This window comes from Diospyros lotus, chromosome 11 (genome assembly GCF_014633365.1).
Source record: "Diospyros lotus cultivar Yz01 chromosome 11, ASM1463336v1, whole genome shotgun sequence".
NCBI lineage: Eukaryota > Viridiplantae > Streptophyta > Magnoliopsida > Ericales > Ebenaceae > Diospyros > Diospyros lotus.
In genome coordinates, this window is record NC_068348.1 from 4,788,392 (window position 1) to 4,860,480 (window position 72,089).

At 36.7% G+C, this 72,089-nt stretch overlaps 5 protein-coding genes across 5 annotated transcripts; 2 read left to right on the forward strand and 3 right to left on the reverse strand.

Moving 5' to 3' along the window:
• Nucleotides 1–5,910: 5,910 nt before the first annotated feature.
• Nucleotides 5,911–23,968, forward strand: LOC127813517 (RNA polymerase II transcriptional coactivator KELP). Its single transcript, XM_052354520.1, has 3 exons — nt 5,911–6,381; nt 20,536–20,641; nt 23,607–23,968. Exons 1-3 carry the CDS (start codon nt 6,049–6,051, stop codon nt 23,699–23,701), a joined length of 534 nt encoding a protein of 177 aa, XP_052210480.1. The 5' UTR covers nt 5,911–6,048; the 3' UTR covers nt 23,702–23,968.
• Nucleotides 23,969–24,176: 208 nt separating this feature from the next.
• LOC127813516 (uncharacterized) lies at nt 24,177–25,040 on the reverse strand. Its single transcript, XM_052354519.1, has one exon. It carries the CDS (start codon nt 24,950–24,952, stop codon nt 24,326–24,328), a length of 627 nt encoding a protein of 208 aa, XP_052210479.1. The 5' UTR covers nt 24,953–25,040; the 3' UTR covers nt 24,177–24,325.
• Nucleotides 25,041–34,450: 9,410 nt separating this feature from the next.
• Nucleotides 34,451–35,662, reverse strand: LOC127813483 (zinc finger BED domain-containing protein RICESLEEPER 3-like). The gene is made up of 3 exons (XM_052354454.1): nt 34,995–35,662; nt 34,602–34,911; nt 34,451–34,503 (listed from the first exon to the last, which is right to left on the reverse strand). The coding sequence occupies exons 1-3, from the start codon at nt 35,553–35,555 to the stop codon at nt 34,451–34,453; spliced, it is 924 nt and encodes a 307-aa protein (XP_052210414.1). The 5' UTR covers nt 35,556–35,662.
• An 8,139-nt stretch (nt 35,663–43,801) lies between these two features.
• On the forward strand, nt 43,802–44,945 carry LOC127812523 (uncharacterized). The gene has a single exon (XM_052352933.1). It carries the CDS (start codon nt 43,835–43,837, stop codon nt 44,906–44,908), a length of 1,074 nt encoding a protein of 357 aa, XP_052208893.1. The 5' UTR covers nt 43,802–43,834; the 3' UTR covers nt 44,909–44,945.
• A 13,362-nt stretch (nt 44,946–58,307) lies between these two features.
• On the reverse strand, nt 58,308–61,548 carry LOC127813606 (B2 protein). Its single transcript, XM_052354647.1, has 6 exons — nt 60,986–61,548; nt 60,410–60,811; nt 59,410–59,510; nt 59,076–59,159; nt 58,770–58,880; nt 58,308–58,677 (listed from the first exon to the last, which is right to left on the reverse strand). The coding sequence occupies exons 1-6, from the start codon at nt 61,272–61,274 to the stop codon at nt 58,636–58,638; spliced, it is 1,029 nt and encodes a 342-aa protein (XP_052210607.1). The 5' UTR covers nt 61,275–61,548; the 3' UTR covers nt 58,308–58,635.
• Between the last annotated feature and the right edge of the window lie 10,541 nt (nt 61,549–72,089).

The following is a 72,089-nucleotide window of genomic DNA, read 5'->3' on the forward strand; positions in this document are numbered from 1 at the left end:
TGTAATACCCTAGATTTTTAAGATAAATTAGAAAATTGGGATTTTTTAGGGATTTAATGGAAAATTTGTATTAATTTGATGGTATTTTGGGTAATTTGCCAAGAGATTTCATTTAATGCGATTTTTCAAAGTGTAGGGCCCTAGTGTAATTTTTCAAAGATTATTGGGATTTTGCATAATTTCTAGAAATTTTCAAGGTTTAAATATAGTTTACATAAGTTATACGTGTAATATACTAAAAGTAAAAGGAAAAAATAAAAAGGCTAAACTAGAAACAACAAGAAATTTATAGTGGGGGAGAATGGGTTGCAAGTGGCCTAACAAGTTATAAAGACTTCAACAAATTGGGTAATGAGCCCATGAAGTTGGGTATGAGTTCTCTGAATTAAGTGACCCAACAAGTTGGGTGATGAGAGAGTCTTGAAGTGAAGTGAGAGTTCTAAAGTGATAAGAAACCTAAAATAATCGAGAGACCTGTTAAGAGAGAAACGAGTTAGGGGTGTAGATGAGGTCACTTGCAGGGGCCTCTAATGCTTAAGTCAATTTTTAAATGAGTTGAGGGAAAAAAGAGAGCATTGAGTACCGTGGTGAATGTATCTTGAATGAAAAGATGACATTTCTATTTATAGAGGAGAAAGATGCTGATAAATGGCGTATGACCTATGTTTCGAATGTTAGGCCTTGGCATAACTTTATTTGAGTCACATAGTGCATCGTTGGTGGTAGCCAAATGGTGTGGAGGGAGTCACTTGGTTATAATCAAGTGACTCTCAAAGTTATTCAACTGTAACCAAGTGACTAAGTGGTTCATATGCCTTATACCTTATGAGGTATATGCCTTGCCTCTTCATGCCTTGTGACTTGTCTTCATTGGGCTTTGTTGTTGTGCATAGTATTCACTTGGTTGTGGCTTGCTCATGGATGCATCACTTGCATGTCCGAGGGTCTTCTTACATGAAATAATTGGTCTCCTTACATGAAATAATTGCTTGGGGCTTCTTCTCACATGACATGGCCTAATGGTTGTGCAAGATAACCCAATAGCGTGGCTTGAATAGCAATTAAGGAGGAAGGGGAGTCAGTAGGTTATAATTGAGTGACTCCCATGGTCATTTGGTTATAATCAAGTTTCCTTCGGCTCTTAATTGTTGTAGCTTATTTGATCTTAGCAAACTTGCAGCCCACTTGGTTATGTATTGTTTATAACTTTGGTTATGTGTGCACTTTTGCCCCAAAGTCACTCGGTTACGATTATAATCGAGTGACTTTGGATTGAGTGGCAGTCCTTGTGGCCTATTTGACTCATTTGCCTTTATCCCTCTTGGCTCATGCATGGCCAGCCTGCTTAACTCATGCTTGGCTAGCCTAATTAACCCATTTCCAATTGACCCTCAAGTAGGTTAACCAAATGCTTCACGAGCACACTTGGGCATAACACCATATATTTTGCCTTTGTATTTTTATGTTTCTTTCACGCAGTCACTTGAACTTTTTATTGTTTTAATTACACCCCTAAATCTACATTTTTGAATTAATTTAACTCTTATACTTTCATGTGTTAAAAGAAAAAAAAATTAAAATGAGATGACAAAATACACATCACACTTTATTATTCACGTCAAAGTATATGGGTTAATTGATTTGAAAATGCAAACCCAAAGATATAATGAAAACAATAAAAAATTTAAATTGTCACATAAAAAAATGTAAAAATACAAGAATTAAATTAATTTAAAAATATAGATCTAGATATATAATCAAAATGAAAAAATATTTGAATGATCATAAAAAAATATATATAAATTTGGAAAATGTTGTATTTTGTGTCCACGTTAGTTCTTGAGCCAAAATAGAAAATGTATTTATTAAGATATGAAAATATCTATAGGTGTATTGATGGCTTAAAGGCGTTTACTAGGAGTGCAATTTTATGTACCTTCCTTAACGGGAGTGTATGTCATTCCTTGTGAATTTTGTGGGGGTCACATCTCTATCTTCTTTCTTTTATTCCTTTTTCTTCTCCAACAAACCTCTCGTCGTAGAGAGGGAGAACGCAGTGGTGATTAGTGTGCAGGTGATGAGATGAGACGAGGAAGGATATAACAGGGGTCGACGTGTGAAAGCCAAGGCGAGGTGGCAGGCAAGGCAACAAATGGTGAGGTGAAGTTGGAAAGGGAAGTAGGGGTGAGAGGATCGGCGATCGAGTGGAAGACAATGAGAGTAAAATAAGAGAAAAGAGAAAGAAAAACAACTTAAAAGAAATAGACTCCTTTTGACTTTTTTATCCCTAAATTGACCTGGCAGGGGTGATGACAACCCCTTAAAAAAAGAGAGTGCACAAAATTGCACTTGTTTACTAGGATACCAAATGTCTCCATTTACCTTTACATTAATTGAGAGGGAAATTTTATTCATAGTCCACAAATTTGCTCTTTACAGTCCACATCCCGCCAAATTCAACAGTAATTTTAAAATTCCTATTTTACCCCCAAAGCCCATAGCCCACTTTTTCCTCTGACCATCCTCGACTGCCAGCCTCCGTCTCGCCTCTCTCATTCTTTCCCGCACCACACACACGCGTGCGCGCGGCGACCGACCCATCCCTGGCAGTCAGGGAACTCATGGTTCCCCGACTCTGGGCGGTTAGTGCAACACCCCGCTTTCCTGTACGAGTTATAAATTGGGACAATAAATTTTTTCTTTCAAACACTAAAGCTAAATCACATCATTCCTTGAATCCGTTCCAGAATTCCCATACATTAATCTCGAAAGAGAATCATTATACACATCAAATGTGGAAGCAAAGATCGAAACTTGATATCTTAACATTAATCATAAATAAATTCTTACATCTTTAACATTCCTCAAAACGTTCAGAATTTAAAGTAGCAGAACTTAAATACATGGGCTACATAACATACATTTCATTCCTCATGCATTCTGTTAAGTGCCATCTCATGCCTCATTTATCCTCATATCTGCTACAATCTCCATCTGGAAGGTTTAAATATTCCATGGGCAAAGCCCAAATTAGATGATGAATCATCTAAGTAAGGGTACATAATGTTATATCATGTGTGTATGCAATGTTTTTCATCGTACGTGTCAACTGTACTCTTCATTCTATCTACCATTCTTACAGCCACATCTTTCGAAGCTGGAGTGTCTGGGGGCACCCTTGGTAGCAGTGCCAGTTCGTACTCCCTATGGTCTCAATCCGTGTGATCAATGATATCAACGTGTATTTATGCATTTCATAGTCATGTGATGTATGCAGTCTACGTGATGGGTACATATCAGAGTATGTCAATATGATGAAAACATTTTCGAGGAACATAAATCACTTACAAACCAAGCATTTTTCATAAAACTAACTTTAATTGGGGAGTACCACTTACCTCGATATTTGTGCCTTGTCTTAAAATTCATGCATCGCCTCGATTTGCGTGCCAACCTCAAAATTGCATAAGTCTTTTCAACTTTAGCCTCAAAGTATCCTAATCACCATAATTATTTAAATAAACATTAAAACCTATTTTCCATAATTTCTTGCATTTTCTTTAATTTTTTTCTCTATTTCTTCATATTTTTCCTCAATAAATCCAAACTAAATATTTCTAAAATATTTTCTCAAATATTTCACTACGAAAATTCATAAAATAATATTCTTGAATTTTTAGAATTTTTTAGGGAATTTTACTTACCTTGACTTAGCCTTTCCAGCTTCTTTGGTATGTGTGCCATAGCCTCGAAACACGTGTCCGGACTATTTTCTAACCCAAAATCTTCGTAATATTAGTAAATATCTAAATCCTATTTTTCAAAATTTTTTTCAAGAATTTTTCTCCATTTTTCCTAAATTTCCTTTTTCTTTCTTTCTTCTTTTTCTTTTTTTTTTTTCTTCTTTTTTCTTCTCCTATTTTCTTCTTCCCACTTCATCCTCTCCAGCGCCTCCCCTGCAACCTGCGCATAGCCCCCGCGCACCAACCTGGCCTTCTTGCCAGCTGCCACCGCTTGCCAACGCCATCGCGCGCCTCCGCCAATCGCCTCTCCACGCTTTCGGCCGCCCATGCTTGCTGCCCGTGGCTTCTGCGCACTGTTGCCTCACCGCCAGCTACTGTAATGGCAGCTCCGCGGCTGCCATGGTTGCTTCCGCCCATGCTGAAAGCCTTTCGCGCCTCCACCAAGCTCGCCTGCTGCCTCAGAACCGCCGTGGGAGCTGCTTCGCTTCGCTCGGCCATGGCTGCCCAGCTGCTGAAAGCTTGCGGCCATGGTTGCCGTAAGCTGTTGCAGCCTATTCTGGCTGCCTTCGGCCACTTTCGCAGCTGCCTTCGGCCACCATCATTAGCTCTCACTTTCTCTCGCTTTTCTCGGCCTTCCCCTGCTCTCTCTCTCGGCCATTTCTTTTTCTCTCGCTTGCCCTTTGTTGCTTCCCTCAATCTCTCCACTCTTATTTATAGCCGATTCACCATCGCCTCACGTTTGCTTGCCCATACCTTCTTTGTGTAGAAGACACTCCAATTGCCATATCGCTTACAGGTCATGGAGATTACAGAGGGTATGGGAGGTTGCGTGTAAATCGCTGGAGATTTGCAGGGTATGGGCTATGGCATGGCTGCCATTACTCATGCGCGCACACACACGTACAAATATATATATATATAATTATATAATTATACATTCTATTATACATTTAAATCCCATTTCTTATTTTTATTTTATTTGGACAATTCTGTAATTACAATTATACCCCAAAATACTGAATTAAATTGCATTATAATACCGAAAACACACAATTAATAATTTCAAAACTTAGTTGAAAAGGATGATTTCACCCCAGTGTCCTTCCCGAGCCATTATTTTATCTTGAAACCATTGAAGGATTATTCATTACGCAAAATCGGAGCCCTCCTTGGGTTCCGTTGATTTTTCGGGAGCCTCCTACAATGATTCGATTTTGCAGCCTAAATGACAGCTGCATTTTAGCTGTACTGAAAACTATTCGCGATCCGATTTCTTTCGATACCATAAATCCTATCTTGAAACGCTCATCAAAACCATATTATTCTCTTTAGACAATTTCATTCCGAGGCATTCCCTGCAGTCGATTTGATATTTATAATTGCTATTAAGCCAATTTTTTGGTATTCTAAACTCATCAAAATTACGTGGCAACCTCATACGAACATGAGGTATTACAGTTGGGGAACCTTTCACATAACCCCCCGATCATAGAAGCATACATGATGATTGTTTTGCATGCTTATATATTTTAAAGAAAATAGCTTAAAAGTAAAAAGTAGTACTCCATGTAGGGATCAAATAAGTTACCAAATTTATGGGCATCGACAATGATTTTGGATTTAGCAGTGTACATGTCAAAAGTTGTAATAACAACATCCGGGGGGTTGCGCGAGAGGTTTCTCGACCGCCCACAGTTGGGGAACTATGAGTTCCCCGATTGTGAGGGATGGGTCGATTGTCATGGCGACCCATCTTGACATGGTCGTCGCTTAGAGAGAAAAAGAGTGTGTGTCCTCTTGATGGTGGTGGATCAGTCGTCGTATATGTGTATATATATATATGTATGTGTTTGTATATATGTATGTGTGTATATGGTGGGAGAGAGAGAGAAGAGTAAGTGAAGGCTGAAGGTAAGGAGTGGTCAGAGGAATGAGTGGCTGTGGAGGTAGAATAGAAATTTTAAAATTAGTAAGAAATTTGGCGGGTGTGGATTGTGATGGGTAAATTTGTGGAATCTGAATAAAATTTTTCTAAGAAGGGTCAGGGCGCGTTTGTCAAAAACTTCAAAATGTCCCTTTTATCCTTACATAGGTCCTGAGCCACGACCAATACGGGGACAATACAGGCATTTCCTGGGCTCGATAAAGGCAATGTAATTTGGAGTTCATCATTATTCTTTCACAGAACCGCCATATTTCTCATTTCGGTGACTGGACATAAGACGGAAAGACACACAGAGACCTCCCAGCTGAGCACTCGCCTCCCAGACTGTTTGGCCGCTGAGAATTTCTTCCCCGGAGAGTCATGAATCCAGAAACTGAACAGAAAATCGAAGAGGCGGTGTTGGAGATTCTGAGGAGCTCCAACATGGACCAGACCACTGAACACAAGGTCCGCAAGGCGGCTTCCGAGCTGCTCGGCCTTGACCTCTCCACGCCGGAACGCAAGCGCTTCGTCCGGCGAGTCGTTGAGGCGTACATCGCCGAGCAGCAGTCCAAGGCAGAACAAGAAGAGGACGAGGGTACGACTGCCGCCAAATCATCGGAAGAAGAAGATGAGGATAGCAACGCTCAGCGAAAGAGGAAGGAAAGCGGCGGCAAGGAATATGATGACGAGGGCGATCTTATCATTTGCAGGGTAAATTTCTTGCTTACAGCTTTAATTTGAGTTTGTCTGATTTGATTACTGAGTACTGATTTTGCTCCCCAAATTAGGTTAGGTTTGCGCAGGTAGTAAACCCTAATTTCATAATTGTTGTTCGTTAGCTGTAGAACAGCCGCCTTAGAGTATGTCTTTGTTCAGGGTTCCCTTGCGTTCGGAAACTGTGGGCTTCAAAGTTCTGTTCACGTTAATTTTGAGACAATGTCGTGTTAGTCAAGCGGTTCTCAAGAGCACCAAATGATAGATACCTTTTTAAATTCCATTTAGATAGAGATGGAGCATGTTAACCCGATAGGAGACTCAAATCACATTAGAGTTGTGGCTGATTCGATTGTTGATCAACCGCACTAATAATTTGTAAAATGATATAGCCTGATTATGTTGTTGTGTGTGTTACAACTAGAAGACCAAGTCCTTGATGTGTGAGTGACCAATTATCTAGAATTATGACTAGTGGGAGACTTTTTAGTTTTGTCCATCCAAAAATTCTGTTACCAAAGGGTTTTTAGTCTTTTTGCATAAAAACTAGATTCAGTTAAGGGTAAATTTCACGCGATCCCTTAGGTTTGGCTTAAATGCACCAACTATTCATGTGTTTTCAAAATAACATAGATCTCCATTGAGTTTGATGACCACTGATGATGGTTTGAGCCGATTGTCATCAGGCTTGTCCCAAGCCAAGTGTGTTTGGTAGCTTTCCACGACCCTAAGTGTAAGGATTAGAAGCGCCAGGATCCTCTCAATTCAATGCCAATCTCACACTCTCTCTCACTCGAAATGAATTACAACAACAGAAATGAAAAACTGAATTGAAAACAAAATTGAAATAAGATAGAAACAACCAAACCACACAAGTGGACAAGCGCAATTTATCTTGGTTCGGATTGCTTGAAAACAACCCTACATCTATTCTCTTCGATCCAAGAACAATCCATTAGAAACCATCCAAGAATCAGTACACAAGAGTCCCTTACAAGTATAGAATGAAAACCAAGATTACAAAGGCTATCTTTCTGGTCTTTTCTCTCAATCACTTGCACTTGAACGCAATTATGAATGATAATCTAAACAATTGCCCACTGCTTTCCTTTTATAGACAATTAGGGCAGAAACATCAAAGAATATAAAAGACATGACAATACCTAATATACCCCTATACTCAAGTTACCGATTTGAATAAAAGCTAACTAACTAAACTATCGCTCAATTACTAATTCGACTCAAATGACTTCTCCTGATTCTTCTAAGTTTTCTAGTATGTTCTCGATACAAAACTCTACACCAAGTTTGTCTAAAATCTTCTCGGCCTACAAGGAGGGGGGTGGGGCTCTGTTCCTTGGTACAACCTTCAACAATTAAGTTAGTCTTGGTGCCAGAGGTGGAGCAGAGTAATGATATATAATAAATCACATACTTTGACTCTTGGAATTCACACCTCTATATAGGTGTATTGTAGGGCCAGTGGTGGACCTTGATCATGCCACTTGGACAATCAAATTTGGGTCAGGATCCAATTATTTGGGTTGAATCTTCCACCTAGGTCTGGTATACCCTCAAGGTTGATCTTAGCCTAGATTGAGGTCTAGGATACTTGTTTGTTTTAACCCAGATCTAAGTGCCTCAGGACACATGTCACTTCTAGAGAGCTTAAAGGAGGGACATTTGTGTAACTTTGCTTAGATTTAAGATACTCCACCATCACTTGCTCCCCACTCCCTAGGTTAAGCTCCATGGGTCAAGTCAGGGAGTAGCTAAGGAGGCGCCTCCTCACCTTTTGGCATTTACGTATGTAGCGTTTAATGCCAATTCGGCCCCCTCATTTGCACCTCCTTGACCAAAGAGATAAAGCCATATCTTCCATTTGGGACTCTTAACAACTGAGATTTAAGTTGATTCACCTCCTCTTTTGGTTGTTTGAGAAGAGCCTTGGACCAAGGCATGCTCTACACTTCTTGCTTATGTCCTCTAGTCCTTTGTTTGATAATGCTTGGCTTAGAGTCCTTGGTAGAGCTTTTCCATTGCTTGGTCCTCCTTTAGTCCTTGATCTTCTCGTGTAGGTATGTGTTCTCTTTCTAAGCAACTAGATATTGAAAGGAGCTCCAGCCTCGAAAGTTCCTAGTTAGGATATCCTTTTTTTTTTGGGGGGGGGGGGGGGGGGGGTGTCTTCTCGGCTACCTAGGTCCTATGAAGTTGAGGAGAGTTTTGAATTTGATTTGGACACTCTTCTTATCGAGGAGGTTACCCACCTTAGAAGGGAAGTGATCGAGGAACTTATGGGCTGATTTGAGTTGTCTAAGGATGATTACACTTTCTCTCATTCAAAGGTGCGTCAAGCCCATGAGGCTCTCAAGGGCTCCTTGGTAATCTATATGGATGCCATGGATGTTGGTCTTCGTCGCCTTATTAATCCCTTTGCTATTGAGATTTTTCACTATCCTTGAATTGAACCCCTCTCAGCTTGTTCTTAATGGGTGGAGTCTTTTCTACCTACTTTATTTGTTGTTGAGTAAAAAATGTCCCTCCCAATGCACAAATCTTCTTGTCCATGTTCTAGGTTGTAGCTTGCTGGAGGGGGCGGTACTCCATTGTTGTGGCTTGGAGGAGGTTTATAATGGACACCCCCTCTTCGATCAAGGGGTGGAAGAGTCGTTATTTATTTGCCCTCCCCAAGCAAGACCAATTTTCCTTCCTAACCTTTTGAAGGAAGGGGAAGCTCAACACCCTTTCTTTTAAGTTGACCAAGAAGGAAAAGGTAGATATGAAGAAGTTGGCCAGCCTTGAGCATGTTAGCACTCAAAAGCTTGTTTGAGACTGCCTATAAGGCTGAGTGGCATATCTCCATCAGAGTGCTCAAAACCAGGCGCATCTTATGTTATTTTCCATTTAGCCCTCTATTCCTTCTTTTCTTGTTCACTTTGTGGCTCAGTTATTTTTTCTTCACTTTTTTGTGATAGCAGAGGAGGTCTTTGATGAGGCTCGTATCCTTGACAAAGAGGCTTAAAAGGTTGACTACAAGAAACAGTGTCGCGATGACCTGTTCTAGGAAGCTCCTCCAAGCAAGAAGATATCCTCTAGGCTGCTCTTTAAATCGATCCTTTGTTCCTTTTATCACTTCACACTCGAAGAAGGGTAGAGAAGTTCGACTCCAAGGTAGCACAAGCAAGGAGAATCCCTATGACTAATCTATGCTCCCAAGTGGACTGTAAGGGGAGGGACAAACTCAAGGATGGGGATGTGGCTTATTAGTTGGTAAGCAGATCTTGCACCTCTGTCAACCACTTCAATGCCCAAAATTGCACTTTGGACTCCCTCTGTGATGTCGTCTTCAAGAGCCTCTACGAGGTAAACCTTTAACCCTTGTGAAATTTTCCAAGTCTTATTGGCTTGGAAATATTATCTTCCTTTTTTTTTTTTTTTCTTTTTGGCAAGTGGTTGTTTGCTTCTCGAAGCTCTCTGAGCTACTAGACAAGGCCTCCCCTTAAGTAGGTATGTGTCATGAACCTAGGGTTTAGCCTAGGGTTGGATTGGAAATTGGAAGAATGAAGGGAGAATTTAGAAGAAGAATAGGGAAAAACAGAAAGTGAGGGAGGGAAAGATCGAGAGAGAGAGAGTTTAGAGGAAGGAAAATCAGACTATTTAATTCTCAATTCAAAACATAATCCTCTCCTCTTACAATTGGCCTTTTTATAGGCATAGCTAACTGCTTAACTAATTTTTAACAGCACCCATGTGCTCCTAACAAACAATCAAATATCCCTAACAAACTATTATACCCTATTACAATAATGCCCCTTTATTGCTCCTAGGGTCATGACAATTCTCCCACCTTGATAGGTTTCTTCTCCTCAAGAAACTTATTACAACTGAACTATTGTTTCTTCATCTAATGCTCGTTTTCTCTATCTGTTTAATTCCTCTTTCTTTCTTTCTCCTTCTAGGCCTCTTCTTTTTCATTCTTAGGTTCCAAGATCAATTCCCAGCATAAGTTGGCTTAGAATTTCAATAGGGCAAACTTCATCGAGTTCAAGCCCAATAACACCCCCCTAGTAATAGCTATCCAATCAAGCTTGGTCTCCAATCTATGGACATGATCAACCACTTTCGGATTGACATAGCTAGTAGCTGAACCTTGGAGTCCAATGGAAGGACTATCTATGTTCGTGACTTCCGTTAGTACTTCATTACTGTCCAGCACAAGTAAGGAGAGTAGATCTACAACCATAGTTGCTGTTATTGTATCCCCATTCAACCCATAGCCACGCTCTGTTGCAAAATATATCAACAACATCCTCGAAATGCAGCAATGGAGGATTTTAGACTTGCCTTGAGTACTTATACCAAGGCTGTTTGTGAGCATTAACATTAGGAGTTGTTGCAACTTCAATTCTAGCCAACGATTTCTCAACGACTGACACCTGGCCTCCATCTCGACCTTCTTTCCCAACATGATTTATAGCTAGATTAGGTTGTGCATCACCGGGATCATCAACTTCTTGTTCTTGTAAAGTGTGGTCAACCCCAATCTCCTCATCCAATCTTCTTTCATCTTCGGAATCCTGAGTTTCCATTGATTTGTTCACTTCATTTACAACACCAACTTCCTTAATATTGGCTGAAGTTTCAATCGGAATCTCTTGATTACATGTAAATAATTCAACAACTCATTCCTTGTGTTTGCTGGAATTTCCCTCTATATAAACTTCTCTTTCAACAATATCAGATTGTCCTTTTGCCTTTGCTGCCCTATCAATCTGTTCATTATAGATTCCCTTAGGATAATGCCATTCATCTTTAATATCATCTTTGATGTTGCACTTCTCCTTCGGCTGCTCCATTTTTAGGAATTCCTCTTTGTTAAACCTCCCGCGATAATCATCGAAGAATTCAACGGGAAAGTTGTAATGATACTTCTTAGTTAGTATCATTGCAAACTCTTGCATTTGCTCATGTAACATATTGTCGAAATCCTTGCTCGTATCATGTATCACACTTCTTGTTTCCTTGTCAACTCGGTTGGACTCATTATCTAACTTTCCCCATGCCTGATTTTTCTGGCTAAACTGCTCATGATTCCTTTTGTTTCCAGCTGAAAATGTAGACTTCTTTTGCTGCCATTGAGGCTCCGACTGTCTCGTGTGCGCGCTGCTTTCCAAGGCTTCACAAGTAGGACATCCCACTAAAAATGCAGCATCCTTTGGCCGCAATTGAGACCCCCACCCAGTTCATATATATATATATAAGTTTCTATTTAGTGTTTATATATATATAAACAGATATGTTTATATATTTATATTTTATATGTTCATATATATATAAACATATATGTATTATTTGTCTTTTTAAGTTTGATTTATCTAAAAATAACATAAAATTACATTAAAAACTTTAAAAAAAAAAAAGCAGTCTGCCTAGGCTCTACCTAGGCCTCGCTTAGGTGTCTTGGGCGCTAGGCCCTAATTTGGCGTTCGACTAGCGCTTAGCGCGTTTTAGAACACTGGATTTCACAACTGATTCACCTCTTGTTATGCTTGCAAAAATTCGAACACTGACTGTCAGCTTTGCCATTGGAATTGGCCGGGCTCGAATCTGCCTTGCCTTCCACGTTTGGCCTCAACTATCAAACCAAGCTCAATCTTTGTAACCTTAGGAAATTGATTAGTGGGTAGTTCCGATTGTGGTGGTGATCCTCCAATAGCTTGGAATCGGCTGACCCATGTCTCTACTCTTAATTACCCCTCTTTCGTGATTGAGTCCTGCCTAACTCGATTGGTCTGTAATTCTGATCGGTGAGACGTCCACCTCGTCTGCCCAAACTGTGCAATTCACTGAAAGGCTGCCTCGGCTGTGACCCTCTTTCGTGATTGAGTCTTGCCTAACTCGATCGGTTTGTAATTCTGGTCGGTGAGATGTTCACCTCGTCCACCCAAACTGTGCGATTCATCGAAAGGCTACCTTGGCTGTGACAACAATTGATACAACCACAATACCAAATCCTTCATCAGTTTCTGTCGTTAATCTCTGGCTCTGCCCGCAATGGGTACAACCGCAACACCACGCCCACTCTAATTTGCGATCACTTCCAATGCCAAAATCACCACTCACTGCTAGTTCAAATCGCGACACCCACTACAAAATAGCGATCACTTCGGATTCCAAGTCGAGAACTGCCTACTCACTGGTCGCTTTTGGTAATGGCTGTGACACCTTCCTCGTCTGAGTCGCCAACTACAACGGAGCTCTCGTATCGGCCTTTTGCTCTGGTAGTGAGTCTCTTGGCTGTCTACCTTAACACCAGCGAAATTCATTATCATGTCAGAACTTCTGCACCGTCATCCACTCCGGTCGCGAAACTCCTAGCAGTCCGTGTCGCCCTTCGACGGACTTCCGCCTACTCACGAACGCTGGTCCCCTCATGTCGTCTTAGGTTAGCTTGCCTATCAACACTGTTCAAGCCGGAATTGAAATCATGATCATGGAGACTCACGATTGCACCACCTGATGTGGATCGATAGTCTACAATTTCCACCAACCGCGGAATTCACTGCAATTGATCGTTATGGATCAGCTACCACAAGATTTGATCGCGATTACTAGTAATCGATTTTGTTGCAGTCGTTGGGCTCATCGAATTGTTGTTCGATCATGTCACAAGAATCGCTTGGGTTATCTCCTAAGATTACAGCCTATCTTGTTGCTGCCTATTTCTAAAATCACCTTCAGATTTCATGAATCCACTGCATCGGACAGTAACCATGACATTCGACGGACCTTAATCAGCAATGAAAACGGCTGAGGAACGATGCTCTGATACCATTTGTCATGAACCTAGGGTTGGATTGGAAATTGAAAGAATGAAGGGAGAATTTAGAAGAAGAATAGGGAAGAACAGGAAGCGAGGGAGGGAAAGATCGAGAGAGAGAGTTTAGAGGAAGGAAAATCAGACTATTTAATTCTCAATTCAAAACATAATCCTCTCCTCTTACAATTTTCCTTTTTATAGGAATAGCTAGCTGCTTAACTAATTTCTAACAGCACCCATGTGCTCTTAACAAACTACCAAATATCCCTAACAAACTATTATATCCTATTACAATAATACCCCTTTATTGCTCCTAGAGTCATGACATTATGACTCGAGAAGAGCCAACTAGAGGACGATGCCAGAAGATAAAAAAAACTCCAATTTGAGCTCGATTGCGCCAAGCAATCTGAGGTCAAGGCGAAGGGTGAGATCAAACGTTTTGAAGGTTGAGCTGAACACCTCAAGGAAGGATGTGGAATGGTGGAAGGGCCATTGCCCCAAACTCAAGACGTGAAACTTCACTTTTGTCAAGCAACTCAAGAATCTAAAGAGTATTCCAGTAGTTGCCGAGTCCATCTGAGCTAATTTGAGGTGATATTGGGAAATGGGCTTCGATAGGCGGAAAGGTGAAGTGCTTCGAGCCTTCCTTTCATTCAATTGGAGTTAGCTTTGATCCATGGAGGAGATCATGGCTAAGGTTAGAGGATCTTGAGTCACAACCCCCTAGCCTTAGTCGAGCCAAGCAAAGAAGGCATCAAAAGAAGGGGTGTAGAAAACCGCTAAGGAGGAGGTCATGGTGACTAGTTTTGTCTCTCCCCCCCCCCCAAAAAAAAAAAAAAAAAAAAAAGAGAGAGGGAAAGAGTGTCGTGGCTAAGGTCGTGGTGAAGAATGAACACTTGGCTAAGTGATGTATTTCTTTATCTTTCTTGTACTTGGCCTTTGCTCGACCCCTCCTTATAAATATTAATGAACTCTTCCATTTCCCTTTTGTGCAAGTATTTCATGCTCGACAAATGGTTTATTTTTCTGTGTGTGTGTTTATCTTTAGTATTATAAACGGAACACTTTTAGACTCCTGAGAACTAAGGCTTGCTTGGTGAGACAATTAGGGTGGGATAATCCCTTTTTCAACTCAAATATACTAGTGTGGTGGTCCCCTTGTCAACTTTGCTAGCTCGAGTAGGGTGGTCCCCTTTATCAGCTTTAAGCTTAAGTGGGTGATCCTTTTTTTTGGCTCAAATATATGAGTGGATTGGTCTCCTTCTCAGCTTTATTAGCTTGAGTGGGGTGATTCACTTTTCGACTCAAATATATGAGTGGGGTGGTCCCTTTCTTGGCTTTATTAGCTCGAGTTGGGTGATCCCCTTTTCAGCTCAAATATACGAGTGGGGATCCCCTCATTTGTTGAAATATACGAGGGAGGTGGTCCCCTTCTCAGCTTTATTAGCCCGAGGGGGGTGATCCCCTTCTTGGCCTTATTAGCTTGAGTGCGATGGTCCCCTTCTTGGCTTTAAGCCCGAGTTGGAGTGATCTCCTTTTCGACTTAGATACTGAAACACCCCAAAAATGTACAGTAATTCACAAGTTGGAAATACTCCTCCTTTATTAACAAAGGGGTTTCCTAAGTAGGGTGCACTAGCTTCGTGTAATCTAATGGCACATCACACTTGGGGGGGGGGGGGGGGGGGTTGAATTGGGTGTTTATAAATTTTGAGAATTTGTAATGGTTTTCAAAAATAAGTAACAAAATAGTGAAATGTAAGTTGGAAAATGGAAAGCAAAGAATGTAAGAGACGTAGAGATTTATCATGGTTCGGCAAACCCCCCCTACATCCACTCTCCCAACTACTCGTTGGAGATTTTTCAATCCACTAAAACGTCATACTTAAATCAAATAGGCCCCTCTAGCACACTGCTAGGAATTACAACCTCCTACTTATACTCAAGTAGACCCTCTAACACAACCGCTAGGGAAGTTACAATAGATGATGATTACAACAGAGATGATTTGAGAGATGAATCTCTCAGTTACAGTGTCTTTCAAATAAATACACAAAGGCTTAAACAAGATTTTACAAATGATATATGTAGCCTTTTTTGAGAGAAAAATTGAAACAATTGAGCACTTGAGAGAAGAATGATATTGATTGACACTTGTACAAATTGGTTAAACTTCTCTAGTGCATCCTTGGGCTATATTTATAGGTTTCTCCCAAGCTTGAATTAATTAGCTGCTATTTGGAGCCATTGGGAGCATTTAATGCCTGTAAACACTAGCCGTTTTAAATTGTCAGTGAAGAAATTGTCGACAATTATTCAAACTGATTGACTGTTTCCATCAAGAAATTTGAAAATATCTTAGGACTTTGGCAAACTTTCGACATTTTGAAAAAGGGTTCAACTTCATTTGACAATGGTCGATTGTTTTTACAACAGGTCGACAGTCTTAGGAAAAAGTCGACATTATACAGTGGCTTTCGATTGAATTTTACCTTACACCAAACAACCGAGTGTGTAAAATTGCCTTGTCGACAATTTACAGGAACTGTTGACTATTCTTGCTCAAAGGCCAGAAATAGTCGACTGTTTTATCAAACAAGTCGACTGTTTTGCCTTAATTCGACAACCCATTACCAAAGGGACAAAACGGTCTACAGTTTTCTTAACAAGGTCGATGGTTTTGCCTTAGGATATAATCGAGTGTGTATGGTTTGAAAGAATTTTGTCACACACTAACAAATAAATTTGATTTTAAATAAATATTCTTTTGATTTCAAAATATTCTTTGATACATATTAATTACTAAGTTGAAAATTCATGCCACAAAGGATTTTCCAAGGATATAATATTCTTTGGCATTACTACATTCCACGTCCTTGAGATAGACCTACCTTCTAGATCTTCCAACTTGTATTCTCTTGGGCTTAGTGTCTCTATGACTCAATAAGGCCTTCCCCAATTTAGGGTCAGCTTATTAGAGCCTTGGGGATGGCTTACATTGGCTCAATGAAGGACCAAGTCCCAGAGAAGGAAGTATCTTGCTTTGACCCTTTGATTATAGTACTTAGTGATCATCCGATTGTAAACCTCTAGCCTAATTCGAGCTAGATCTTGATGTTCATCTTGCAGATCTAGGCTGACTTGGAGTCCTTCCTTCTTCGCCTTGGCTTTGAAGTGTTCCACTCTGAAAGCTTGGTGACCCAACCTCCATTGGGATGACTGCTTTGAACCTATAGTATAGGTTGAAGGGCGTTTTGCCCGATGGTGATGTGTGATTTATGCACAATTAATTCAGGCAAGTGTATTCTAGTCAAATATGCATATAGTGATGAAAAGAATGTCGATCCCACAAGGACTAGATTACAATACTAAATCAATTTTAACTTAACCTAAGTTGAACTAATTAATTAATTAGATGAATAATAAAAAATAAATAAATGAAAAACTTACATCTTTATGAGAAAAACTAATTAATGAATGCATTAGGGTTTAGATTTCATTTAATCTAGGTTATGTAATTATTTATTCAACTTAATTCAAAATCAGAAATACCCTTACAGTATTTTAAGATTATTTGCATGTGATGGTGGATTTCCCTCAATTAATTAATAAGTTTTTTCAAGTTATATTAATTATTTATTAGTTCAATTCTACCGTTAAATTTCTAAGCAAATGTTAAAGGAACAAATAAACATTAAATTCTTTGGAAAACTCTATTCTCATAAGGGAATTTGACTTACTAAACTTCCTCAATTCCCACACATGAGTTAATCATCTCTCGATATCATTGTCTAGCATGTGATCTATATTGTCCATGGATCTAGTTTATAGCAATTTTTTAGTCAATTATGCATAAATCATTAAAATGTGACCAATCTTTTAAAGCCTTAAGCACAACAATATAAATTCCTCATGCAAATAATAATCGAGTTTTGAATCTAACTATAAACAAATAATAACATAATCCCAAAATTAAAATCCATCCAAACCCTAGCTAAAACAATTTAACTAGACATAATTAAAATAAAAATAAAAGCTGAAAGTTGAATGGAGAAGGATGCTCCCTGCCCAGATCTGAAACAGATCTGCATCGTGTGCTTCTGCCACCGTGCCTTGCTGCTGCGTGTGTGAGGCCTTGCTGCTGATGCCATCTCCGTTCTTCTCTTCCGTTCCACCTCCAATCTCCAATTCTCCTCCCAATTTGCCTTTATATATATATATATATATATATATATGAAGCATGGCAACCCTAGCTTTCCAATTCACTGCCTCCAATTGCAATTCTTTCCTTGCTTGAATTCCTCCAATTGCTGCTGCGTCCAATTGCTCCTTTTATTATTAATTCTTTAATTATATTATAATACTAATTTTGAAATTAACATTATAAATTAATATATAATATCCTTTTACACCAAATTCTTGAAATTAATTTCCTTAGCTTGCTTCCTACAAAAAGAGATTTAAATTATGTAGAATCCATATAAACTCACGATTTAAGTAGGAAAAATAGTACAAAGTTAAGATGAAAATATGATAAAAATATGTATAAAATTAAGGCCTATCATATGGCAGTTTATGTAGTTGTTCAGTAGGACCATAGCTTGCTAGGGAGCTCTTCAACCCAACACCCATCGGCCTTTTATAGCTGAGCTTTGAGCCCTTGGAGCAAAGTTAGGTTGGTGAGCTGATCTGATTGTTGGCCTAAGGATGAGCCACTAAGATGAAGTGTTGTTGAATCTTTAGGTCCTCACACCAGGCTTGAATCATCCGATCCTCAAATTGGGTCCCATTGTCTGTGATGATCACCTGAAGAACTTTGAATCTGCAAATGATGTTCTTACAGAGGAATGATCTGACTTTCCAGGCCATGGTAGTGGCTAAAGGATTGACCTCCACCCACTTGGTAAAGTAGTTGAGGGATGTGATGATGTACTTGTTCTGCTTGAATTGGGGACGTGATGATTTGCATTTGACAAGAGTAGGGTCTTAGAATAAGGGATTTGTATTTAGGATTTGCATTTGGAAAAAAGCTCTAATGAGTTTCAGTGATTTTGATCTAGAAAATCAGGGTTTGGATTTAGGGGTTTCCAATTGGGGTTTCAATTTGGGGAGATTAGGGTTTTAGAATTAGGGTCTTGTATTTAATATTTACTTTTTGGGAGAAACCCTAATTGATTTTGGGGGTTAGCATTAGGGTTTTAATCTAGGTCAGGTTTGGACTTGGAGGTTTTCAATTTAGGGTTTTGATTTGGGAAATGTTGGGGGTTTTTGGTTAGTTTTTCGATTTGGGAAGTAAGGGTTTTGATTGCTTGTCTATCCCTAAATATCTTTGAAACCCCTTCCTGAAAAGATGGGGGTTATTGAGAATGGAGGTTTCAAAGAGATTGGGCTTTTAGATGGAAAACTAGAGGAATCGCGCTTTCAAATAGAAGGGTTTTGTGGAGAAGCAACATTTGTGTTTACAATTTGAAATTTACTGATCTTCAATGTTTCAAATAGCATGTGGTTGATAGTTGTGTATGCTTCATTGTCTTCTCCTCTGTTGATGGCCAATCCAAATGTAATTCCTCTATGTTGTCTCTTCTCCCCCCCAAACTCACACCCACACATCTTGTTTGAAATGTACTGGATGACAAACAGGCAGAATGACAACCATTTTGCATCAATTATGCACATAGGGTTTTGCAATTCAATCTAGGCCTAAGATTACCATGAGGGTAATTTGGTCATTTTTTATTATTACAAAATATCTGCCCTTTTTCTTTTTATTCTTTTATTTATATAGAAGGGCAATATGATCATTTCAACATCTCATCTAATGATGTCAAATAGAAGGGAGGTTTGTGCTATTCTTGAAAACAAAGGTGTGGTTGGTGCCTTTTAGCCAAACCTCAAGGGTGCTGTGTGATATTTACCCTTTAGTTAATTATTCAATTATTGTGGGCATAGTTCTGAAAGGCGCGAGGAGCAAAAGGTCCTGGAGCCTGAGGCGTGCCTTTGCGAAGCGAGGCGCACCTTTTAGAAAAAAAATTCAAAATCTTGTAAAATCATAAAAAACTATCAAATTATCAATAATAAGTCATGCATATCATTAATGTTTCATTATCTTCAAATTCTAAACTAACAACATCAAAGTTGATTCATTCATCATGCAATTTGCTCATCCATGTTATTTTTCTTCTTTTGCATGTACTCTCCAATCTCTTGTTTTATTGATGGAGGACATTTTGGAATAGCTTTAGTATTCTCCACAATCAATAAACACTACAAGTCCACAATCAAGAAAATGTTTTCATTTTGAAAAATGCTATTTTTCTAGGTCTTGAAGATTAGCGCATTTTTTCTAAGTCTGGAAGATTAGCGCATTATAAGGAGACATATAAGAAAATGTTTTTATTTTGAAAAACTATCTCCCGGTAATTTGATAGTTAATATTCATTGTTGTTAAAATGATTTTTAATGAATTTTTCAAGAAATAGTAGGTATGTATTTTGGAGGTGGTAAAATCGCTAAATCCTGAATTTGTACTAAAACCAAAATTCTATTTTTTTATTGTTATGGATTTTGATTTTTTAGATATTTTTATTAAATCCAAATGAGGGGTACTTTCTTATTTATATTTATGTATTAAAGTAAATGGAAGGTAAAATAAATGTAAATAAGTTGTGATGTATGCATGCTGGAACTGAGAAGAGGGGAGGCTGGAGAGGAAAGGAAGAGAGGATGCAGGCATGGGTTTCATGAGGCGCGCCTTAGCACCTCACCTTGCAAGGCGAGCGCCTTGCTGAAACCGCCTCGCCTCAGCCCAGGCGAGGCGCCAAACTGGCGCCTTGCGCCTAGGCGCGCCTTTAATAACTATGCGGGATAGTCCACATAGGCATTGAGGCTGGGCCACTTTAAAATTTATGTGTCTTTTTCTCTTGATTTTTGTGTGTGTGCGTGCGTGATTCAATCCTAACAAATGGTATCAGATCGATCCTACCACCAAATTTGTTCAAAATTGTCGTGTTTTCATATATGGATTTTGCCAACTTAAGCCTAGTAAATTATGCGGAATTATGTGCAATCTTTTTTCCCTTCTTGTATCTTTTCATTATAGAAATGACAATATTAATGTTGCAAATTTTAGTTATTAATGTTGCAAATTTTAGTTCCTCATAGTTTCTTACACTCTCTCTGTCAGCAAACAGCAATTTGTTTTTTAATATTATGTGTTTCTATTGTTTTCATTTTAATCTGTGATAGTTCTGTGTTTCAATAGGGATTAGGGACAGAATGTATTGCTTTAATTGATTTACTAGATCTGTTGTTCTTCTGTTGGTGTGTAGTTATCAGACAGGAGAAGAGTGACTTTGCAGGACTTCAGAGGGAAGACTTTGGTTTCAATAAGGGAATACTACAGAAGAGATGGAAAAGAACTTCCTACTTCAAAAGGTAATAATTTTTGTCACTTGTGACTATATGAATAGTTGGGCTGTGTGCGCTGTTTTGTATTTGATCATTTGATGCAGATGAGAGAACAACGTTTAAGAACATTGTTAATTGGTCAATGAACATAAGAACAAAACTTGAGAAATCAGGTTATTTTTGGGTCACAAAGAAGTATGATCTGTTGAACCATTAAGTGTGTTGAAGGTGTGCAATGGTGTTGTCTTTACAGTGATTATGAATTACATTGCACATGCATTCATTCTGGAATGTTATCTATGAATAGAACATTTTCCAGATTTTCATTGACAGTTTTCCACTTACTGGGATCAAGACTTGACTTGTTCATTATCATCATCAATTGTGTCTTATCCTAACTAAGTTAGGGTCTATGGCATGACATTCACAATGTCTATTGACATCTAAAAGTCATATTGACAATACAATCCATACAAACGAATAATGTGGTAAAACCTTATGCTGGATGCGCTCCTTGACACAACTCTTAGTGGGGGAATTATGAGATAAAGTTCCATCACCATCTTTATATGGAAAAAATTTCAGGAGATGATGGTGGATGTAGATAATTTATATGGTTCTGTTCTATCACTTGATTGATATTGTAAAACCAGCTTGTACAATATGAAAACATGACATTAAGACTTGATATGTTGTACAAAAATTTGGAAAACTTATTTAATTGTTAAATACATGAACTTTTTTTTTCCCTTGATAACATTCAAAATGGTTGTTTTCTAAGATGCAGAAATTTAGAAAATTAGAATGTGTTCTGAATAAAACTCAGTTTCTAATATTGCTGCATTGGCTGAGCTGTTTTTGCTTGTATTTTGCTGGCCTTTCCATATGGCTTTATAGAAATTTATTTTCTTTGTGAATTAAACGACAGGAAAGCATGTATGTCATCATTATAGGAAGCATTCTTCCGCTTCCAGTGAAGATGTTGTTAGATATAATAGATAATTGTAAAATGCAGCTCCAAATGGGCTTATTTTGCATATCCCCTGCTACCCTCACTTTGACACCCATTAACCATTTTGTTCTCTTTAGGTATACTCTATTAAGATCATTAGCTGATTTAACTAGGGTAAACCTCATATCTTGTGTCTGGCACCACCGATATTGCTGTGAGGGATGTGACCCACCAAGGATGTGACAGTTCTGGGACTGAGTTAAGAACTTTCTTGGTCTATTGAGCTCAGAAAGGCCATTTTGAATAAAAAGCACCTTCCCTTTGGTGCTTCTTGGCCGCAACACCAGACAATCAGGTGGATGGAGCAGATATGCCATTGCCTGGCTATTCTCCACACAAATGCAGACTCAAAAGAGTTCATTCCACCATTCAAATCATTGGATTCTAGTGAGCTTCCAAGAAAGATATTCGAAAGTATTTTAACACACTAGCAGTAGCATGATCATGTCTTTTGAGCATGTAGCCATGATATTCAAAGGAGGTGCACTGCAAAGAAGAATAAGTTGAGCTAAAAAAGGAGGTCCCCGTGAGGGAGAAAACTGGCTGAGATAGAGATGAGAAAACTGACTGAGAAGGGGTTTTCAGGATCTGAGGGAGTTGACAAAGTCTGAATCTGTGAAGAATAAGAGAGAACTCATATGTGGAGAATCTTGAAGGGGGAGCACTGCAAAGGAGTGGGAGGAGGAGAGCTGTAAGGGATGCGCTGCTAGGACAAGAAAAATGAGTGCTCAAAGGAGAAGGGGACAGGTGAGTTTGAAGGGGTGACACCTATGAATGAGAAGGGAAAATCATTTTTTCCAAGTGGCAAACACAGGCAAAATTTGTGAAGAAAACTAAATATGTTGTTTTCCAAAAGTTAATTAAAATTTGAAAATTTTATGAAACTAGTTTTTGTATTTCTATTTAGAAAATTTGCATTTGAATGCAATTTCTAGTTTTTTCTTTTATGTGAACAATTTCTTTTTTCTACAACTAAATTGCCCCTTAGTGTATTGTAGACTTTTTTGTAGGGTGGGAGGTGCTTTATGCACCTGTCTGTGCCAGCGCATAGGGGTTATGCTTTATGCTTGGTAGTGTTTGTCAAAATAAGTAAGATAAGATTGTACTAAAATAAGATTAGAATGCTTTCTGGATCAAGATATGGAATGATCAAAATAAGTTTGAGAAGAATTTCAACATTTTTTTCAAACTGTTTGTTAAATTTTTTAGAATACATTGGAAGACATATGCATCATTTTTTCTTATCTTTCTAAGAATCGACAGATAAATTTAACAAACGCAATGGAAAACACTCTTGTCTGGAATACTTTTCACATTTCACTTTTTTCGGTCTATATCTTGGTTAACAAACGCTTTCGTAGTGAATTATTCTAGTAACCATTTTCTTCTTCCCTTTAAGTAATGTATTCTATTGTATTTGGGAATGAATTTGATGAAAATTAACGACTTGGAAAGCATTTTCCATTTGGCTTGCAAATTATTGGCAATTGTGGAATATAAAATTAGTTACAAATCAATTTGTGATGATGAAAATTTTGAATGTCAGGAATGTTCCTCAACAAACATGTAGCATGCCATGTATAAAAAGGTGAAAGGAAAGCTGGGGGATTTGGATTATGGGCATTGTTTTAAAGGGTTCTTCAAACTGATTTTTTATTATTACTTGGCAGTTTTCAAAAATTTTCAATGTCATTAGCTGATGACATTGCATTGATACTCCAAAACATCTCTCTCTCTCTCTCTCTGTATATATATATATATATGTATACTCACATTTATATATATATATGTGTGTGTGTTTAGCGTGTGAGCGTAGGTATGATTGCATGGTGGTGTTGCTGCTTTTTAGTTGTTATCATGCTTATTCTGCTTGTGGGCATTTTAACAGAAGATTGTTTAGGTCATTCTTCATCAATATAACTTCTTTATTCCGTAAGCTGTTAGTGGTTAGCTAAAAGTTTTGCTCCATTGTCTCCCTAGGAATAAGTTTGACGGCTGAGCAGTGGGCATCCTTCAAGAAGAACATACCTGCAATAGAGAAAGCTATCAAGAAGATGGAGTCGAGGTTGGACTGAGAGACTTTTCTGGATATCTGAACTTTTGGGCTCACAAGGATGTATGCTCTCTATTGAGCAATACAGTAAAAATAATTGTGGTTTTGTACTGCTCTCTCACTTTTACTCTTTTCTCCTTTTGTATGATCCGAAATTCTCCCTGGAACCATGCAACTACTTCCATTTTGATCAGTGCCTAATATCAGAGTATAGGCTCCTGTTTCTGCTTTCGACCATATGGTTGATAACTTCTTGATATAATATATATCTAAATATCCCAATATCCAATGTCTTTAAGTCTATTGCCCACTTCATAAACTCTTTTCTGATGATTGATTTCTTCATCAATGGCAAGGTTTTTTGGGTTTGGTATTTCAGGTTGAGATTGAGCAGAGTTAAAAGTACATAGATTTTTGTGTATTTCCTTGGCGTCTATTATAATGTACATTCAGTGAGTTTACTCAGTTCAGTGCACAGCACACACCCTCCCACCCCAAAGAGTAATGACCCGTGGATTGTCATTGATAGTTTAGAAAAAGATGAGAATAACTTTATGGATTCCAAATAGGAACCCAGGAAAAGCTCAGGAGCCTAGCTAACATTGATACAAAGGGAAATGTATCACAAATACTGCATTACTGTATCTCAAGATGCCAGGACGAGCTCACCCTCATCCTTCCCCTGGTCGGGACAGGAATCCGGTGACCGGACTTTGCCTTGGTGATCAACAGGCCCTTTGAACATATTCACAAGCATAGGCTTCCAATTGACTCCCCAACTTACCCTGGACTTTCTAGGCGTAACGCTGGCAGAACTTGCTGCCAGCCTCATCTGCTCAATCAAGGCCTCTGTGTTCACCTCCTCAGCCAGTATCTCCTCCAACTGTTTGGTGGCAATCACCAGCTTCACCCTCCAAACGCCCCTCTGCGGTGGCAGCAGCACCTCCACCGCCGCGCTTGTTGACATCCTCACCGGCTCCGCCACCTCCTTGTCAGATTCCAGGCCACTTTGAGCCGACATCCCACTCTTCCCAACAGGAAGTAGATAGTAAAACTGGCCACCATGGAGCTGCTCATGGCCCTGCAACGGCGACGACAGCCGCCCCTTCCCGAAAAGCCCATACCCGGGGAAGTCGCCAGTGACTTCTCCAGCGAGCTTCGGGGCCTCAAACTGCATCACACGGCCGGAATCCGTCATCACCCTTATGGAAGAAGAACCGCCACCTTTAGCGGCAGAAGCATCAGCAACACCTTTCAGAGAACAATTCCCCATTTCAACGAACGTCCTCTCTACAAAGCTATCTTTTCTAGGGGTTGAGCCTTATTATATATAACCAAAACCGAAAGCGGTTCACAGATTTAGAGGCGGGGAAGACGACAAGAGATGGTGTTAAGAGGAAGAGGCAAATGGTGTCTTGATTTGAAAATGTGACCGTTGGCGAAGCAAGCATGTTGATCTGATCCAAGGCCAAGGCAGTGTAATGAATGAATGAATAATGGAATAAATTAAGGCAAGAGTCAGAGATTAAATTAATGAGATTAACGGCGCAAGAAGACAGTTTTAGCCGCCCTAATGCAAAAACCTGTGCTAGGGGGTGTGTATCAGTAGATACTGAGTTGATGGATTTGTTGGGTTCCATCTTGCACCATGTTATGCTCATCTTCAACCCTCTACCCTAAAAATTTATTCTTTGTCAGTTTCAGAATGCCAATTTTCAAGCAGAATAAATCAAAATTTTATTGCCAAGTGCTTATTGTTGATTTCATTTCCTTAAATGTTAAAAGACAAAACTATGTTATATCCTTTCGATAACACCTTGAAACGTGATTAAGATGATTTAGTAGTTTTTGTAATAAGTATTAAGTGAGGTTATTTTTTGAGGTCGTGATCGCTAATTTTTGAGTGGAATTTTATCCAATTCATATGTGCAGGTCGACGTGCAAATTAGCACGGTGTAATTTTTGTGCGAATTTTTTTTTTAATCTTTCTTAACTAATTAAAAATAATATATTCCTCATTAATTTAGATTCTTTTAGTTATTTTATCATTTTAACTCACCCCAATTTAAGTTTTAATCAAACAATTATGCATAATCAAACTCACCTGGGCCAAAAAGACCTTTAGTTAAATACTCTAAACATAATATAAATTATAATAACTTTACTAAAAATATATAATTATATGTAAAAATAATTAACAAATTAGAGTTCTATACACTCAATGCCACATAAGGTGTCTATAATATTGCATGTTGTTGCTTCTTTTTTTTTTTTAACAAAAAAAAGGGAAAATGAATTGTGTCCACTTTCTTATTAAGAAGCATTTTTAATTCTAAACAAATTAGTAATTCATAATTACATCAATTTGTGTAATTAGCAATTGGTTGCAGTAATTAGGGACATGTGATAAGCCTACCCATGTGGGCAGACATATAGCTGTGAAGACTTCATTGCAATTCCAAACAACCAAATTTGGCTCCATTGCTCATTTCTTCCCTATTCTACCTCATGTGGTTCAACTTTTCAAACTTGCCTCCACACAAAAATTTATTTTATGTATTAATGTGTATATATATATGCATAAAACAAATTATATGATTAGCCAATAAAATGATTATTAGAATATCATTATCACAAGATTTTGTATGAATGTCATTGGAAAACAAAATGTTACAATAATACTAGTCCTATTTTTCCCCCACAGCGATAAGGGGCTAAAAGATCTATTACTTTAATTCCCGTTTCAAAAATAAAGAATTTTGTATTTAATCATATAAAGGCAGGCGCAAATCTATGAATATGAGATATTGTACGAATATCTACAGGACCTAAATTATCAACAGGCTCTCCAATTACGTTGAAAATTTATCCCAGAGTCGTTCCACCTACCGAAACACTTATCTTAGTTGTTTAAATAAAGTAACGACTGTTCCCGAATTCACTGAAAAAAGGGCTTTAGATGGGATGGAGAGAAGAGTTTGAATGGGCTAACGACTTTAGGGTTCCACTGGTTTCAAAGGCTAAAAGCTAGATATAAAGTTAAAAAAAAAATAAAAAGGTTGTATGAATTTTTCTTTTTGTATTTTGCAAATTAATAGTTAGAAAAAAAAAATAAAACAAAAATCACATGAACGGTTGGGATTCCACATTCTAGTTTGTTCGTATTCTGCAACATCTATTCGCCTTCCCATTATCAAGGGAGTTCTTTGTGTTTATGTTTATTTTCATGAATCGAATCTAATTTAATTCATAATTTGTATTAAGAAGTTCAAATTTTTGAATAATTGCGAAATATTGAGTTTTAAGGGAAAAATGAAGACTTTTTCAAGTATCTTGCTAAAAATCTTAAAGCCCTTAGAATAAATTTTTAAGTCACTGTAACTTAGTCTATGAATGTAACAATCATTCACTTCCACCTGTTAGTTCTATATAATGGAAAATATATCCCAAGAGGGGGGTGAATTGGGATTCAGATAGATTTTCGATAACTTGAAAAATTTTAGCTTGCAGGATACTAGGTTTCAAAACCTGAAAGAGTATGTTTCGAAACTAACCTCTCTGTTAAGTATGTTTCGAAACACAGATGAGTATGTTTCGAAATCTAACTTACTGGAAGATATGTTTCGAAACCTTGCTCTCTGGTTTGCTTATTTCAAAGCTCCTTTAGCTTTTGAAAGATGTTTCTTTTGAATGCATAGGCAACAACAGTAAGCAAGAGAAATAATCAAAACACGTGCACACGAGATTTATAGTGGTTCGGCACCAGTCTACTCCACTACCTTCAAGCTTACTCATTTGAAGGATTTTCAACCACAATCACTTTCACTAGTGATCAAACGCACCAAGAGTTTTACCACGGTTCACCCTAAAACCTTACACGGTGAGTTTTTATGGCTTAACTCAAACCTTCACTACAATGATCTTTTTTTGGATAAACTCGAACCTTACAACTTGTGAGTTTTATGCTCAACTCAAACATTTCCACAAAGAGTTTTTAGGCTAAACTCAAACCTTACAACTTAAACAAGATAATAAAGTTTATCTCTTACAGGCCGATAGATTTAATGTAATGAAATCGTCTTACCAATATGGCTGTACAAACCTTCTTGATTTGAGAATATGAGAGCTTAGGTGAAAGAATGTTTTAGCTCGCTTCTCCTTTTTCACTCCACACAACACACTTGAAGATGGATGGAATGGATCTTCGTTGAATGCTTCGTCAACTGTTTTCTTTCACATGTGCTTGTGAGTGTGACTTGTGTCTCTTGAGAGTGTATATGAGTAAGTGCTTGTTCTCTCTTGTTCTTGTGTGTTGTGGATGACTTTTTATCTTTACAGACCTGTTATTTATATCAAGAAACAATGTTCTGACTGGAAATAGCCGTTAGAGACAAGATTAGAAAAGTATGTTTCGAAACATGCAAACTGTGTTTCGAAACATCACAGAATTAGACCAGGGTTTCGAAACATGAACATCAGGTTTCGAAACATCTAGGCTTCCAGCTGGACAAAGCACTTAGAGACACAGACAAGTGGGAGACAACATCCTTAAGGAATCTTATGGCCATTTGGATATAAAATTAGTCTCCACTTAACCATTTAAGAAATGAGTTTGTAGGGCATGGCTAAAACATTTTAAAATGATTTTGAAAGCTTTTCAGATAAAACAAATATTCAGCTCCCATGCTTCTTGGTTTTAAAAATATTCTGCTGATACAATGTCAGAGGTTTCGAAACATAGATAAGAGATTTCGTGTAACGGCCCGCCTCCCGGAGCCCCCGTGCACCAAGAGGATCCGTGAGAGGGTCATTACTAAAATGATACCGAACAAAACACAGCTACACCTCACATACAACCCTTATTAAATCATAATCTTTCTTTATTACAACATCTCATAAACATCTTTACAAAACCATTCATCACTTAGGCCCACCTGGGCTTACATAACATACGACAATCTTAAAAACGTAAACATTAACCTTAACACACGTACAATGACACCTAGGATCTAGTTTCGGGAGAGCTCTGCACTTGCTACCATGACACGACGGCCTGGACCCAAACCCCGCTGAACGCATCTGCGATCTCAGGATATGCTGACCTGGAATGATGTAAAACAAACATGAGTCGCGAGACTCAGCAAGCTCATGAAAGGAAGGCTAAGGGTTTAGCATATGACTCTTCCCATAACACTCTATGCAATTCATGCAATCACACCATGTCATGATCCATACGTACCTTACTTCTACATGCATATCATAAAGTTAACTGCACATAAGGAACCAATGGCCCACATAAGTCACACATTGGCCCCCAGGTCCCGCATACAAACCTGTTGCAGCCTAACATAGGCTACCATATCATCATTCTCTTAGACCAGCCTTTTCCTGACATGGTTGGCTTTTCCTGACATTCAACATTTGTCTTTTCCTGATACTCGTTACATGTTCTTCCTAATACCCATCATACTCTCATGTGTTCTTCATGTCATACATCACATAATCATATACTTCCGCGATTTTGGTCTTCCCTCAAGCCAACCTTGAGCTAATATTTAAGCCGAGCTGAAGCTCATCGAGTTGGTACTCCCGACACCTGGCACGGTACTCCCATCCAGAATAACAATAACAATAAAACCATGCAATGCAACACATAAGAAATGCAATGGCCTTTGTAGCATAAACGTAATGACAAGGCCCCCATAAACCAAGCATCAGGCCCTGCTACGCCTCACATAGGAATACACACATGCAGCATGCTCTAAATGCATATGCTCACCTAGGATACCCAAGTTGGCTCTTAGACCAACTGGGTCATGCAAATGCTCACACATCCCATCACACACAAAGTATGTTCCCACGTGAATACAACCCAGCCCCCTGTAGCATACACATCATGATATGCACAAACCAAGGCGGGAATCTAGAGTACCAGCTCTTCTGGCCGTCTAGCGCTTATCGTAACAACCGATGACTGGCGCCCATACATCCAGCCATCAACTGCCACGACCCACGGTCGACAGTTAGTGGCTTTGTACCCATGCCCTTATACACACTTACTGACACTATTAACTTTATATCTTCTAAACTTAACGTTACATAACATTTCTCCATATCTCTTCATGTACATAACCACATAACATCATGATACCATTCTCATTCGTAGAAAACCATCTCAACATACATAATAGACTTTTAACATATTTCCATAATACCATATCATTTTCTAAGAACCTAGCCCCAGTGGGTTCTGCATCATTCCCAAGGGAAGCGGAGCGATACGAAGCTCCGTGACGGTCGAAATGAAAGACACCATGACATCCTTACTTAGCTTATCCCATTAACAATAAACTCATTAATAAAATAAAAGTCATAAAGTGGTTACTACGAGGATTATTATTATTTATGTGTAGAACTGAGTCATGGTGAAGGAGGGTTTAGAATATAAGAAAGCACGAAAACTTTCATGGGAAATAAATAACGCGAGGAGAGGGTTAGAAACTTGCCTGAAATCGGCTGCTTTCAGTCTCTCTTGTGCTCCCGATGCGAATTAAAACATTTCCTAGCAAATAACACAACCGGGACTTAAATTAATTAATTCTAATTGCGTAAAATTTATAATTTAAACATATCACGCTTCTACTAATTTTTACCCACGTACCTGATCATTTTCCATGCTGAAAAATCCCAAAATTCCTTTATTTTTCTTTATTTTCTTTTCTTTCCTTTCTTTTCTTTTCTTTTCTTTTCCTTCTTTCATTTTCTTCTTCTTCTTCTTCTTCCTTCTTCTTTTCTTCTTCTTTCATTTCTTCTTCTTCTTCTCGCGTGGCCGTTACCTCCTCCTTCTTCTCCATGGCGCGCACGCCTGCGCCCACCAGCGCCGGCCCCTGCTGGCCTTCGTTGCTGCCTCCGCGCGTCACCGCGCGCTTGCTGGGCCGCTGCCCTGCTTCACTGCCGCCGCCGCTGCTTGCTCGGTTGCCATGGCCGAGCTCTCGGCCAGCTTCCATGGCCGCCCTACAACTCATCTTTCTCTCCTTCTATCTCTCTCCCCCTCGGCTAAGCTCTCTCTCTCTTCCTTTCATGCTTTCACTCTCTCGCGATCTCACTCTCATCTGTTTTGGCTCTCGGCCAAGTGCCTCAATCAGATACAAAAATTAGATTAAGAGAAATGGGGTACTGTAGATGCCTTGGCCTCCAAGTTCACACGTATATATATATACATATATATAATTAATTTAATTTCATTTAAGTTAATTTGATTTACTTTAAATTAATTGATTTATTCTATTATTATTATTATTATGATTATTATTATTATCTCTATTACCATTGACAATATATATGTGTATATATATATATATATTCATATATTAATTCATCAATTTAAATTAAGTTAACATAATTTACACATCTATTATTATTATTAGTATTATTTTTACTATTATTTAATTACCTTAAATCCTCAAATTTTCATTACGGACCCAAATATCGAAATTTAATAATTATTATTGTCTCCAACATTCTAGGATATAACATTTCGAAATATACTTCAAAAACTTCTTTCAAAACATATGTAACTCAAAACACTTATAATTCTCTGCAGACAGATACATAGGTTTCGAAACATGATATGGTAGGTTTCGAAACATACTGTTTAAATTCAAGATAGACTTTTGAAATATGATATGCAGATTTAACAAACATTGAAATCTAGCCAAAGTGCATTTCAAAACATATATAGAAACATATAAGACTAGTGTTTCGAAACATAGACACTTGGTTTCGAAACATCATACATGAACTTTGATTTTTACTAACATTTAAGCATTCGCGCCAAAAACTATTCATGCATGTTTCGAAATATGAAAGCTTATTTCGAAATATGATTTTCACAATCAAGATATCTCATTCTTAAATAGGTTTTGCCTTAATCACATTTTCTCATATACCAAAAAATATGATACAATACCACCAAAATGAAATGACACGCCTTAAAAGAAAACTTAGTACAATGGAACTGACATGTTTCGAAATATGAAAGCTTATTTCAAAATATGATTTTCACAATCAAGATATCTCATTCTTAAATAGGTTTTTCCTTAATCACATTTTCTCATATACCAAAAAATATGATACAATACCACCAAAATGAAATGACACGCCTTAAAAGAAAACTGAGTACAATGGAACTGACATGTTTAATATACTTGATATTTCCAAAATAAAACTTATTTATGCTTCTAGTATATCATATAAAAGTACATATAACATTTACAAAACATGACATGCCAAAAAATAAGGAAACTCCCAAAACTTATGCTTCAAGAACTCCCTTTCCTTTCGAAATGTTTGCCACGCGTGGAACATTTAAATATTCCAGAGAATGAATCCAAATTAGAAGATGAATCTTCTAAGTGAGGAACCCCCCAAAATAAAATATTTATATAAAATATATGCATGAAAGAGAATGCAAGTTTTTGTTCCACAATGCTACTTGTGATCGTGTTGACATCCTTTCAAGAGCTTTCTCAACCAGTGCTTTAAGCGCCTCATGAAAGGTCCCCGACCACGTTACCTTAGGTCTAGGTAGCATGGCGCAAAATAACATGATTATACATGGTCATAGATGTAAATAAAAAGCCAAATAGAGTATATTTCTAAAACAATTTTTTATGCAATACGAAAAATGCCACAAGTAAGAGTTTCTAGGTGGGAAAACCTCACTTTGGTCTCTTTGGAGAAGGTCCTGCTTGCTTTTCCTAGCTCCTCAACCTTTCCTTAGTCACCTTGATGACAAGTTCCTTTTTTCTTTCGGTAGTTTTCTCTATCCTTCATTCCTTTCTTCTCTATTTTATCTCATCTCTTATACTTGTTTCAACTCTCTCAAGTGAGAGACCATCCCTTAATTTTAGGATCCCTAATTTTTCCCCAAAATAAGCTAATTAATATGAGAGATCTGTGTTTTATTTTTGTTTTTGAAACCTTTTTTTCGTGTAAATTATATCTATATACACATGAGAGAAACGAAGGAGAGGAAGTCAATAGGAGATGACTTCCAACCCATTCCCAATGGTATAAGGGGGGTTGCCAAGGTAGCCCCTTGGTGTGGCCAGAGCTAACTCAACCATGAAGCTATCTAGGTTGCCACTTAAGGCTCCACATTTAAAAAGGCCCCAAAATTTTACAATTTATATATATATATATATATTTTAATAATAAATATTTTATTAAAAAAAATTGACTTCAAAATAAAATATAATTTTCAGTCCAAATTTTACACAAATACATGGACACCCAGTCTAACAATCAATTTATAGCATTTTGTTTTCTCCATTTTCTCTTTCCAATTTTTACGTTCTCTCTTTCCATTGTTCTTATTTTTTTTTTTTAATTTTTACCGTTTCCTCTTAAATATCCCATTAATTTTAAGACTGTAAATTTATTTTTTATTATAAATCTTTCAATTGCAGTCTTAAAAAAATCTCTTAATTACAAATTTCTTATCAAAAGCAATAACTATTATCATATGCTCTTGTTTTTCTTGTTTCAATTATTTCCTTTTCCTTACATTTCAAAAGGCAAGAAAAATTAATTTTATATAAAATTAAACATAATTCAACACATATTTATGAAATGAAAATTTGCTAATTATTGGTGAGCTTTATCTTTTTAATGCTATTAGTTTATTGCTTTGTTTTATTTCCTTTTATAAAAAAATTAGGAACAGATGACTTTTTGCTCGACTTGTACCAATCTTCTTAGAGTTTAAAAAAAAAATAATTTTATTTTATTTATTTATTGTAATAAGTTATTTAATTTCTTTTGATATCTTAGACATTATATTTTAGTTAAAAATTTACTAATAATTAAGTGATTATCGTATTTTGTAATTCATTGGATTTTATTTTTTTAATTGAATAAAATAATGAATTTTTTGGTTAAAAAGATTTATTATTTATTTTTTATTAAAAATTAATATTCTTAAAAAAACTCCGACAAACTTTGTTACCTAAGACGCTTAAATTGGTTGAGCCAGTCTGGTGTGGCAGGCAAGAGGGGGGAGGCTTTGTCCAAGGCATGGGCGCGTGGCGAGCAGCAACCCCTCCTTGGCGAGCAATGAGCAACTATCGCTACTAGTATGCCCCCCTCCCCCAATTGTAGAGATGGCAAACGGGCCGGGCCAAATCGGCCCGCTTAAAAATGGGCCAGTAGATTGCTGGCCCTAGCCCGGCCCTACACGGGCCCACGGGCCAAGCGAGCCAAACGGGCCCGCCCAATTTTTTTTTTTTTGTTTGATACCATTTTTGGCTATTTAACCCACTTTAACTACGTGGCCCACTTCTGTTTACCTACTTCCTTCTCTAGTTGCAGGCCAATTCCCTTACACCTGTCATTCTCAAAGTTGTAATGTATTATATTAGAAGTTACAAAATAGACAAATAATTTTACAGATATTTAAAATAATTAAAATTAAATTAAATAAGAAAATGACAGCCACCGCAACTAAAATGCTGCAAAGTTACACATTGTATCAAAGAAAGTGGTATGTGGCAATAAACTGGTAAAGCAATCCAATCACAAAACATTCAACTATCTAACCAGATAAGCAATTAAAATTACTACTACATGAGCATACAAATTCCAGATGAAGAAAAACAACCTGCTCAAAGAGCCATTTCTGGAGGCCAAATTACAAATAAGAAGAAAAAAAAAACAATTAAAAATTATGTCTCTAATCTTCATCCTCTTCATCAACAACAATATTTGAGTCTTATTTAGAAAGTCTTATATCATCAATGCTTGACTCCTCCTCCTCATCATCATCTATAATAAAAAATTACATATGTTAATTATTTATCATATAAGAGAAATGTTTAATGTTATGTTAAATCCTAGATATTAGAAAGTTTAAAAAAAATTACCTCCAAAACCATGCAACCAACTCCGTATGCACAAGAGAGGTTGAACTGTTTCATCATGCAAACGACTTCTATACTTGTTCAAAATACGAGATCCAATGCTAAAAGCGGACTCCGATGCTACGGTTGTTATCGGAATACTCAATATATCATAAGCCATCTTTGTAATAATTTTCCCTCTATTAGCTCGCTCTCTCCAATATGCCAAGACATCAAATGCTCCCGATATTGGAATCCTTGGCTCTTCCAAATAAAGATCAAGTTGGGATTTTCCGGCATCGTTAAAAACTTGGCAATCAAATGCTTCAAAATCCTATCAAATAATTAAAAAAATAGTCAACCAAATATTTATATCAATTATATATGAACAAGTTTTTAAAAAAAATATAGACTTACATCATATATATTTTTTGACTTCTTTGCTTGTTCACCTCCAATGGAAATTTGTGATCCACTAACATTTGAGCAAGGCATTGAACTTGAACTTGATAAACCATTGTTAACATATTCACCATAAAGCCTATACAAAGCCGTCTTCACCCTTTCCAACTTCTCTTCATAGTTATAAGGATTGAGCTTTGAATAAGTGTACCTCAAAAAGTTAAACTTCTTGGTTGGATCAAGAATCGCCCCAAATGCAAGAACCACTCTATAATCACTCCAATACTTATCAAATTTTTCTTTCATCCTTGCACTCATACTTGCAATCAACTCATCATCATTTTCCAAGTTGGATGTCAAGAGACACTCTATCCTCCAAATTTCCCCAAAATACAAATTAGATGTAGGGTAAGAGGATCCAGAAATCAAATTAGTGATAGTATAAAATGGCTTCAAGAATTCACAAATTATCTCCCATCTTGTCCACTCATCACTTGATGGGCACCACCTATAATTTTTATCACATAAGCTTAAACTATGAAATGCACGACGATACTTGAGTGCACTCTCAAGCATTATGTAGGTGGAGTTCCATCTAGTGACAACATCCGGTCTCAACCCAATTCCTGTATCAATTCCACCAACTTGCTCAATACATTGATAAAATTATCTCATCCTAGCTTCTGAACCCCTCACATAATGAACACTTTGTCTTATTTTATGCAATGCCTCACTAGCTACCTTCAAACCATCTTGAACAATAAGGTTCAGTATATGAGCACAACATCTAATGTGAAAGAACTCTCCATTAAGCAACAAAGTATTCGACAAATTTAAATGGTCTTTCAATATATTTTGCATGTTGTCATTTGAAGTGGCATTGTCCAAAGTGAGGAAATTTTTTTTTTTTCTCCAATCCCCAATCCTTTAAAAATTCCAACACCTTCAATGATAATTCATGTCCACTATGTGGTGGCTTCATATGAGCAAATGACAATATCTTACTATTCAACTTCCAATTGCCATCAACATAATGAACAGTAAGAGAAATAAATCCATGATTAGTGCATGCAGTCCAAACATCAGAAGTCAAACAAACTCTACCAGGAATTTGGGCCAATTGTTGTTTTAACTTTTCTTTCTCTATTTCATATGTTCTCAAGACATCTGTTTTAGCAGTATTTCTACAAATGAACTTACAATGTTCATTCAGAAATTTTTGATAATTTCTAAACCCCTTCCACTCAACCATATTAAAGGGAGCACCATGTGAAATAATCATCTGAGCAATAAGTTCACGATTTACTTTAGGGTCAAATTTTTTTCTCTTCAACTTCCCTTCGTAATCAATAAGCATATCTCCCGCATCATTATACTTAGAAATCATCATACATTTAGGAATATGACGACTTAAATGAGAGGTTCCTAATTTAGATGGACATGAATATTCTTTACCACACCCCTTGCATTTACACCTTGGTTTGCCATCACTACCAACACCAATTTTCACAAAATGGTTCCACACATCAGAGGTTAAAATCTTAGGCTTTTTTGATTGTGATTGTGATATGGATTCCTCATTAACATTACTAGGGATTCCTCTCGAAATTTGATCATCACCATCCATTCTAAGTTTCTAACAGAAGAATCGACACTGTAAATAATTAAAACAATTCATTTTAAATAATTAACACAAAACTTTAGGCTTTAGCTAGGCGAATAATTAACACAAAACTTAACTTACCTTTAGGCTTTAGCTAGGAAACAGAGGTAGGTGGCGTGAGCGAGAGAGGGCAAGGGGCGAGACTGAAAGCGAGGGGCGCGGCCGCGCGGGCAAGCGAGGGGCGAGGGCGGCGGGCGAAGGCGGCGGGCGAGGGCGAGGGAGAGACAGAGGGCGAGAGTGAGGCCGAGGGGTGCAGGCGCGGGCGAGGGGTGCGGGCGAGGGCGAGGGCGAGAGCGAGAGCGAGGGGCGCGGACGAGGGCGAGACAGAGGGCGAGCGAGGGGCGCGGGTGAGGGCGAGGGCGAGACGAGGGCGAGGGCGAGGGCAAGGCAGAGGGTGAGGGTGAGGGTGAGGGCGAGGGCGAGAGGTGAGGCTGAGGAGGGGTTTTGTGGCCGATTAGCGGGCTGGGCCAAATCGGCCCGGCCTTAAATGGGCCAGCAAAATGCTGGCCCTAGCCCGGTCCCGGGCCGGGCCCATTTTGCCATCTCTACCCAATTGTGGGGTCCTGTTCATGGAAAGGGGCCTCACCAAAGGACATGGCTTCCCTTTTCTTCATATTATTTTATTATATGTATATATATACACACACCACCATGTGTACATAAATTTCAACCACATGGCCCATTCACTTGGTTAATTAATTTTTTTTTCTAAAATTAAGTTTAGATTTATTTTCTTAAATCTCTAAATATTCTAAATATATGTTGGGGTGCTATAACTATGATTCCTTAACCTTAGGTAATAGGATTAAGAAGAAATTTGGATGTTTATAAAATTATTTAAGGACTCATTGCCATAAATCTAACATATTTCTTGACGTGGCACCCTAGTATTAAAATGGAAGGTGGGGGAGGGGAAAAGGGGATAATTACAAATAAACACATTCACAATTACACACTGACATAAATAGTCGATGTATTAGTAAACCAACAAGAATATCGAGACCATCTTCCACATACGATTGCTTCTTGGACTAAGAATTGTTAAGCCTTGGCATAGCCCCTCACCTAAACTTGCAAGCCCTCATTGCATGGATTTAGACCTACACTTACTTTTATGAAGCTCCCTAATTAGTATGGGTAAAGGGAGCCTTGTCTACTCTACCTTTGTGGAACATTCTTTAAGATATATAGTGTTTCTAACATGTGTTAGGTTTGCCCAAATATACCATCATACACTTAAAAGGGGGAGGGGGAGCCTTGTTTACTCTACTTTTGTGGAACACTCTTAAGATATATAGTGTTTCTAACATGTGTTAGGTTTGCCCAAATATGTCATCATACACTTAAAAGAAGGGGGGGGGGGGGTGAATTGGGTGTTATAAAAAATTTATTTAAATTTGAAATGCTTTGTTTGAAATGAGGAAGAAATGCAAATTGTGAAAGAAACTAAAGTAAGAATAAAACAAGTAATGCAAGAGATTTATAATGGTTAGGCTCAATAGGGCTAGTCCACTGTCTTACGTCTTCATTAAGGATTTTTAAATTCACTAACACCTCATACTTAAACCCAAATCGGCCCTTTAGCAACTAACTAAATAGATACAAATTCTCCGACTAATACTTTATAGGCCCTACAACTCACAAGTGATAATATAATAATAAATTTTTATAATCAATAAAAATCTAAGAGAAAGCTCTCTTAGTTATAATGAAGCACATATGTAAAAATCAAAGGCTATAACAAATGTTACAATAGATCAAAGGCTATAATAAATGTTACAACAGATACACTTTGCCTTTGAATGAAAAATGAAAGCTTAAAGAGAAATGTGAAATGTGAGATGTGCTTAGCACTTGCACTTGTTCATTAGTTTTTCCATAAGCTCATTCATGCTCTATTTATAGCTTTCTGGTCAGTCAAGCACTTAAATTTAATTTAATGATTATTGTCTCACATTAAATGCGCGAAAACTAGCTATTTTAAATATGTCAGTACAGAAACTATCGATCAATCCATAGACTCGATCGATTGTTTCTTTCGAAACAATTGAATTTTAAAACAAGTTTTCAAGAACATTTGACATTAACAAAAAGAGGTCGACTTAAATAAACAAACTATAGACTATTTTTTAATTAAAATAACTTGGACTGAGAGCATTAACTTTTCCTATCGACAAACAGAGTCAGCCCAACCAATTTGGGGTTCTAGGTAGAAATTTTTTTTTGAGGCTTTTTCAAAAGCATTAATTTTTTTATTAAAAAAAATAAATAATATATATTTTTTCAAGAAAAATTCATTATTTCATTAAATTAAAAAAAAGTTGAAGTTCAATCCACTACAAAATTTATTAATTTTTTTTTTCAATCAATGACATAATTGATGTCATTTTTTATTTTTATTTATTAATTTTTTTAAAATAAAAATTGAAAACATCGTTTAATTTTACTAAATTTGTATTCAACATCAAATTCATACTATGGGTAAAAAAATATTATTGGTAGATCTACATTAATTCAATCATTACAATTATTAATTATAAATTAGATGAGTAATTTAATTAAATATTAAAAATAACCTAATGATTTTTTTTTTAAATTTACATTAGACTCATGAAAAATGTATTATAAATTTATATTAGACTCCATCTCAAATCATCTATGTTAAATAAAAATGGTTGGAAATACATGTTGATTGAAAAGTAACACACAAAAAAAAAAAGACAACTAGCTTAGTTGTTAATCAATAATCATAATACAACAATTAACAAATTAAATAAAAAAAATACCCACGCAAGAATACAAAAACCTAAAAAACAAAATATGTTATACACCCAAAAATAAAAATTAAAGTAAAAAAAAAATCAAAGTTACTGAACACAGAAAAAATATATAAAAAATAAAATTTTGAATTTAATTTTTTTAATAAAGTATTTATTATTAAAAATAAAAAATATATAAAAATTATAAAATTTGGAAAGTGGGGCCTTTCACAATTAGGGGCCTTAGGCCGCCTATTTGGCCTTATAGTAAGGCTGGCTCTGTTGACAAATTATAAAAATTGTCGATTGATTTTGTTGAAAGACGAAAGAAGTTGACTAACTTATTCAGAAAGTCAACAAATTAAATTTGTTCTTTGAAAAATTTATTACAACGAAGGCATGAAAAAGTTGACAGTTCCAAGGAAAGAATCGACATTTTTGACTAATTCATTTTAGCATCGTGTGATTTTGAAAAATAAACTTTAGCATACTATAACCAAAAATACTTTTCAAGGAATAAAAGGATATTTTTCAAGATAAGAGTATTTCTAAATGAAACTTTTATATGGCTTCTTAAGATCTTAGTATAAAAATCGTGTTTTTAAGCCACGAATATTTAATTTGAAAGGTACAAGCATATACCACTATTTTATTTTCAAAATTTAAAAACAATTAAATTTTTCAACATTAAAATTACTTTAAAACATAACAACAACATGTACCACTTTTTCCTATGCATCCACCAACAAAATGCATACCAACCCACTAGTCAGTGCCCCAACTCTGAGATCAATTAATGGATGCCTCTGCACTATCACCAATCATAGCTTTGAAACAAGTTGTCACAAGCATGGCGATTTCCCTATGGTCCCCTAGCACCTGGGATAATAAGAGGTGGAGTTAGTCATACTAACATGAATTCTCCTGCAAAAATAATTAATATATCAACAAACTAACATGAATTTAAAAATAACTCGAGTTATTATTACCTCTTAGACTGAAAGATGTCGAGTCATGACTTAAATTGCGCAAAAAAGAAAATAAAAAACATTTTCGAAACGAAACGGAAACGGAGAAATGATATTTTTATAAAAAAGTAGAAAACGAAAACTCAGGATAAAATATAAATTAAAAAAATATAAGGGTTTTCTTATAAATATAATTTTTAATATAAAAATAATTATTTAAGAGATCTTAAGTAAAAATACAACATATTAAAGTTATTGTACAATTTTATTTTGATAATATATGTACAACTAATATTATAAGAAATGTTTCGTGTATAATTAATTCTTATATAATATTTTGTATATAATTGTTATACATGTATTATATTAGAAGATTTAATTAATTAATTGCAAATGAGTTTTGAAAATTATCAATCAAATTGAAAGAAAAAAAAAAAGACAATAGAGGAGATGGGCTGTTACAGGCACAATAATGCGACTACAAGGAAAAAATTGGATAAATTCCCTTCTTAGTTGTCAAGATGTGTGCATGTAAATATATATTATATATGTTATAATATATTATTAATATATTTTATATTAAAGAAAAAGAAGCAGCCCCAATGCCCTTAATCTCCTTTCTGCGTCTTCTTCCATTTTTCTCCATCCCGTCCAGCAATGCAACAGCCTTCTTCCTCAATTCATCTCTCTCTCTCTCTCTCTCTCTCTCGACCTCCTTTGCAGCAAGAACCAATGGCCATCGAAAGCAAGAGAAAGGTAATGGAGCAACAAGCTCTGATGCACAACGAAAAATTTCGGGATTCAAAAATGAAAAGAATTAAAATAAGAAAAATATTGAACATTAAAATTTATTAATCGTCGAAAACGCATTTTTGGTCATTTTCTGTAATTTATAAAATACGTCAAAAATATTTTATAAATTACAAAAATGACTTAAATTACAAAAATGACTCAAAAAATGGTTTATGGCCGTCTTTCTCGTGTCCATGCTTCAGAGGTTATTAACACATGAAAGTTTAATTATTCATCCGTGTCTCCAAATTTGAAAGAGACAAGATAAAGATATAAAGAATATTAAATGAGAACACTTTCCATTCATTTTCATTTTATACTTTATTATTGTTATATATATTTTTTGTGTCACCTCACATGGGTCAAACTCGGTCCGATGGACCGGTCCAATCACCCGAAGGTCCAGGCGACCTCACCAAGGAAAGTACAGCCACCATTGAAATCTGAAACTCGTAAAGCGAGCTCCCGAGAAGTTCCCAGCAATTCGCTAACGAGCTCCCGGCACTGTCATTCAATTCGCTGAACCACTCAAGTCGCTAGCCTAAAACCTCCAGCTCGCATAAGTGGCAAAACTGCTAAGAAGTCAGAGGTAGGGTCCAATTATTTTACTTGTAACAGCCCATGCTCCTCGTAATGGGGATCCCTCTCCCAGTTTTATGTAAACGATAAGGGCAGTTTATCCCTCATTATGCAGTCTTTATATTTCTATATGTTATCTAAATTGTAAAGACCCTTCAGTACAAATAGGGGGTCAAGGAAACAAAAGAAAATGGGAGGATAATCAGATACCGCCATTCTGAGAATATAATCAGAGTGCGGTCGTGGAGTAGGCATCGTTTTGACCGAACTACATAAAAGATTCTGGTGTGGACTTACGTCTGAAACTTTGTTTTCTTTCTTCCTCTTGATATTTTTGGACTTATTCACCGTGTCCCAAAACGAATCACGGTCGGTTGAAATTGAACATCGACAATTATTATCTCTTCCAAACAAAAATAAGTCTATGCTCACCCTGGACATATTTATATTATTTTGGACTAATAGGAAAAAAAAAATCTAATCTTTTCGCAAATTTGTGATTTAATACAATCCTTACAATTTTGACAATTAGGTCTCAATTGACTTAATTATGTGCAATTTTATTTATAACATAAAATTGATTTAGGTGGCATGTATTATAAGTGACATGACATACTAGGTGTAATATGTTAATAATATACGTGAGATCCATATGTACACATAAACAAATATATATGTATATATATCTTCACCATCTCCGTTGTCAACCCCTTGTTGTCGCAACTACATTAGTTGTAGTTTTTGACCATTGCAACTGTCTATTTATCTTCTCCAATCATGATGGTTATCTTCTTTTGTTTGTCTTCCCGTTCTCTCTCTCTCTCACTTTTTAAGATGACCATCATAGTTGGAGACAATGGATAGAGAACCACGATGATCGTATTCTGCTATTATCTTCATTTTCTTCTTGTTCGCCTTCTCTTTCTCTCAAAGATGGCCATCATAGCAAAAAAAGATGAACATATGGCTACAATGGCAGTCTTCTCATGTTTATCTTTTTCTTGTTCATTCTTCTTTTCTTGAAGATGATCATCGTGGCCGAAAAAGATGAACAGGCAGCTGCTATGGTCAACTTCTCTTACTTGTCTTGTCTTTCTTGAAGATGACCATTGCAGTCGGAGAAGATGAACAAGTAGTCGTGATGGTTGTTTTCTCTTGTTCGTCTTCTTCTTGATTATTTTCGTCTTTTTTTTGTTCATCTCCTCTCTTTCTCAAACAACCATCATAGCTGGAAAAGATGAATAAGCAACCATGCTAGTTGAAAATTGCAACAAATGTTGTCGACGACGACTGCGAAGGGCTAATAGTCGTCAATAGTGACGATGGTGGTGAAGATATAGGTTTAATGAATATTATTAATATATTATATTTGACATGTCATGTCACGTCATTTAAAAAGCACTTTATTAAATTGATTGTATGTAATAGATAAAATTATAATTAATTGAGTTAATTGAGATCTAGTTATTAAAATTAAAAGGATCGGATTAGATTGTATATTTGTAAAAATATTTGATTTTTTTTATTATTTTTTCTATTATATTTTTTATATTAAATGTCATTTTCCACTTCTACATCTCTGACGTGCCACCTTGACAAACCCCAGTACCACAAACAGCCACGTGGCCTTCTCACAGCCATGCGATCAAAATTGTGTCCCACCCTTTGCATGCCACGACGACAGAACTTCACTTGCACGAACCACCGCCACATACCTCCTTCCAATCCCGCCACCCTCACAAAGCCAACCATACATTCAAGATGAACCCAACCATCACCACACGAATTCCTCCCTTCGCACGTGCCACCAATCCTTGTAGTATTTTATTTATTTATATTTAATTTGAATTAATAATCTTATGTGGCCATAATATCTAATATACTTTTATATATTATAATTATTTAAATTAATATAAGAATATATTGAACGATTCATCATTATAAAACCATCTCTAGATCTAAATATCATTATTTAAAAAAAAAAATATTATCACTGGACGAATTCCACATACCCCTTCGCACGTGCCACCCAATCCCTCAAAATGCCCCGCCAGTTTTTATACCCTGTTGCCGGACAGATAACGTAGTACCAAAATGGGCTGCTCTTCTTCCAAGCGAGTGGAGGCCGCCGCCGTCGTCGATCTCTACCGTCCACCGCCGTCGAGCTTTGCCGTCTTCGACGTCAACGCCATCCAAGAGCCATGGCTCATGGCCGAAGATGCTGCCGCGGAGCACGGGGAGAAGCCTACGCACGTGCCGGCCCCGATCCTCGAGAAGCTCAACAAGCTCGAATCCGACGGCCCTCGTTCGTGGGATGAAGTGAGCAGGGCTCTGGAGGATCTCAAGCCCATCATAACCAAACCTGCACCTCCCACACTGGATCCCCGCCCCCCGGTGCAAGATAGCCGGGCTCCGGTTAAGAGCTTCTCTTTCCACACGCTTGAGGAGCTCGACGCCAAGCTCACCGCCAAGCCCGCCGAGTTGAGGAAAACTGATTCGATGCGTCCCGAGTTGAAGAAAAATGACCGAGTCAACGCCGAGTTAAGACCAATTCATGACCGAGTCAAGGGCGAGTCGCGACCAGAGTCAGGAAGTTTCAAGCCGGTGAGGGAGAATATATTCATAGTGAAGGACAGATTGGACAGGCAGAAGGAAGGGAACGCGGCGGCACCGGCGAGGTGGGACCCACTGAGCGACTTCCCGCAGAACTGCCCGCCGGGGGGGTCGGACGCGGTGGTGCTGTACACGACGTCGCTGGGGGGCGTGCGGCGGACGTACGAGGACTGCAACCGGGTGCGGGCGATCCTGGAGAATCACCGAGTGGTGTTCGACGAGCGGGACGTGGCGCTTCACGGCGGGTTCCTGGCTGAGCTGAAGGGGCTGGTGGGGGAGGGGGTGGCGGTACCGCGGCTGTTCGTGAAGGGGCGGTACGTGGGCGGGGCGGCGGAGGTGGTGGGACTGAACGAGACAGGTCGACTGGGGCGGTTGATGAGTTGGGCGCGGGTCGAGCGAGGCGCCGGGAGGCAGGATTGCGGCGGGTGTGGTGGCGCCAGGTTTGTGCCGTGTTTGGATTGCGGCGGGAGCTGCAAAATAGTGGTCGGGGATAAGAAAGAGAGGTGTGACAAATGTAACGAGAATGGTTTGGTCCACTGTCCAAATTGTCTCTAATCGCATACTATCTTTATTTACTACACATCTTTGCATTTATTCTATTCATTTTAAAATTAAAAATTTATTATTATTATTATTATTAGTATTCCTACTACTACTATTAATCCGTGTCAACCCAAAACTTCAAAATGGTGAATTTTGTCATTTTGGCGTGTCCGTTGGAGATGGCCTTATCACTATTATTAAATGATCCATAAATATTATAGTGTGAGGTTGTATCTTTTATTTGTTGGACTAAAATCTGTCTAATTATCGTTGGAGAAAAATCTCTTTATAAGTATTTTTTATTTTTTTGCTAATACCATATTTATGCTCTTATCCTAAAATTTTTTGTGATTCTAAATGTGCCCCTAAACTTACGTTAAAAGTATATTTATGCCCTTAAATTTTTGTATTTTTTATAAAATTCTAAGCATTTTGTGATTCCAAATGTGCCTATAAACTGTACAAAATCACTTATTTAAATAGCTAACCAGCAAATGATATGTTCATGCACTCACGTGGCAATTTTTGGACATCTTCAGCTTTATCTCTCTCCAACATCTTATCAGCTCATTTTCTCTCTCCAGCATCTCCTCAACTCCCTCTCTCTTTCCGACTATGTCTTTTCTAGTTGCGTCTCTTGCAAGAAATACTACCCCAAACTGGCCATATTTTCAATCCCCCGAACAACGAGGTGATCATTAACTCAGGCATGTTAGTAACCTATCTAACCTAATCGGCCTACGTAGCCCAATTAGAAGAGACATAGGAGACGCATGAGAAAGAGGGAGTTGAAGAGGCATCGAAAAATTGCCACGTTTGTGCATATGCGTACTACTTGTTGGCAAGTGATTACATGAGTGATTTTGCACAATTCAATGGTACATTTGGAACCATGAAAAATTCAAGGGTATAAATATAATTTTGACCTAAGTTCAAGGACGCATTTGAAATCACGAAAAATTTAGGCTTATATAAGAAAACAAATTGCAAAAGTTTAAGGGCATAAATATGCTTTTGACTATATTTTTTTGAGAAAAAGAATATGAATTGTCTTTAGTGTGACAACTCAATGAATCGATGGTGTGAATTCCCTTTTTTTTACCCTTGTTTGTTATTAAATACTTATAATGAAATGTAAGAAAGTTCTTGAATGGAGTATTTTTTATGTTGAGAAAATTTACACTAATAAATTTATGAAACTTTGATTGTGGTAGGTTGAGGTCTTGCTTGAAAATGTCTTTCGATGCTTAAGTTAATGATTGGGTTAAGGTGATGGCTTCTAAAGGTCCTTCATCCTAGCACATTCCACCATTATTAAACATAATCAATGCAACCCCAATTGTGATGGAACAAAATCATGGTTGGCCTTGTTGGTTGGGATGTGTCTACCTTTGATGAAGCATTATGCATAATTGGCTTGAAAAAGATACACGCCGACATCCTGATTTGATTGAGGATGAAACTCATTGAGTTGGGGCTTATGGGTTCAATTGAGACTGAAGTTTAATGAGTTGAAGGATAGCTTATGGTTTAGTGGATAAGGGTACTCATTAAACTGATATGAAGCTTGTTAAGTTGAGGTGAGGCTTGTGGTTTTTGAAGAACCTAATTGAGGTTGTACCTTTCTTGCAAGAAAGTAAGGGGTACACAGGACAAGATTGGTGACTTGGTCCCTTGCTATTGTGCCACTCCTTCTTGGTGGGAAGAATTTCTCACCAAAATTGATCAGGTAGAGTAAATTTTCACTCGAAACAAGGTAGTTAGTCATTTCTTCCCGAAACCAAGAATGAAGACATTTCTTCCCAAAACAAGGCAACGATGCATTTCTTCCCGGAACAAAGAATGAAGGCATTTCTTCTCGGAACAAGGCAACAAGGTATTTCTAGCCATAAGCAAGAACCATAACATTTCCCCCGGGTGCAACAACCTTTCACCCTAAGTAGGAAGATTCCACCTGTGCTTGTCTGACACCTATAGGCACCACAGTGTGACAGTGTCCCATCTGCATCCCTTGAGAACTGCGCCTATAAATACCCAACCACTTGATAGAAGAATGGGCTTTTCCACTTTCTGTAAAACCTGACCTCACTCATTGCTCACTACTGTTTACAACACCTACTTCACACACTTTTCGCCCGAAGGGACCTTGTAGTCCACCCAGACCAATTGCCTTCATCCATTACCAACTTACGTATTGGAGGGTCTACGCGGGTAAGAAATCCTGGCATGCTTTTTAATCGTTCCTTGTGATCGCAGTTCACCCGGAAGAAGCAACCGTCTTCCCAAAGCAAGTTCCTTCCTCCCGGCAAGCCAGCCAGCTGGTCATGTTCCTTCCTCCCAAAAATCGCTTTCCCAGAGCTAGTTTATTTCTCTCAGAAGCCATCAAATGATATGTAAATGCATTGACGTGACAGTTTTTCGACATCTTCAGCTTTCTCTCTCTCTCTCTCTCTCTCTCCCTCCAACGTCTTATCAGCTCATTTTCTCTTTCCAGCATCTCCTCAACTCCCTCTCTCTTTTTGACTGTGTCTTTTCTAGTTGCGTCTCTTGCAAGAAATGCTACCACAAACTAGCCCTATTTTCAATCCCCTAAACAACGGGGTGATCATTAACTCAGGCATGTTAGTAACCTATCTAACCTAATTGGCCTACGTAGCCCAATTATAAGAGACATAGGAGACGCATGAGAAATAGGGAGTTGAAGAGACATCGAAAAATTACCACATTTGTGCATGTGCGTATTACTTGCTGGCAAGTGGTTACATGAGTGATTTTGCACAATTCAATGGTACATTTGGAACCATGAAAATTTTAAGGGTATAAATATACTTTTGACCTAAGTTTAGGGATGCATTTGAAATCACGAAAAGTTTAGGCTTCTATAACAAAAAAAATTGCAAAAATTCAAAGGCATAAATATGCTTTTGGCTGTATTTTTTTTAGAAAAAGAATATGAATTGTCTTTGGTGTGACAACTCAATGAATCGATGGTGTGAATTCCCTTTTTTTTATACCCTTGTTTGTTTTTAAATACTTATAATGAAATGTAAGAAAGTTCTTGAATGGAGTATTTTTTATGTTGAGAAAATTTTCACTAATAAATTTATGAAACTTTGATTGTGGTAGGTTGAGGTCTTGCTTGAAAATGTCTTTCGATGCTTAAGTTAGTGATTGGGTTAAGGTGATGGCTTCTAAAGGTCCTTCATCCTAGCACATTCCACCATTATTAAACATAATCAATGTAACCCCAATTGTGATGGAACAAAATCATGGTTGGCCTTGTTGGTTGGGATGTGTCTACCTTTGATGAAGCATTATCCATAATTGGCTTGAAGATACTCACCAAGTCTCATCCTGATTTGATTGAGGATGAAACTCATTGAGTTGAGGCTTATAGGTTCAAGTGAGAATGAAGTTTAATGAGTTGAAGGATAGCTTATGGTGTAGTGGATAAGGGTACTCATTAAACTGATATGAAACTTGTTATGTTGAGGTGAGGCTTGTGGTTTTTGAAGAACCTGATTAAGGTTGTACCTTTCTTGCAAGAAAGGTAAGGGGTACACAAGACAAGATTGGTGACTTGGTCCCTTGCTATTGTGCCACTCCTTCTGGGTGGGAAGAATTTCTCACCAAAATTGATCAGGCAAAGTAAATTTTCACCCGAAACAAGGTAGTAAGGCATTTCTTCCCGAAACCAGGAAGGAAAATATTTCTTCCCAAAATAAGGCAACGATGCATTTCTTCCCGAAACAAAGAATGAAGGCTTTTTATCTCGGAACGAGGCAACAAGGTATTTCAGCCTTAAGCAAGAACCATAGCATTTCCCCCGGGTGCAACGACCTTCCACCCGAAGTAGGGAGATTCCACCCATGCTCGTCTGACACCTATAGGCACCACAGTGTGACACGTGTCCCATCTGCATCCCTTGAGAACTACAGGTAAAATACCCAACCACTTGATAGAAGAATAGGCTTTTCCGCTTTCTGTAAAACCTGACCTCACTCATTGCTCACTATTGTTTACAACACCTACTTCACACACTTTTAGCCCGAAGGGACCTTGTAGTCCACCCAGACCAATTGCCTTCATCCATTACTAACTTAGGTGTTGGAGGGTCTACACGGGTGAGAAATCCTGGCGTGTCTTCTAATTGTTCCTTGTGATCGCAGTTCACCCGGAAGAAACAACCGTCTTCCTAGAGCAAGTTCCTTCCTCTTGGCAAGCCAACCAGCTTGTCACGTTCCTTCCTCCCAAAAATCGCCTTCCCAGAGCCAGTTTATTTCTCTCAGAAGCCATCTTTTGAGACCCTAATTTGTGATGGAACGAAATCATGGTTGGCCTTGTTGGTTGGGATGTGCCTACCTTAGATAAAGCATATATTATCCATAAATTGGCTTGAAGATACATGCCGAGTCTCATCCTGATTTGACTGAGGATGAAACTCATTGAGTTGAGGCTTATGGATTCAATTGAGAAATAAGTTTATTGAGTTGCAGGATAGCTTATGGTTTAGTTGATAAGGGCACTCACTAAATTGATATGAAGATTGTTAAGTTGAGGCAAGGCTTATGGTTTTTGAAGAACTTGATTAAGGTTGTACCTTTCTTGCAACAGAGAAAAGTTAGTGGTCATTTTATATGTGTAGGCTAATGACCATTTTCCAAACACCTAAGTTGTTTGGCCAAGCAATGAAATAGGCCAATAACCATTTTTGAGTTCTTGTGCTCTTTACAACATAGGGACTAAGAATGTATGATTCCTTGTTTGAGGAAATTTGCATATCCAATTTAGTTTAATCATTCTCATGGAGTGATAAAGTTCACTCCATATGGACACTTTGAGTTTCCATGTTACATAATTACCTATGTTATATAAATATCATAATACTATGGTTATTAATATCTATTCATAAAAAATAATTAAAAATCTAACATATTAATGGAATGAATTCTAATTTTTAGAGATGATTTTGTAATCCCATTAAAGGATTTAGATTGCTAGTTTTGGACTACTAATGATTTGTGATGCATGCCTTTTCTTTATATCGGCATTTTTTTTTTTTTGTTAATTAGTGACTAATTTCAATAATGTTATGAGAGAGTCGTATCTATTCTAAAATCAATGTTATTTTCACACCCCGTTTATGAGCTATGTGACTATCCACAAATGCTAAATCCTAAGCCAGGACTTAAACTTTACGAAACCTAAAACCCAATGTCTACAAAAGAAATAAAATTGAATCACTAGATACTAAGGTTGCATTTTTTTTACTGTTTTCAAGTCATTTTTAGTTTTCAATTTTCTAAAATAATAAAAACACATTTTCTTTACTATTTTTAAAAATGCATTTTTGAAAACAAAAAAAAAAATTGTAAAGAAAACTCAAAACAACCAAAAGTTGTTTTGAGTGTTTTCATCCAAAACAAATTCTAAACTTAAAACACATTTATTTATTTATTTATTCATATTTTATTATTATAATGGGAAAAAATATTATAAAATTCATTAATTTTAAAATGTATATATTTTTTTAATAATATATTAACATTAAATATTTATAATTTACTTAATAATAAAATTTATTAAATAAAATATCATTAAAAAATATTTTCAAAATTTCAAATAGAACGCGTTTTATAATTTTCTGTTTTGAAAAATAGTTTTTCAAAATGACAAAGTGAACGCGTTTTCAATTTTTTAAAAACAGACTACTAAAATAAAAAACTAAAAATGAATTCAAAATTCAAATCTTAAACTGAAAATTGAAAAACAAAGATAACACAGCCTAATATCTTCAATATTCATGTAAGTAAAATAATTAAAGTTAAACTATCTGAGTCCACTGACATCCCCAAATCAGAAATCAAGTCTAATTCCTACTAATGCTATAACTTGAAAAATGTTAGGAAAAGAGGTAAACTTAAAACCAACAAAGATTACCCCCACATAACATATCATTATTTAAAATAAAAAATTTCATACCTATACAATAAAAACATATTTTAATTGCAAGAATTTCTCAAATATTTTCAATGCAATAACATGTACTGACAAAAGAATCAATATTCATAGCTACCAAGTTCTCCATGATGTAGAAAAATCAATTAGTTATTATTACAACAAAATTCCAATAGGTAGTGTAACCCTACATTCATCAATGTAATGGGACCCAAAATTTTCCAAGTCCCTCAATGTACAAGGCAATCTTGTATGCTTCATGTATATAACTTTGATTCCTAGATTTTCAGCAATATAAAAGATAATCCAATAATATTCATGGATCTAGCTTGTAACGTCCCACTTTTTCGAACGTTAAATAATTTAAGAATTTTGGGAATATTTTTTTTTTTAATATAAACCATTTCTCGACAATCCCATTTAACTTTCTCAATATACTAAATAAGAATCAATAAGGCAAAACATGTAATCATCATAAATACGGAAGCTTAAAATCGAAATCTGATATGGTACAGAATCGAAATCCACTTTAATCATAAAATAAGAATTCGTATCATTACATCCTCAAATACTTAATTACATGGAGACTCACCATCAAAAGATAACCACTAAGTACCTCAAATGATACAATCTAAAGATACCTCAAAAATACATTAAACCGTAACGATTATACATGATTATCAATACAGTACAATCTTCTAACCATGACTAAGAACATGTCTTGAATCCTCACGAATGAGCATATACCGAGACAATTCGCCAAACCCATCGACCACGTTATCACGTGGTGTTACGTCTCAATCATCTACTTGCCATATCTGTAAGTCCTAAGTGAAACGTTTGAATGTTCCAAGGGCATAACCCGATTAGAAGATGAATTTTCTAGTGAGGGTTTAAAAACATGATACCTAAATGCATAATGCAAATACATAAACAAACATTACCCTAGTGTAACTTTCTAGGCTCAGCCCGGCACAGAACCCTAGGCAGAATCCCGAATCTCTGCAGGATAAGCCTAACGTTATTCCATCAATTGCCCTTGGAGAATTACGGCTACACTCTTAGGGCGACATCCCAATCTCATGCACAAATATTAATATGACAATAATATCGTGCCATGCAAATATTATATTTGTCCATGCAATATGACAAAACGAATCATATCTTTTATAAATATCATACATGAATAAGCAATCATATCTTTCATAAATATCATGCATAATAAATAATCATATCTTATATGATAGGACAATTCATAAAATAAGGTTTAGAATAAAATTACTCACCTGATGCTCGAAATTTAGAACACCTCAAAAAATGCGTATCACCTCGATTTGCGTGCCACATCTCGAAAAATTGCACAAATCACTTAACCTCGAACATAACAATCCTATAAATCATATTTATTCCAAAAATCATCAAAACCTATTTTTCCTCAATATCTTCGCATTTTTCTCTATTTTTCTCATTAATATTCTAAAATAAATATCTACTTAAATATTTCACCAAATATTTTATCATAAAAATTCATCAAATAATTATCTAAGAATATTAAAAATTTCAAGACTTAACTAGGCTTAGCTTTTAAAGCATTCTTGATGCGCGTGCATTGACCTCGAAATGCATGCAATCCTCGATTCATGTGCGTACCACCTAGATTCTCCTGCACCACCACAATTTTCGTGCACAGTCTTGATTTTTTAGCTTGATCTCAAAATGCGTGCCCATACAATTTTTCTCGCCAAAATCTCTGGACTATTATTGAATATCCATTTCCTATTTTTTTTAATTTTTATAGCTTTTTCTCACATTATTTTCTATTTTTCTTTCCATTTTCCCTTTTCTTTCTTTTCTTTTTCTTTTCTTTTATTTTTTCTCTTTTCTTTCATCTTCCTTCTCTTCTTCTTCCTTGCGCATGCGCACAGCGCGCATGGCCGCCAACCTCCGCCCTTGGCTTCTCCAGCCTTCACCACGGCCAGCCCGCCGTCGTCGACGCCTGTCCCCAGCCGTTTCCGACTGCACCATGCTGCTGCTGCGAACTGCCATTGCTGCCGCTGCTCCGCTGCCTCTGTTCGTCGGCCATGGCACCCGCGATTGTGCGGCCAACTTCGGCCGCCTTTGGCCTCGCCTTGCCGGCCTGCACCGGCCTCCTCCGCCCTACCTCATAACCGGTTGCTGCTCTCCACTTGCTGCTGGAAGCTTGCTGGCCGCCCCTGCTCTTGAACTTGTGGCCATGGTCGCTTGGAGCTTGCGGTTATGGCCACTTGCGGCTGCAATGAGCACCAGCGAGCCATCTCCAGCCCTCTCTCTCGATCTCTCAAGCTACTCTCGGTCCTTTTCTACCATTGCTCTGCTCTCTCTCCCTCTCAGCCATGGCTCTCAAATGAGAGAAAAAAAATCAAATTTAATTTCCTGCAAGTGCTTGGCCTCCAAGCACATAAGTTTGGTGCTCCCTGCCTATGGGCATATATATATATATATATATATATTTCACCCATTAATCCTTATAATTTATCTTAATTATACTTAAAAATTCTTTAAATTCTAAGATGCACCCTTTAATTAATTGGCATTATGATGCTTCAAATTCATAATTAATAATTTTGAATTTACTTGATAAGGACGATTTTGCTCTAATGTCCTCGTCAGACTATTGATTCATCCAGAAATCGCCTCAAGGTTATTCCTTACGCAAAATCGAAGACCTCCTAGGGTTTCATTGATTTCCCAAGAGTCCCTTACGATGATTCGATTTTTCAGTCTGAATCAAAGCTGAATTTTAGGTGTACCAAAAATCATTCCCGATTAGATTTCTTTCGATACTATAACTCATGTCTCGAAATACTCATCATGTCCATATCATTTTTCTTTGGCATCTCAACTCCAAAGCACTCCCTACAGTTGATTCGATCATTCATATAGTAAGAAATTACCTTTATACTCTCAATTTATCTGAAATTCTATTTTCGTTCTAAAATAAATTACTCTTGAGTTCTTTTAAAATTCTCAAATATTACATGTCTACTGTCCTCAATTCTTATATTTGCACCATTGTAACAAGGTTCACAACATTGGATTTCCATAAGCTATTATTTCACCTTTACAGGGAGTGTTTAAAAATTCAATCTTTTAAAAAAGCTTACAATTATTTGAGGAATAATGAAATCATTAAGTTTTACTAGATGGTGTAAGACAAGGGTGAATCTTTTTATGATTTTCAAACTTAATTTTCATTTCTTTTGGAAGATAATTGTGACCCGTAATTTAAATTTGATTGAGATTTGAACATATTTACAATTGAAAATTTATTTTTTACGTGGCTTATCTTTTAATCAGAATATGAATTTATATAATTTTTTTTGTATACATCTATTGATGAGTGATAGATCTATAAGTAATTATTCAATACTTTGAAATTATTAAAATAATATCACCATAATGATATTTTATTCTTTTTATATGTGATTTTTTTTTTAATATGAGTTTTCTACGTAAAATTTTTATGTTCATTTGTGCATTTTATAGTTTGATCATATTTTGTTTTCAATTATAAATTATTACATTTAATATTTATGAATTAATTCAAACTTAATCATTATCAATTATAAGTGGCAAGATCTATGATACACGGAAACTTCGTGAAGGCATCATTTTGATATTTTCAAAACGTTTCCTTTTTCGAAACTCCATGAAACGTTTCTAGGTTACTTTTGTAATTTTAGAAAAGTTTTCATGACTATTTTGTAATATTAGAAAAAGATCAAAAACACGTTTTCAATTTAGAAATTCATTTTCATTCATGAATAGAAATGGAATTTTTTCCATCTTTAACTCAAAATTTTTAATTTTTCATAGAATTTGTTTCTAAAATTTGTTTGTATGCATTATGAAATTTATGTTTATTTTTAAATTAGATAACTATTTTTTAAAATTTTCTACATTAAAATTTATATTTACAAAAATACCTCTATATTTTTTTATTTATCTGTTTCCCTCGCATTTTTATTTCTTAATTTTTTTAAATAATATATTTTATTTCATATTATATCGGTTTCTCATTTCATTTCTATGCAATTTAGTGCAAGACTGCACAATCAAAATCAAAGCAATGAAGATGATAGAATGTGTACTCACATTTTTGCTTTGGAATGGACCAACGTGAAGGAGTAGGACTAAAGAACAATTCAGTGGGGTCCGGGGGGGGGGGGGGGGGGGGGGGGGAGGGAGAGAAGTGGTGTTGAATAAGGCGGAAGAGATGAGAGATTAAAACATTAATTAATTAGAGTATCTTAAAGTTTGTTATGACAAATGAATGCGACTTGTGGAAATGGGGGGGGGGGGGGGGGGGGGGGGGGCATTTGTTACCTTAGTATTATTTTAATTTAATATATTTTGAGATGGGTGAGATTATTAGGCTACAAAAGTTAATTGAAATGGGCTTATATTTCGAAGGTGAGTGTTGAGGCCCAAATTGAGCCGGTGAGGTATAAGGGGAATTGGGTCCAAGTGGGCTAGAGTATGAGCCCAAAAGGGATGTATGGATTAGGCCTAACTAGAGATTTAAATTGGACTTAAGATGTGAAAAAATTTAAGGCCCACTCACTCACCACACCTTCTTCTCCTCTTCCTTGTCATCCTTTGCCACTACAATGATGAGTACAACTAAATATCTTCTCTTGCTATCCTCGTCCCCGTCGATGATCCTTTTCCTTTCTTTTTGTCGTTCTCATCCCTTGACTAGCACTAGAGTACCTCCCATCTACCACTACAACGACAACTACCCCTCTCTTCAACAAGTTCCCTTGACCATTCATTTCTTTCTTTATTATTGATTTCTATCTCTTATTTTATATGATTTTAAACACATTTTCTTATTTTCTGAAGTCTAAATCTAATTTGATATTTAATAAAAATAAACATATTTTTCATTTGTCTGATTTTTTGTAGAAATGAAAATATGGAAACAGAAATGAAAACTAGAAATGAAAAACATAAAACATTCTTCACAAGTAAATATGTATTTAATTTTGTAAAATTTTGAAAATTTAAACTAAAAGTGATGCTTGATAAAAGAAATTTTATACATTATATACTAAAGGGTTAAACATATACACGAAGGATATACAATGACACAAATATTGGTTCCTTGTAAAAAATTGACTAATTGGTTATCAAGATAGGATTGATTACATAGAATAGAAGGCTGAGTTTTCTCTTTTTGTTTAATTGTGTTAAACATATGCTATTGAGAAACATTAACAAATCCAATTAAGATATGGTTGAGACTGGTAAACTAATTTGATAATGTTTTTCCTTTATGAATTAATGCATGAGGTTGACTCACTCTTGTTCTCTTCTTGCATAATATTAGACCCACTTTGTATAAATTATAAATACCCCACACTAAAAATAGGGGTCAAAAATTCATTGCAACGACAATATGAAAAAATACATATTGTTACTCTGTAATAATGATAAGAGAGTAGTCGTGGATTAGATATGATTATGGCCGAATCACATAAAAAAATTTGGCGTATCATCTGATTGATTGTGCTATTACTTTCTTCCCCTTGTGCTCAAAATCATTCTGTTAGTACGGGTTAACGAATAACAATCGATCAAATTTTAACGTCGATGGATAATATTTTCTTTTATGAATTAATACATTAGGTTGACTCACTCTTGTTTTCTTCTTGCATAATATTTGAGCCACTTTTCAATTTTTTTAATTTTTGTACTTAGTTATAATATTATAATTTTTATTTAAAAATAAAAATCGACTTCCACAATGTTGGAGTGGTAGCCTTAATTAGTGAGATTGACAAAGACCTTTATAGAGTGCGTTCGAGTCTTGACTTGAAGGGTAAAATTATTTTTTCAGTTAGTATTTGTTAATCAAGATATGAGCTAAAAAAAAAATAAGATATGAAAATTATTTCAAATAAAAGTATTTTTTATTATATTTATTAAATTTATCTAACAATTCTTAAGAAAGAAGTCACGTGACTTCTAATATGAGATTTTTTAAATAAATTTATCTCTCTCCTCTTTAAATAAATTTATTTTAAATCGTATAAATAAGAAAAAATAACTGATATAGCCTCAATGTATTCTAAAAAATTTAATAAATAATCTGATAAAAATTTTAGAATACTTTCTATTCTTATTTTAACTATTTTATATCTTGATAAAAAAAATTTAATTTAATTTTAATATAATTTTATCTTACTCATTTTAACAAAATCTACTTCGATAATATTGACAAAGACTTTTACTGAGTGCGTTCGGACCGAGGTAAGAAAGGTAAAATTATTCTTTTATAATTATAAAAAAGTTATGCACATGCGTCCGTTGAATAATATGTGGTGGAAGCAAAGTATGTTGGAGGCAAGCAATCCACCAAATTGGAACGACTTCATGTTCATCCAAGAAGTCAAGCAAGCTGTTTTGTTTTCTTCTTTGATGGCCCAACCACTTGATTAAGCGTATAAAATCCTTCCTCTGAGTGATGGTATGACTTCTTGGCTGCCACCGAACCCTAGACCAAACCCTACCCACTCTAGGAATGGGAATGAGTATTCTTGTCGCTATTTGGCACAAATTTTATCACAATAGTTCCAAGGTTAGGGTATAAAAATATATTCATATAGAGGTTACGTATAAAGGACAAAATATTTATGGGATATAAGTGGGGTGGTGGGAATTGGATCTACACCCATACCCACACTCATACTTTACTCTAATATAGTAATATATATATATATATATATAATAATTTATGTATTATATTGTTTATAATACCTAACATGGAATGCAAAAATATGAGTGTATAAATCCCACAATCCTAATAGAACCCATGCTCTTATCTCTGGATGAGTGCATGAATCCCACACCCCTAATAGAGCCCGCGCTCCTATCTCTCATTTTATGTCGAACAACTCTTAATTTATATATTAAAAAAAATACTTAAATCAAAATATATTCTTACAAATTAAAAACATAATTTAACTATGGACATCTTTATCTCACATTGACAATCTCAAGTGATGACATTACTTTTTTTTTTACTTACATTATCATTAGATACGAATATAAAAGACTAAACAAAATACCCTAAAAATGCATGTACAAAGTTGACTACTCATGTCCTCCCCATCCCTAACCCACTCCCAAATTGTTTTTTTACAACCACTCACTCCTTCCTAGTCAAAAACCCACCTTAAAACTTAAAAGTAACCCACCCCCAAATTGTTTTTAACAACTATTTGACTCCTTCCTTCCTTGTCGAATGCACAAAACTATTGCTTTTTAATACAAGAGATGGCCCCCTTTTGTAGGCAAATCTTACCTTCATTTACAACATATAATAGTTCAAGGAACTGTGCTTTGATTTGCAAAAAAAGAAAAGATATATATTCACAATTCAAAACTAGCAAAAGAGCAAAAACCATGGTTACTATAACATGTGTATTCATTATTAAATATGAAGTTGAGATGAGTCTCAATCCACATTACACTTTGGCACACATTGAAGCCAAACACATATAGACATAGTTTCCCTTTTTGTGTATTATACTTAATTGCTTGCATATTTTACGCAAAGCTGTAAAAGAAAAAAGAGGGGGGCACGGCAACAGAGCCTCTTTCTTACCCATAAAAAGCAAAGAAAAGAAAACCATTTAGGCATTAACATATAGTATAGGCTGCTAATCTTCTTCCTCTTCACAACAAGCAAACACTCTTTAGTGTTCAGCACTCTTTGCCTCTTTGGCAAGTTGTTCTCAAGGCTTGTTCTCTGCAAATATATCCAAAAGGGAGAGCGCCTGCAAGATTCAATCACACTAGTGATGAACTATTCGAGACTGGGGATTCGACTTCGGATGCCGGGAAATTTAAATGCAATGACGATGCGTACCTCTGGGATGTTGAGTTCAAGGCGGAACTTGGGGCCGTCATAGTGGTGAAGGATGGGTCTGAAGGAATCCTCCTCTAATGGCTCACACACTTTTCGAGTCATAACGCGAACCTGTAACAAGGACGGTCATCAAAATTTCATATAAGAAGATAACGAAGTAGCAACTTCTCGGCGAGTGAGTTTGCCAAAATTTCACAACCATACAATAGGCCCAACAGAATTTTCATTCTTTATATTGAAAAATTGTTGGGAAGTTAAGCTAGAGAATGCTTAAAATATCGAGTCATGACAATCTGGTCTAGATACCTGAGCAGGAAAGCGGGATTCGCCGGGGTTCTTTTTGTCCTCCCAGGCAGTTGGATCGATATTTGTTCCCCCAAAGCTTGCAGCCTGGTAAGATGAATTCCAACTTAGAGAGGTCTACAAACTAAGATAACTGAAATACTATTGAAAAGGGAAATCCAAGTGTTCCATATTGAGATTCCAAATTGAAACACACACAAGTTTACTCAGCAATCAATCCCAACCAACCATGGCAAATTTATGAAAAATGTAACTGCAATGATTAGAGTTATCAACATCAAAAACTAGAGACTTCTATTCATCATCATCTTTAGGAAATGGTCAAAATCCAACTCACCTCGAAAATTCCATGGAGTTGGTGAGTGGAGTAGTTATAGAGGAAAAGCGGCAAGCCAGGAGTTATTGCCCGGACAGAATCACGGTAGCGTGGAGGTAAACCTGCGATCCATTATAGTAAAGCAAATTAAAAACAGCTCCTAATAAGGAAAATTAATGAATAGGCAAAACCAACCCTCCAATAAGCCTCCATAACCCCCGAGTCACACAACTTTAACAGAGAAACAAAATGAACAAACTCTCATCTATCTCGGTGGTTGTTTGGCTGCCAAGAAAACACTATCACGCATTGGTTTTACATCACCATATAATGCAATGGAACAAATCTGAATCAAATACAGTAATGTCCCATTTGTTTAAGTCCTTATCCAGTCTACATGCATTTAGTAAACTACTAACAATAAGCCAATCAAAATTACTAATCCACAGAAGAATGACAGCCAACCCAGTGATCCTAATCCCTCAAACCACCATTTCCTCTACCGAAACATGCATTTATGCAGCAAACCACACAAAAAGTCAATATTTCAACCACACTCATTACCAATCCACAGGATTTCCTACTTATGGTACAGAAATGCCAAAAAACATACCAAGCCTTTATTCCAGTGTCTCAAATCCGTTACACGAATTCTAGATCATCAGTCGTTTTTATCTATGACCTTATTTGTTTAAGGCCCCTCATATAACTAATATTATCTGCAAGTTTTTCTTGGTCTTCCCCTAGCTCTTTTACTAGATATTTGTTCAATTCCATTGACTCTCCTCACAAAAGCCTCAATTGGTTTCAGGTATCAGAAATGACAATCAAGTAATAATCCAAATAACCATAATCAATCGATCTATTTTTAACCATGACAAACAAAGGTCTGGTAAGCTTGAAATCACCAAAAAGAGCCAGAATTTCAACTAAAACGATGTATCAATCTAATTCTAAACAAATTAGCCAATGAACAAACAAGTTATTCTAGTAATCGTGATCATGGAGACGAAAAACATACCAAAGAGCTGCCTCTTGAGATTCTCTTGCATCGTGTCGTTGTTGCAGACGAAGATATACCCGCCAACAGTTTCATTCCTTGGCAGAGACTCCGATGGCGGAAGCGTCTTGAACCTCTTATCTACGCTGTTCTTATCACTGTTCTTCTCACTACTATTATTACTTTCCTTGTTGCTATTACTGTTGTTCTTGTTCTTCTTACCACCTTTTCCCCCATTCAGGTGATGATTATGATGATGGATAAGAAGATCCTCTTCATTCTTACCAATCCCACTCTTAACCCCCTTGGAATTAACCACAAAATTAAGATTGTTGTTGCTGTTATTGCTGAGATCAAAGTTCACCAAAGGCTTGGAGTAAACCCCTTTGCTGAACCCGCCATCAAGCCCCAAAGTAGACGTCCCTGTTAGAAGAAACACGAAACACGGACTCAAACAAATGAATATCACATTGCTTTGAATGAATTATATGCCCGCGAGTGATTACACTAATAATATAATCAAATTCAAAATATCCCTAGAGATAGATATAGACTTAATTAGAATCATTCAAAAATTCAATCTTAGACAGTACCCACCCATCGTCTTCCAGCCATCGTTGAACCCGTTGAGGTAATCCGACCCGGAAATCTTCCACCCGTGATTAAACCCGTTGAAGTCGGAGTCATTGGGCTTCAGAGCGTCCGACGAATTCGCCCTGAAATCCGGATTCTGCTCGCCGACGGCTAGATTCCGGCGCTCCTCCGGGCGCTTCGAGGCGTAGGAGGTGCTCCAGATGGAATCGTTGAGGGAGAGATTGGAGAAGGCGTTGGCTTGGAGCCTGAGCTGGTCGCTGAACTGGAAGAAAGATTGCTGATTGTTCTCCATTTCCGAATCACAGACCGATCTGTAGAAAGTTAGAAACAGGGGAGACTTTTGAGAAGGGTGGGTTTTATAGAAGAAATGGAATGGATTGGGGATGAAGAAAAATTCAGAGAAGGCGTGTGAACTTGTCAAAGGGCTTTATCATGTGCTGGAGCAGTTGAGCAAATGAGACTGAAGAGAAGAAGAAGAAGAGAAGGCGGGGAGGGATTGATGCCTGAAAACGCGTTTACGTGGGAGAGAGAGAGAGAGACAGAGAGACAGAGAGAGAAAGGGAAAGTTCAGTTCATCACTCACTGGTCAGAATTAAATTAAATATTTTTAATAATAACTTAAATGGGGACTAATTTTTTTTTTTAATTATTTACCCAAAACAAGTCTTGTATATTCACATGGGGTCCTTCTAGAAGGTCGTCGCAGCTGTTCTGGGAGGTTCCAAGATGAGGCTGAGTCATTGCTTGGATGCAAAGATAAGAAGCCATCACTCCTGACTCGGTGCTCGCTCCCTCTCACGGACACGTGTCATACGAGCAGAACTGTGACGTGTCCACTTTCAAGAAAGGTGGGCCGGCCTGCTATAGTGGGCCGCACTTTCACGAAGAAAGGCCCTTTTTTGACCTGGCCGTCTTGGTGGCCCATTTGGAGGATTCTCTCGACTATGAGCATCTTTCACTAATTTCAAACCTGAGGCCACCTAAGTTCAGTGCCGGTATAGGCCAATGAGGCCTATGCCTAGGCCCCTAAAAGGGGAGCCTAATAATTTTTTTTTTTAAGTTTAATAGTAAAAATATTTAAATATTTTAACATTAAAAATATTTTTTTACTCAAAAGAAGTTTAATAAATTTGTAATGATAAATATTTTAGTATTAAAAATAAGTCTCAGTAAAATTTTTATATTTTTTATTATTTTTTAAAAAAATTCAAAATTTTAAATGGCCTAAGACCCCCAACTCTCATAGACCAACCCTGTCTTAAGTTCAGGTATTGCATCAATAATTTTTTCAATTTCTTATTTCATAATAAATTAGTTATTATTATTATTATTATTATTATTATTATTATTATTATTATTTTAATTTTTGTTAAATTTCAATAATTCTTTTGATTTTCTTGTTAAAAAGAAAATAGACATGATATATATTAATATAAATTTTATAGTTATGGATGATGATGGGCACTAATGAAAAGCCCATAATAGTCCAACTTTGAGAATTGGGCCCTAAGACAAAGAAGGGCCGAAGGATTAGTCCTAATTTTAGAGCTTTCCAACAAACAACCCAAATGTATCTAGGCAGACCAAGGCCCAAACTTGGGCACAAAACTGGTCCACCCCTATCCAAAGGATCATATCCAATGGTCTATACCGCCTTATCTTAGTCACACTTAGAGATGGTAATTGCAATAGAAATTATAGGGAATTAAATCGAAATTAAACTGGTCAATGCAGTTAAAAACTGTTTGACTGGGTAATAATTTGGTTTGGAAAAAAACTGAACACTGTTTTAATAGGTATCGTTTGGTTATGGTTTTCACTAAAACCAAACCAAAACCTGAACCGAAATCGAACCATTATGTAGGTAACCGAGTCTGTAATACCCGAGAATGATTTGAGGTCATAAATAATATTTGATGAAGGGCATAAATGGACTTTGTGGAAAATAAGACTATAGGGTACACTAACGTAACTTTGGACGATCGAATTAGTCAGAGGGAGTACCCTGGACCCTAGATAGCCAAGGAAAATGGTATAGTATCGACAAGTAATACGAGTTATGATTTTAGGTATCAAAAGAAGTTGGATCGGGAACGATTCCCTGTACAGCTAAAAAAAGGCAATTGTGATTTAGGCTGAAATACCAAATTATCGTACGGGGCATCCGGGAAGTTAATGGAACCCCGAGGAAGTTCATATTTGGCATATAGAGTAACCCTTCAGTAGTTTTTGGAAGAAACAAAAGGGTTTGTAGCTAAAACGAAGATTCAGGCCTAAGTGCAGTTTTTTCGAAATTGACAGGGAGATCGAAACGATATTTTTTCGGAATTTTAAAGAGAATGTTTTAGGATATTTCAAAGGGTTATAAAACGATATAAGGGTTTTTGAGCCAGTGGAAAAATTGTAATTTTTGAGGTTGGGGTAAAAGTGTAATTTACCTAAAAATTAGGGGCATTAGCGCAATTAGTCCATTTTTCAGGGACTAAAATGCAATTAAAAATTAGTCCGGGGACCATGTTGAAAAGGGTCTAAGTGCAATTATCCAAAAGTTCGGGTCAAAGTGTAATTCTTGAAATCTTTTTACTAGGGGCATTTGGGAGATTCAGGAAAAAGCTTCATAAATGACTTTAAAGATAAGGATGAAGTCTCATGATGACGTTAAAGATAAGATGAAGGCTCATGATGACTTTAAGGATAAGATTTGTATAAGATTTGATTGGATAAGAAAAGATTTGATTTGGATAACAATGATTGCAGAAGATCTTAGAAGATTTTGGAATGATTACAAAAGATATTAGAAGATTTGGAATGATTATAGAAGATTTACAATGATTGCAGAGAATCTTAGAAGATTTTGGAATGATTGCAAAAGATATCAAAAGATTTGGAATGATTATAGAAAATCTTAGAAGATTTGGAATGATTGGAAAAGATTTTGAAAGATTTGAAATGATTGCAGAATATATATTTCTTGGTGGCTAAGTTTCCTAAACATATAAATAGGGCCTCAAGGCTAAGGATTCTCTCATTCGAAGTTGTGATACATTTGTGCTAGACGAGAGTGCTTCGGGTTTAGTGAATAGAGGGTTTTTAAAGCATACGCGAGGCATCACACGCGTAGAGCACTTAGGCAGCGTGCGAGGACCTGTAAGGAGGTGGTTTGGTTAAAAGACTTGAGGAGTTGCACGAAAATTGAGGTTGGGTACAAGATTCAATGTGTTCTGAGTTTCGTTCAAGGTGAGTGTTCTACCTGAAAACTTGGTTTTGAGTTGTGAGTATTTGCCCCCAAAACTTGATTTATTGTGCTTGTTCTATCTGAACATATGGTGATTTCATGCAAAATGGTTTTGTGCATTAAAATGGTAACCGGTGACGGTTGGATTTATGAGGGAGGTTTGTCCCTAAATGTTTTGAACTGTGCATTGCATTTTATAAATGTTGTTTATACGATGCATTGAATTGTGAATTGTGGCATTGTCTTGAGTTTTATTTGTACGTATGGAATGTCAGCCTCGGATGTTGTCTGGATAGTGTAGCCATAATTCTCCAAGGGCGTGACGGAATAATAGGGGTATCTGATGCTAGTGTGCATGTCAGGATAGCCGCCTTGGTTTCCGTGCTAGACCGTTTGGTCAGGGAAGTTGCACTAGGACGACTAGGTGGTCCATACTGTGTTGTTCATGTGGGATGTTAGCCTAAGACGTTGTCTGGATAGTGTAGCCGTAATTCTCCAAGGGCGTGACGGAATAATAGGGGTATCTGATGCTAGGTGTGCATGTCAGGATAGCCGCCTTGATTTCCGTGCCAGGCCGTTTGGTCAGGGAAGTTGCACTAGGACGACTAGGTGGTCCATGTGAAATTTTGGAGTTGGGATTGTATGGTGGTTCCTGGATGCTTATGGTGGGAACGTATTCTGGTGAGATGCGTTGGCAGCCCCATTTAAGCTAGAATCGCGTCGCGTCGTCGAGTCGATGTGGTGGCATAGCTTTTAGAGAGATTGCTCTTTCCCCATGGTAGGGTTAAGCGCGTGGGAATTCTCTTGAGTTAGGGCTTACCGGGTGTATTGATTTATTTCATGTCTTGCATTATTCATGAAAAATGTGTTTTGAACTCTCACTTAGATAATTCATCATCTAATTTGGACTTTGTCCCTGGAATATTCAAACGTTCCAGGTGAAGGCAGCGGTGCAAAAGGGAAAGGAATCGTCGAGGAGTGACGGCGATTAGCGGATAGTTTACATTATGTCTTTTCAGTTATGTTATTTACTTTTGAAAACGTCAAGTAAACGTTGGTGCAACTTTATATATAAATAAAGTAGTTTCGGTTATGACCTGTTGAGTTTTCGATCTAACTTCCGCATTTGAGTTGGTGAACCTGTCTTGGTTTATTAATGGTTCATAGTTGATATACTGAGAAGATATAACGGGATCTTCGGGGAATGGTTTTTGTGATGGGTTTTTGTTTGAAAAAAAAATTTATCCCTAGAATCTTACGTTACGTTAACGCTCCCAGGAATTGGGGTGTTACAGAGTCAAATCGAACCGAATATATAAATATAATATATATTATATATTAGAGGGGTAGCTGCGAAACCTAGCCCCAAACCCACCCCAGCCCAGCCAACTTGCAAACCCTTCTCTTCTCCTTCATCTCTCAACCTCGCTCTCGCTCTCTCTCACCCTTGTTGCCTCTCGCTCTCTGTCTCCTTTCTCTTGCTCGTTCGCTCGCACTCGCCCTAGCTCTCTGCCTCTCTCTTGCAGTCTCACTCGCCCTTGCTGGCTCTCTCTTGCTCTCGCTAGGGCTCCACCCCTCTTACTTGCGCTCGCCCTTGTTCTTGGCCTCTCTCTTGCAGTCTTGCTCGCCCTCGCTGGCTCTCTCTTGCTCTCCCTAGGGCTTGCCCCTCTTGCTCGCGCTCGCCCTCGCTCTCTGCCTCTCTCTTATAGTCTCGCTGGCTCTCTCTTGTTCTCCCTAGGGCTCGACCCCTCTTGCTCGCGCTCACCCTCACTCTTGGCCTCTATTGCTCTCGCTCGCCGTCGCTCTCAACCCCTTTTGCTTGCGCTCGCCCTCGCTCTCTACCTCTCTCTTGCAGTCTCACTCGCCCTCACTGGCTCTTTCTTGCTCTCGTTAGGGCTTGACCCCTCTTGCTCGAGCTCGCCCTGGCTCTCGGCTTCTCTTGCTCGCGCTCGCCCTCGCTCTCTACCTCTTTCTTGTAGTCTCGCTCGCCTTCGTTGGCTCTCTCTTGCTCTCGCTAGGGCTCAGCCCTTCTTGCTCACACTCACCCTCGCTCTCTGCCTCTCTCTTTCTCTTGCTTCGCCCCCTCCTGCAAACAGCAACAAACCTTTCTCCCTCTCTCCTTCTCTCTTTATCCGTTCTGTTGCTCGCCCTCGCTCTTGCTCACTGCTTATCTTGCCCTTCCTCGCCCTCTCTGTAATACAAATACAATTTTGAGAGCAATAATCGAAACACAAGAAGTGTCGACTAGGCGAGTTGGGAGTCGTGGACCTTCATTTTCTGAGCATCACACTTGAATTGCCTTCTACAATTTATCTCTATATGCTGACAGCAATGTCTCTCTCTTTCTCTCTCTCTCGGCAACTCACAAATTAGGGTTTTTGACTTGATTTATTATTTTGGTCTGATTGATGCACAAATGCCTAAATCTAAATCTAACTTTCATTCTATATTTTTATGTAAATCTATAATATTTAAGAATGTTTTTGTGTTTGCTATTTCTTTCTTTACTCCTTTGTTTTTGTTCTTTTTCCCCTTATTGCAATGAATTGGAAGATTGAACTTTCTGTTTCCTCTCTTTGCGCTTGCATCGATTTTTTTGATCAAATATTAATATATATTGTGGGCGTGTTTGTGTTTATTACTTAGATGTATAAATAAATTAAATTATTGCAATTTAGGAGGCACGGTCAATTTGAAGCCAAAAGCACGGGGTTAATGTTAGGATTTTCATCTAATAGTTAGATATATATTTGCATATATAATGTTATTGCTGCCTCTCGGCTCTTGCCATATCTTCCCAATTGGTCGAATTTAAATTTATAGTTGTTGCATATCTTCTCAGTTGAGTGCACTAATAATGTACATCAACTTGTTGCCATAATGCCAATTAATACATAGTGATAATAGCTTATTTACATTTGTTAACTTTGTAGCTTTGATCTATGTTTGTCTCTCCTTTCTGAGTATGAGCCACCAATTTTTTTTTTCTTTTGACTTGAAATTAGCCACAATTTTTTTAGTTCAACTTGACATCCATGTGTTTGTTTATTGCTGATGTATAATGTATGATATGAAAGTAAGTCATTTTTTAAGTATGTCATTTTGTTGATTTTTCCTATTAATAACTGTACTTTTTTTTAATGAATAACCAGCCAAATCCAGGATTGCCTTCTACCCATCATCGTAGGGTAGCTTGCTCCTTCAGGGATCAGTCACTTTTCTGAATCTTTCAAATATCGCTGACTTCCCTATGTCAACTTAAAAATGATGGTAGCACGCTTACTCTGTAATTGCAGCATTAGTTTTGGTCTTTTCCTTATAACTTCCTTTTGCGATCGTAATGTTACTTTCTCAATTCAAATGCAGCTAGAAGCAAGTTGCAAGAATTGGCACTTTCATTGTCACTCAAATGCTTATCATTTGATTTTATGGGGACATCATATGATGAAAGCTCAGATGATTTTGGCTCTATTCAGGTGCACTTTAACTTTTTCTGTAGCAAATATGGTGCTTGTTTCACTTATAGTTTTACTTAACTTCCTTTGTAAAGGTTTTGCTATTTTCTTGGTTTTGACTCTGAAACATTCTTGTTGAGCTATATAGATTCCACCTTCGTAGAGTTATCAAAAATTTGTGTTTGTTTGTTGTGGAGTTATGAGTTTTTTTTATGAATGTTATTTGCAAGAGTTTGTCTTTATTTGTTGATATGGATCAAACTAAAAAATTCATGATTAAAACCGAAACCGAATAGTTTGGTTATGGTTTTTAATTTTTAAAATCAATGGGTTAATGGTTTGGTTTTGGTTTTAGTATTTTAAGTTTGGTTTGATTATGATTTTGACAAAAATCAAAACCAAATCGAAGGGTTTAAGTTTGGTTTGCTCATATATAGACAACCTATATATGAGCACGGTGTCTAAGGATTTGAGTACAACGTATTTATTATGCATTTATTAGATTATTACTAGATCATTCTCAATAATAATAACTAATTTGAGTATCGAAAGATTTGCCGAAAGACCAGATCTTGCCCTCCTTATAAGAAAACAATTGGTCCCCTAGGGTACCCCCATAGCAGGAAGTGGTGGACAGTTTGGGTTCTCAGGTTCGAATCCAATCCCTACGCAGTCATTGTAAATTAAACTTAAATTTACTTTTTCTGTCAAAAATCGTAGGACCGAGCGATAGAAACCCCATAAAAGAGGGCATCCCAAGAACGTTCAAAATACAATCAAGCCCAAAAATTGCTAGAAGTGACTCAAGACTGCAAACAACCCAAAGAGAGCACATGTATATTACGGACCAAGTAGTGATTGGCCTTCTAAACCTAATCTATGGGTCAAGGTTAATTAAAGTTTAGTGGTTTAAAGTACAATCACTAATTTGTTAAGAAAGGTAAAGTTTAAAAATTAATAGTGTTATTAACCTATTTAATTATTTACTAAGTAAAAAAATGATTTTTTTTTGAAGAATTAAGTAACAAAAATTATTTAGGTTTCATTTATTTGAAATTTTACATTTCAAATTAAAAATTTCTTTATTTGGATATATTGGATCATAGGAATTGTTTCTTAAATTTATATATATATATTTTTATCAAAAGGGTCTTTGCAATTGAACCAATATAAGCTTTTAATATAAATATCATTTATTATTATAAGGGAAATCTTAATCTAATTAAGTGGAGTTAATTATATAAATTTTTATTTTTTGATAATTTTCATTTACAATTATATATATTTTTAGTGTAAATTAAATTTAGACATTTCATGATTTGGATTATTTAAAAAAGATTATTTGTAATTTAAAAGTCTCATTAAAGGCCTTTATTAAGAGTATGCTTGACTTAACTTAAATTATGGAAACTTATAAGCTTTTGACCTTCTTATAATAAATTTTAAACTTTGGAAGACATTGGCCCAGTTTGTTGCAGCTTAATTAAAGAAATTATAGCTTCTAACTTCTTAGATTATAGCTTCTAAAACTTAGAATAAGTTGTGAACCTGTTTGCTGCAGCTTCTTAGAAGTTGTAGTTAAGTAGTTGTGGTGTTTGATACCATAAGCTGTAAAATAACTTATTTTTGTATAATTGTCCATAATACCCTTAGTAGTAGGGATGTGCATTCGGTTTTAACCGAATCGAACCGCCTGAAAATCAATAACCGAACCGAACCGAAAACAATAACTGAACCGAACTGATCGAGACCAAAGTAATAACCGAAATAACTGAACCGAAATAACCGAACTCTAAAAAAGTTTTAACTGAACCGAAATGCTAACCGAATTTTTGCCTAAACTGCTAACCGAACCGAGAACCGACCACTATATAACCGAATCTATCCGGTTCGGTCGGTTTATTCGGTCTAACCGAACCTTCGAAATGTATATAGGCAAAACTTCTAAATTGTCCTATCTAATCTAACTGAATTGGGAAACAAAGCTTTGCAATTCAAGATTTCTAATACTGAAAAATTTAGAGCTTTCAGCTTTGCAATCAAGATTTCAAACAATAATATACATTCAGCAATAATACTTCGCTGAACTTGTCACAAGACATGGTTCAAAAGTAACTTCAATAACAGCAAACATAACATAATATATATATATATGTATTATACTACATATATAAAAAAGGAAAATACAACAGCTATATACTACATACAACAGCTACATAAAAGTAACTTGTCACAAGACATGGTTCAACATGTTTGAAAGCATATGAATTTCAACATTACTACATACTTATTCTAGACAAAAAAGGAAAATACAACAGCTATTATTTCTCATTCTGAAAGGCTGAAAGCATTATAGGAGACTTTCGTACTCAATACTGGCAATTGAGAAAAGTATGGGCTGTAAAATAAACCTGTTACAGTGGTGCTGAAGCTCTCTTGGCAAATCCTGCAGGAAGCCTCCCCAATTAAGTTCTTCATATCTTTGAACAAAAAGTGCCCATGTGAGCATGGAACTTGAAAACTAACAAAATCTAATAATGGATTACTCCACTGCTATGGTATCCTTGAACCTTCACAATTTGTCCATTAATATTTTTTTCTTGTAAATTTTAATTTTCAATTCTTAAGCAGCTAAGACATAAACTAAGGCTTTTTGCCTAACAGATCACCTAACATAATGGTCATAACAATGCCTTAAGTGAGTCAGCTATGATCAATTAAGTACATTATAACTTTGACTCCAAAGAGGCACTTGAGCCTCTTTGGAGTCAAGTGCCTCTTAAAGTAATCAATTAAGTACATTACAATGTTTTCATTTGCTCCTGCAGTGAACTTTCTGAGGTTACCAAATCTAAATATGATTACTTTAAGGCTGTTTCTCTAGTTTTTATCTGACCAAATCTCCATTATAGTCCAAATATCCTGAAGGTATTCCTTTGGATTCTATATTTGTTCATCCATCAACAACTGAGATGTTGGATGCTGCTGTCGAGGATGCCATAGAACGAAATAGCTGGTAAGGGATTGACTTTAGCAAGGCTTATTCTGGGTTTTTAAATTTCCTCTTATCTCTTTGGTTATTTATTTATGCGTCTGGATACTTGTCTCATAGTTCTTTAGATGCCATTTCTGGAAGATGTCCCCACAAGTAGTGGCCAAAAGAAATGTATTATGGTTATTGTAGATGGTTTTCTGTTCAATAGGATGCTTGTCAAGATATCCATAAAATTATTTGAAGTGTTTCAGATATTTTGTGGTAACAACACACTAGATAGCACAGGGCCTATATATAGGTATATATATTGTAATTTAAAAAGAACAGGAAAGCCCATATGACTAATGATTCTTTTGATCATGTTAAGTTATTTATTTCATTAAGGGACATAACAGTCCAAGGAATAACGACTGGGAATAGTGGTCTAGTTTCTCTTCAAGAATTTTTAATTCAGTAGTTAATTGAAGATTGCTAACTGCCTATTCACGAGCTTGTGAAGTCAAGACTCTAAATTTTCTCTTATTCATTCAACAATGAATTTCATTATGTATTTCACTGTTAAGCATGTTATTATTTGGGCCACCATGTTTTGCTTTTGCAGGTTGCAACTAGATTGGCATTTGGGCTTGGGAGTTACCATATGCAATTATAGTCTTTCTTATCATGTTGGAACCAGTCAAAGCAAGCCAATATGTTTTTCCCTCCATTTATTGGTAGATATAAGAAATATAAAAGTAGACATCTACAGAGTCATAGATATGTGTTAACCCATCATTTTATACAGGTCTTTTATAATTTGGCATTTTTTTTCTTTTTTCCTAAGCCTCAAAAGCATGAATCAGGGCTCAGGGAGTTCAAAATGGTGTGAACCTTTGGTTCTTGATAGTGGATAGTGCAAACCCCTAGATCCCAATCTTTTCTTGTGCCAGGGTCACCCCTATAAGGCACTTGTGTTTTATATATGTGTGTGTATATATATATTGCTGTTAATAACAATAATAAAAAAGGTCCAGGGAGTTAAATATGTTAGTTTTGGAGCCATAAATTCTTTTTAGTTAAATCATAGATATTGAACTACCAAGAAAGCAAAAGAACTAAATTCTCACTAGCAAAAGAACTATATCACAGTTAGGTGTATAAATACCTACTCATATTCCTCTCAACTTGGAGCACACATGTTATATGTACACATGTTATATGTTCCATGTATATTGAAATATGTTAAGGTCACCTAAGACTTATCCAAATGATAGAAATTAACAAACAAATTTTCAGAACAAGTTATGGCATAGCGTGCTGGCAATTAAAAAAAAAACCCGAACAACATAGTCAACCAAAGCAAACCAAATAATCAATAGATATTGAAATACTTAGAGGTTCAAATTCTCTTACTTACAAATGCAAGAGTCTTCAAAATCTAAA

What these genes read in the sequence shown, in the direction of transcription:
- LOC127813516 (XM_052354519.1), bottom strand. Translation starts at nt 24,952, where the DNA reads ATGGGGAATTGTTCTCTGAAAGGTGTTGCTGATGCTTCTGCCGCTAAA.
- LOC127813606 (XM_052354647.1), bottom strand. Translation starts at nt 61,274, where the DNA reads ATGGAGAACAATCAGCAATCTTTCTTCCAGTTCAGCGACCAGCTCAGG. An exon ending in AACTCCATGGAATTTTCGAG is followed by an intron (nt 59,160 to 59,409) that starts GTGAGTTGGATT and finishes TCATCTTACCAG; the next exon opens with GCTGCAAGCTTTGGGGGAAC. An exon ending in TTGAACTCAACATCCCAGAG is followed by an intron (nt 58,678 to 58,769) that starts GTACGCATCGTC and finishes TGAATCTTGCAG; the next exon opens with GCGCTCTCCCTTTTGGATAT.
- LOC127812523 (XM_052352933.1), top strand. Translation starts at nt 43,835, where the DNA reads ATGGGCTGCTCTTCTTCCAAGCGAGTGGAGGCCGCCGCCGTCGTCGAT.
- LOC127813483 (XM_052354454.1), bottom strand. Translation starts at nt 35,555, where the DNA reads ATGCTTGAGAGTGCACTCAAGTATCGTCGTGCATTTCATAGTTTAAGC. An exon ending in AGTCAAAAAATATATATGAT is followed by an intron (nt 34,912 to 34,994) that starts GTAAGTCTATAT and finishes ATTATTTGATAG; the next exon opens with GATTTTGAAGCATTTGATTG. An exon ending in TTGGTTGCATGGTTTTGGAG is followed by an intron (nt 34,504 to 34,601) that starts GTAATTTTTTTT and finishes TTTTTATTATAG; the next exon opens with ATGATGATGAGGAGGAGGAG.
- LOC127813517 (XM_052354520.1), top strand. Translation starts at nt 6,049, where the DNA reads ATGAATCCAGAAACTGAACAGAAAATCGAAGAGGCGGTGTTGGAGATT. An exon ending in GCGATCTTATCATTTGCAGG is followed by an intron (nt 6,382 to 20,535) that starts GTAAATTTCTTG and finishes GTTGGTGTGTAG; the next exon opens with TTATCAGACAGGAGAAGAGT. An exon ending in AGAACTTCCTACTTCAAAAG is followed by an intron (nt 20,642 to 23,606) that starts GTAATAATTTTT and finishes TTGTCTCCCTAG; the next exon opens with GAATAAGTTTGACGGCTGAG.